Source organism: Triticum aestivum, chromosome 5B (genome assembly GCF_018294505.1).
Source record: "Triticum aestivum cultivar Chinese Spring chromosome 5B, IWGSC CS RefSeq v2.1, whole genome shotgun sequence".
Lineage (NCBI taxonomy): Eukaryota > Viridiplantae > Streptophyta > Magnoliopsida > Poales > Poaceae > Triticum > Triticum aestivum.
Window position 1 is genome coordinate 32,974,511 of NC_057807.1, and position 72,089 is coordinate 33,046,599.

A 72,089-nucleotide genomic window follows, 5' to 3' on the forward strand; every position below is an offset into this window, starting at 1 on the left:
GGCGATATTCTTCTCAGTGTGCATCACGTCGATGTTGTGTGGGCAAAGGAGGTCTTTGAAGTAAGGCAGATCCCATAAGCATGTTTTGTGAGTCCAGGCGTGCTCAGAATTATACCCCTTGAAGTACCCTGGACGCTCTGGATCTGGCTCGAGAGCGTTTAACTGATCCAGGGTCTGTTGGCCTGTCAACGCAGGTGGTGCAGAGTTTTTTACAACTCTACCTCTGATGAAGTTCTTCTTGTCTTTCCTGAACTTATGGCGAGGATCCAGGAACTGTCTATGCATGTCGAAGCAAGAAAACTTGCGACCGGCCTGAAGCCAACGAAACTCAAGAGCTCCCTTGCATGTGGGGCACGGGAACCTTCCATGCACACACCAGCCAACGAATAGCGCATACGCCGGCAAGTCATGCGTCGAGTACATGTACCAGACACGCATTATGAAGTTTCGTTTGCTATAGGCGTCGTATGTCTTGAACCCATTATCCCAGGCTTCTTGCAATTCGTCCTTAAGCGGCTGCATGTACACATTCATATTTTTCCCCGGATAGTTGGGCCCTGGAATTATCAACGTCAGGAAAATGTTCTTTCTTTGCATAATCTGTCCGGGGGGGAGATTGAGTGGAAAGACAAATACGGGCCAACAACTGTATTGGGCTGCCGTCATACCAAACACACTGAACCCATCGGTGCTGATGCCGACTCGAGGATGCCTCGGATCTGCCGCTTTGTCAGCATGTAATTCATCAAACTTTTTCCACGCAACACCATCCGATGTGTGTACCATCATCAGATTCCCATCTGCATCTAGTTCGGTTCTTTTGCCTGTTTTGTGCCATGTCATCTGTCTGGCCGTCTCTTCGACCATGAAAAGATGTTGAAGTCTTGGTACGATTGGCATATACCGAAGAACACTAACGGGGATTTTGGTCTGTGTCTTCTCACCCATACCGTTGTCTACCACAATATACCTGGAAGACTTGCAAATGGGACAGTAGTTCATGTCCGCATAGTCAAGCCTAAATAAGGCACATCCTTTCTCACAGGCATGTATCTTCTCATAGGGCATCTTCAGTGCATGGAGGATTTTGTCCGACTGGTACATGTTTGCAGGGATTACATGGCCTTTGGGTAGAAAGTGTCCAAATACTGTCATAATTGCGTCGTAGCATTCTCTGCCCAAGTTGAACTGAGCCTTCAGAGCCATTACTTGTGAGATGGCATCCAACTGACAAAGCTCAGTGTGCTCGTGGAGCGGACGTTTTGAAGACTCCAACATTCCATTGAAGGCCTTTGCAGATTCCTTCGTCTCCTCGTCAGAATCCCGAGCATCATCATAGTCTTGCACCATGTTTTCCATCCCGGTACCATGCTCGTCGGTGCAACGACGATCCACCTCAGCTCGGTCACGTTGGGCAGACTCACCATGAAATGTCCACACCGTATAATCGGGCGTAAAACCATTCTTCTACAGGTGTTTACCCATTTCAGCCTCTGTCCTCTTTTCCCAATTGCCGCATCGGAAACAGGGGCACCAAGTTTTCCTCTGGCCATTTGCAAATGCGGCTTGCACAAACCCCTTGGTTTTTGTGAACCATTCAGCGCTCCATTTGTTCTGACCAGTGTGATCGGTATACATCCATGCACGATCACTCATCTTGACTTTCAGAGCTACTGGACACACAACAATTATATATATAATTCACCATGTATATATTCATCAGTTGATCTACTTTGTCAATTTTATTACGTCCATGCAACCTACACTCTAATAGGTAATGATAGGTCCTAATCCCACCAAATTATGTGTAGATTGGATTCATTTTCCCACGCTATGCTCCGGATCCGACGCAAAATTTGGGCGGCGGGAGGCGGAGGGGTGGTGGGGCGACGGGGCGCCGGCGGGTGTGGTGGGGGCGGAGGGGTGGTGGGGCGACGGGCCAAGGGTGCGGGGGCGGGGGCGGCGTCGGGCGGCAGGGGCGGGCGCGGCGCCGGGCGGTGGGGGCGGCGGCGGATCTAGCTAGGGTGGGGCATCCGGGAGGAGAGAGGAAGAGAGGAAGAGAAGAGAGATAACGGGCGGGGGGTGGCATCCGTTAGTTACTTGTCTCTTTGCCGTCCGCCGCTCTTCGTCGTCCGCCGTTTTCTCTCTTTGCCGTCCGCTAGCGGACGGCAAAGAGGTGGGGCGTTAAGTTTTTTAAAACGGGCGGGTGGGTGGGGGCCACCTCTCTCTTTGCCGTTAGCTGGCGGACGGCAAAGATTCTTTGCCGTTAGCTGGCGGACGGCAAAGAAATGGCACATGGCAAAGAGCTTCTTTATCGTCTGCCATTTCTTTGCCGTCGGCTTTTCGGTGGCTGATGGCAAAGAGCTTCTTTGCCGTCCGCTAGCTTACGGCAAAGATTTGGCAGATGGCAAAGTAGTTGATTCCAGTAGTGATTTGATATACAGGTTATTGATGTGTACCTTACTAGTGTTTATTGTTGCCCCAGGGTATTTGATACTTGTTCGGTTGCTAATATTAGTAACTTGAAATAGGAGTTATAGAATAAACAGAGACTAGTTGAGAGTAAAGTGATGATGTGTGTTTGAAGTGGTTCCAAGATTGATATGATCATCATCGCACACTCCCTATACTTTCGGGATTAGTGTTAAACCTAAATAAATGTTATTTGGCGTTTGCGTTGAGCATGAATATGATTTGATCATGTTTACTGCAATACGGTTATTCATTTAAAGTTAGAGAATAATTGTTGTTCTGTTTACATGAATAAAACCTTCAATGGTCATACACCCAATGAAAATAGTTTATTGGATCTCGATCATAGTGATACACATATTCATAGTATTGATGCCAAAAGATGGAAAGTTAATAGTGATAGTGCAACTTATTTGTGGCACTGCCGTTTGGGTCATATCAGTGTAAAGCGCATGAAGAAACTCCATAAAGATGGACTTTTGGAATCACTTGATTATGAATCATTTGATGCTTGCGAACCATGCCTTACGGGCAAGATGACTGAAACTCCATTCTCCGGAACAATGGAACGAGCTACTGACTTGTTGGAAATAATACAAACTGATGTATGCGATCCAATGAGTGTTGATGCTCGTGGCGAGTATCGTTATTTTCCGACCTTCACAGATGATTTGAGCAGATATGGGTATATCTACTTAATGAAACACAAGTCTGAAACATTTGAAAAGTTCAAAGAATTTCAGAGTGAAGTGGAGAATCATCGTAACAACAAAATAAAGTTTCTACGATCTGATCGTGGAGGAGAATATTTGAGTTACGAGTTTTGCCTTCATATAAAACAATGTGTAATAGTTTCACAGCTCATGCCACTTGGAACACCACAGCATTATGGTGCGTCCGAACGTCGTAACCGCACTTTATTGGATATGGTGCGATCTATGATGTATTTTACCGATTTACCACCATCATTTTGGAGTTATGCATTAGAGACAGCTGCATTCACTTTAAATAGGGCACCATCAAAATCCGTTGAGACGACGCCTTATGAACTGTGGTTTGGCAAGAAACCAAAGTTGTCATTTCTTAAAGTTTGGGGCTGCGATGCTTATGTGAAAAAGTTTCAACCTGATAAGCTCGAACCCGAATCGGAGAAGTGCCTCTTCATAGAATACCCATAGGAAACTATTGGGTACACCTTCTATCACAGATCCAAATGCAAGATATTCGTTGCTAAGATGGATCCTTTCTAGAGAAGGAGTTTCTCTCGAAAGAAGTGAGTGGGAGGAAAGTAGAGCTTCATAAGGTAATTCTACCTTCTCCTGAATTGGAAAGTAGTTCATCACAGAAATCAGTTCCAGTGATTCCTACACCAACTAGTGAGGAAGCTAATGATGATGATCATGAAACTTCAGATTAAGTTACTACAGAACCTCGTAGGTCTTCCAAAGTACAGTCCGCACCAGAGTGGTACGGTAATCCTATTCTGGAAGTCATGTTACTAGACCATGATGAATCTACGAACTATGAGGAAGCGATGATGAGACCAGATTTTGCGAAATGGCTTGAGGCCATGAAATCTGAGATGGGATCCATGTATGAGAAGAAAGTGTGGACTTTGGTGGAGTTGCCCGATGATCGGCAAGCCATATTATATAAATGTATCTTCAAGAGGAAGACGGACGCTGATAGTAGTGTTACTATCTACAAAGCTAGACTTGTCGAAAAAGGTTTTTGACAAAGTTCAAGATGTTGAATACAATGAGATTTTCTCACTCATATCGATGCTTAAGTCTGTCCGAATCATGTTAGCAATTTCCACATTTTATGAAATTTGGCAAATGGATGTCAAAACTGCATTCCTTAATTGATTTATTAAAGAAGAGTTGTATATGATGCAACCAGAAGGTTTTGTCGATCCAAAGGGTGCTAACAAAATGTTCAAGCTCCAGTGATCCATCAATGGACTAGTGCAAGCATCTCAATTGGAATATACGCTTTGATGAGTTGATCAAAGCATATGGTTTTTTATACAGACTTTTGGAGAAGCCTGTATTTCCAAGAAACTGAGTGGGAACTCCCTAGCATTTCTAATACTATATGTAGATGACATATTGTTGATTGGAAATGATATAGAAATTCTGGATAGCATAAAAGGATACTTGAATAAGAGTTTTTCAAAGAAAGACCTCGGTGAAGTTGCTTACACATTGAGCATCAATATCTATAGAGATATATCAAGAGGCTTGATAAGATTTTTCAAGGAATACATACCTTGATAAGATTTTGAAGTAGTTCAAAATGGAACAGTCAAATAAGGAGTTGTTGCCTGCGTTGCATGGTGTGAAGTTGAGTAAGACTCAAAACCCGACCATGGGAGAAAATAGAAAGACAATGAAAAGCCATTCCCTATGCCTCAGTCATAGGTTCTATAAATTAAGCTATGTTGTGTACCAGACCTATTGTATACCTTGCTCTGAGTTTGGCAAGGGAGTACAATTTTGATCTAAGAGTAGATCACTGGCCAGCAGTCAAGAATATCCTTAGTGAGGACTAAGGAAATATTTCTCGATTATGGAGGTGATAAAAGAGCCCGTCGTAAAGAGTTACATCGGTGCAAGCTTTTACACCGATCCAGATGACTCTAAGTCTCAATCTGGATACATATTGAAAGTGGGAGAAATTAGCTAGAGTTGCTCTGTGCAGAGCATTGTAGACATAGAATATTTGCAAAATACATACGGTTCTGAATGTGGCAAACCCGTTAACTAAACTTCTCTCATGAGAAAAACATGATCATACTTTAGTACTCTTTGGGTGTTAATCACATAGCGATGTGAACTAGATTGTTGACTCAAGTAAATCCTTTGGGTGTTGATCACATGACGATGTGAACTATGGGTATTAATCACATACAGATGTGAATATTGGTGCTAAATCACATGGCGATGTGAACTAGATTATTGACTCTAGTGCAAGTGGGTGACTGAAGGAAATATGCCCTAGAGGCAATAATAAAGTTATTATTTATTTCCTTATATCATGATAAATGTTTATTATTCATGCTAGAATTGTATTAACCGGAAACTTAGTACATCTGTGAATACATAGACAAACATAATGTCACTAGTATGCCTCTACTTGACTAGCTCGTTGAATCAAAGATGGTTGTGTTTCCTAACCATAGACATGAGTTGTCATTTGATTAACGGGATCACATCATTAGGAGAATGATGTGATTGACTTGACCCATTCCGTTAGCTTAGCACTTGATCGTTTAGTATGTTGCTATTGCTTTCTTCATGACTTAAACATGTTCCTATGACTATGAGACTATGCAACTCCCGTTTACCGGAGGAACACTTTGTGTGCTACCAAACGTCACAACGTAACTGGTGATTATAAAGGAGCTCTACAGGTGTCTCCGAAGGTACTTGTTGAGTTGGCGTATTTCGAGATTAGGATTTGTCACTCCGATTGTCGGAGAGGTATCTCTGGGCCCTCTCAGTAATGCACATCACTATAAGCCTTGCAAGCAATGTAGCTAATGAGTTAGTTGCGGGATGATGCATTACAAAACGAGTAAAGAGACTTGCCAGTAATGAGATTGAACTAGGTATTGAGATACCGACGATCGAATCTCGGGCAAGTAACATACCGATGACAAAGGAAACAACGTATGTAGTTATGTGATTTGACCGATAAAGATCTTCGTAGAATATGTAGGAGCCAATATGGTCATCTAGGTTCCGCTGTTGGTTATTGACCAGAGAAGTGTCTCGGTCATGTCTACATAGTTCTCGAACATGTAGGGTCTGCATGCTTAACGTTTGTTGACGATATTGTATTGTATGAGTTATATATGTTGGTAATCGAATGTTGTTCGGAGTCCTAGATGAGATCACAGACATGACAAGGAGATCCGGAATGGTCCGGATGTAAAGATTCATATATTGGATGATATGGTTAGGCCAAAGGGTCAGGCCCACAGGGCAATAAGTCGGTGCAAAAGGAGTTTTGCGGAGGCCTAGGGGCCAAACGCCGGAGACCCTGGCGTCTGGCCCTGGGCCCGACGCCGAGGATTGTGGCGTTTAGTCCTGGAGACCACGTGGGACTCTTGCCTTTCAGGCAAAACCGACTTTGAGGAGGCTTTTGCTCCAAGTTTCGACCCCACGGCTCAACATATAAATAGAGGGGCGGAGCTAGCACCAAAGACACATCCAGAAACACCAAGCCATGTGCCGGCAACCCCGTCGCCTCTAGTTTATCCTCCATCATTGTTTCCGTAGTGCTTAGGCGAAGCCCTGTGGAGATTGTTCTTCACCAACTCCGTCACCACGCCGTCATGCTGCCGGAACTCATCTACTACTTCGCTCGTCTTGCTGGATCGAGAAGGCGAGGACGTCATCGAGCTGAACGTGTGCCGAATTCGGAGGTGCCGTGCGTTCGGTACTTGGATCGGTTGGATCGTGAAGACGTACGACTACATCAACTGCGTTGATAAACACTTCCGCTTAGCGATCTTCAAGGGTATGAAGATACACTCTCCCTCTTGTTGCTATGCATCACCATGATCTTGCGTGTGCGTAGGAAATTTTTGAAATTACTACGTTCCCCATCAAATCGTACCATGCAATTGCAAAAAAAAATTCCTATGCTCGCGCTAGATCAATCTAGGAGATGCATAGCAACGAGAGGGGGAGAGTGTGGCCATGTACCCTCATAGACCAAAAGTGGAAGCATTAGCTTAACGCGGTTGATGTAGTCGAATGACTTCTCGATTAAATCGATCAAGCACCGAACGTACGACACCTCCGAGTTCTGCTCACGTCCAGCTCGTTGACGTCCCTCAAACTCTGGACCCAGTAGAGGTACGAAGGAGTAGATGAGTTCCGTTCGCACGACGGCGTGGTGACGATGATGGTGATGCGGTCCACGCAGGGCTTCGCCTAAGCACTACGACAATATGACCGGAGGAGTAAACGGTGGAGGGGGGCAGCAACACGGCTAAGACAATTGATGTGCCTTGAGGTGCCCCCCCCCCCCGCCCTCGTATATAAAGGAGGGGAGGAGAGGAGGGTCGGCCTAGGGTGTGCCCAAGTGGGAGGGAGTCCTACTAGGACTCCTAGTCCTAGTCGCCCCCCTCCTTTCCAACGGAGGGGGGAAAGAGGGAAGTAGATGGAGAGGTAGAGGGACAAGGGAAGGGGGGGGCTGCCCCTCCCCGTTGTCCAATTCGAACTCCCTTGGGGTGCGCCACCTCCTGCCGCCTGCCTCTCCACTCCTCTTAGGGACCATGTGGCCAATTACTTCCCTGGGGGGGGGGGGTTCCGGTAACCCCTCGGTACTCCAAAAAATACCCGAAACACTCTGGAACCATTCCGGTGTCCGAATATAACCTTCCAATATATCAATATTTACCTGTCGACCATTTTGAGACTCCCCGTCATGTCCGTGATCTCATTTGGGACTCCGAACAACCTTCGGTCACCAAAACACATAACTCATATAATAGATACCGTCATCAAACATTAAGCATGCGGACCCTATGGGTTCGAGAACTACATAGACATGACCGAGACACCTCTCCGGTCAATAACCAATAGAGGAACCTGGATGCTCATATTGGTTCCCACATATTCTACAAAGATCTTTATCGGTCAAACTGCAATGTCAACATACGTTATTACCTTTGTCATCGGTATGTTACTTGCCCGAGATTCGATCGTCGGTATCTTCATACCTAGTTCAATCTTGTTACCGGCAAGTCTCTTTACTTGTTCCGTAGTGCATCATCCCATAACTAACTCATTAGTCACATTGCTTGCAAGGCTTTATATGATGTGCATTACCGAGAGGGCCCAGAGATACCTCTCCGATACTGAGAGTGACAAATCCTAATCTCGATCTATGCCAACCCAACAAACACCTTCGGAGATACCTGTATAATCACCCAGTTACATTGTGACGTTTTATAGCACACAAGGCATTCCTCCGGTGTCCGGGAGTTGCATAATCTCATAGTCGGAGGAATATATATATGACATGAAGAAAGCAATAGCAATAAAACCGAACGATCATTATGCTAAGCTAACGAATGGGTCTTGTCCAACACATTATTCCACTAATGATGTGATCCCTTTTATCAAATGACAATTCATGTCCTTGGCTAGGAAACTTAACTATCTTTGATCAACGAGCTAGTCTAGTAGAGGCATACTAGGGACACGGTGTTTTGTCTATGTATTTTTCACACATGTATCAAGTTTCCGGTTAATACAATTATAGCATGAATAATAAACATTTATCATGAATAAGGAAATATAAAATAACAACTTTAGCCTCTAGGGAAAATTTCTTTCAGTCTCCCACTTGGACTAGAGTAAATAATCTAGATTACATTGTAATGAATCTAACACCCATGGAGTCTTGGTGTTGATCATGTTTTGCTCGTGGAAGAGGCTTAGTCAACGGGTCTGCAACATTCAGATTCATATGTATTTTGCAAATATCTATGTCTACCTCCTTGACCAAATCTCGGATGGAGTTGAAGTGTGTAACACCCCCAGTGTCATGCTATAGTAATCCCCTGTTAATGGTGCCAGGTCACCATGCTTATTGAGCTAATTATCACTTCATGAAAAATCAAAGTCAAATTCAAATTCAAATTATGAGTGAAATTAAAAATTTCTCAAACATGAAAACTAAAATGTTCTTCATGTGCCAAATAATCCATACCTAATATTGGTAGTGAACCAACATTTTTGCAAATGTCTAAGTTCCCTAAACCACTTTAAAATAGTGGCCAAAACTATAGTTTAAACGCCTTTTTAAATTATGAAGGTTGCAAACTATTTCAAAAGCCTTGCAATCTTTTTGTGGCAGTGCCCAATAATTCTTTGAAATTGTTTTAGCTAGTGGCATATTTTTGCAAAGCCAATTGTGGCTAAAAGAAAAGGCAAAAGCTACTGGAAAAAAATTAAAAAAAAGGAAAAGCAAAGGGGTGGGAGAGCCCCTGGCCTTCCCATGGGCCTCGGCCCGAGCCAACTGGCCCAGCTAGGCCGGCCCACACCCCTCCCCTGGTCGCTTCATGTTCCTCCGACCGGGCGGGATAGTGCGCGCCCGTCGCTGCCCAGCCACCTCGCCGGCGACGCCCCTCGCGAGAGGATAAGGCATCGTGCCTCCCCTTCTCCTCGAGTCCCCCCCTCACCTACCGCCACTCCCACTCCCCTACTTGCGCCTCTCCTCCCCCAGTTCCACCTCTCCCCTCTCCCTCTCTTTCGCTCTGGAGAGGAGACAGATGCGGTCGCCGCCATTCTCCGTCGTCCACGCGGCCACAACCACCGCATCATTTCGCCGTCCCGTCCATCACTCCGCCTCCCTCGACTATGCCTCCCCGACGAGCCGCAGGATGCCGGGCGCCCCCGAACGCTGCCCCGACCTCGTCTTCTGCCTTGGATCACAGGAGCTCGCCGGCGTCGATCCACTAGACAGCAGCCCCTAAACATCCCACGGGCCTATCTTGCGCCGCGCGTGAGCCCCTCATCCTCTCCCCTCACTCCCCTGGCCTCTTGTGCTCCCATACCACCGCGTCTGCCATGGCCGAGCTCGGCTTCGCTGTGCAGCTAGTCACCGTCGTTGTAGTCGTTGCCAAGGCCAGGCAAGCACGACAACATGCTCAGGGTGCCTCCCTGGTGTCGCCCAAGCCTCTAGCTTGTCTCATCGTGCCCTCAGGCTGCGTACCGCACCTCGACCAAATTCCGGTGCCGCCACAGTCGACGCTGTCGTCGACTCCATCCGTTTCAGACCACGTGAGTGCCGTAGATCGATGCAGATCGTTTACCGCGTTATAACGCACTAGGCCGCACGCCAAATGGTCGTGTGAGGCCATTTTACGGCGAGATCCAAGCCGCACCGCCACGTTTAGCATCGCCGGCGTTGAGCCGCCGGCCACCGCTAACGTGGCATACCTGGGGCCACCCTTGGGTCACTACCAGCGGGCCCCGCATGCCCCGTTGCCTGGGTTGACCCAGTCAACGTGTTGACTAGGCAGCCCAGTGCCACTGACATGTGGGCCCGCGCTAATTAAACAGGTTTTATAAATAAACAAAATGTTAACTAGTCTGTTTTTAGTGTTAATCACTAATTAGTCACTGGGTAATGGGGCCCGCACCCCTAATTAACCTTGTTAGCTTAGTTTATTCCACTGTTAAACTAACAGAGGCTGACATGTGGGTCCCAGTGGCCCCACTGGTCAGGTTTGACCTGGTCAGCCGCTCTGTTGACTGATGACGTTATCAACATGTCATGCTGACGTCATATTCCTTTTCTGTTAATTTAAATAATTTCCGGAAATGCTAAAATCTTTAGAAATTCATAGAAAATAAACCGTAGCTTGGTTGGAAAAACTTTAGACATGAAAGTTGCTCAGAACGATGAGACGAACCCGAATACGCTAACCACATACCTGTCAGATGCCTCTAACTATCTGAACATGGAATATTCCCCTTCGGTCATCTATTTGACACAGGTTCGCACTACAAAAAAAAGACACATCCGTGACATTTTGGGCCGAATGAAAAAAATTATGTCATATGTATGACACTTCTATGATGATAATTGTGACAAAACCCGGTATCATCATAGATGAGGTGGGCTCCTACTTCTATGACAAAAAATCATGACAGAAAATGGGCTTTTCATCCTGGGCGGGCCGGAGACGCAGCTGCATGACATTCTTTGAGCCGTCCATGACGAAAAAAACTGTGGTAGAAGCGAGGGGGAGGAAAATTTTGGGGAGTTGCCGGTCACGGTGGGAGGTCGGGGGCCGAGCGATGCGCGTTTCTCTCGTACACATACGCGCGTGTGTGCGTGGCGTTGGCTCTAACTGAACCCGAGCAAGGCGTTGGGCTCTAACTGAACCCGAGGGATTGCACTGCAGGCTACGCGTTACTGGACCCGAGCGATCGATCGATAGCTGTTAACTGAACCCGATCGAGTGATTCCTTCGCTACTGCTGCTAACTGAAGTCGATCGATTGGATGAATAGTGAGTGTTGCGGGGGGGTTTGGATGAACAGTGAGCGGTGGCGTTGTCTCTGGATGAACAGGATACCGTGGTGTGGAGGGCTGGATGAACAGTAGACGGTGGAGGGGTGCCCGTGGAGGGTGGTTGAACAGGACCCCGTGGTGTGGAGGGATGGAAGAACAGTAGATGGTGGAGGGGTACTCGTGGAGGGGTGGTTGAACAGTAGCCGGTGGAGTAGCGCGCGGTGGAGGATGGATGAACAGGAGCCCGTGGAGACTGGAGGAGGTCGACGGTAGCCCGTGGAGACTGGAGGAGGTCGACGGTGAAGATGAACAATATCCCGTGGAGTCCCGTTTTGCGGTACGCCACACCCCTCCCGATGAACAAGACACCCGTTTAGACCGTACACTACAAGAAGCCTGTTAATCCATGACGGATTTTCGATGACAATGTTGAAAACTGTCATGGACGATGTGGTACAGCCCCGCAAGCCCGCTCAAAGCCCGCTAAAGCCCGCCTAACTGTTCCCGTATAAAATGAGAACCCTAAATGCTCCTCCTCGGCCCCTCCTCTCTCCCTCCGCAGCCCCCTCCCTCATCTCCCACAGCACGCCGCCACCAACCACCTCTTCGAGTCGCTCCTCCCATAGCTCTCCGCTGGCTCTTTCCCTCCATCCCCCTCTCCTCGCCGCTTCGGCAAGTACGAGATCCGCCAAATCCCCCACCCATCCATCCCTCTCGCAACACACCTCTCTCTCCCTGGTGCAACCACTCACGCCAAGACCAACGCCCAACGATTCCGACAACATCTGCCACCACGAGCTGTTCTCCGACCCCTTCGTCCTCTAGTCCGGCTGGATCCGTCGCTCCCGGTCTCCGGCACTCGCCCGCGACCCCTAGCCATGGCTAGGTTTTTGGCTGCGGCATCATATCCAAAGTTGCACATCTCCAACGGCTCCTCTCTGTCCACATAGAGCCTCTTCGGCAACTCCTCTCTGTCCACACCGCCCCCTTGGAAATCACCTTGCGGCCACCAACCCCTGGGCCGCTGTCAGGAACGCCTTCTTCTCTACCAAGGTTAGCCTCCCGTCTGACCCAGATCACATAACCCGTCCCTGATGCCACCTGACCCACCTCTCTTGATTTGGTCTGATCCCCCTGTGCGTGCATGCAGGAAGTGTTTGAGAGCCCCGCTGTTTTTGATATGTTTATGAGTACTTGTCATTCAAGGACCAGCCTGTCAATGAGCAGTAAGTTTCAACATCAAATCTTAGCAGTTGTAGGTAAATTGTTCATTCTACTTGTAGTGAATAAACTTATGAATTCATTCTCTCTGTCTTGACAAAAGTTCCAACAGGAAATTTGTGCTTGAGCTTGATTGACCCACCATGCATTCTGTCTTTGGGTTCAGAGTGTGTTGCTGACTCGCCCAATTGATGGCCTTTTTTTAATGGCGGATGTATTTGAGGGAGGCAGTGAGTAATATACTAAGTTACAATCTTATTGATGAGTTTTTTTCAGTCGCTATATACCAAGATACAATCTTATTTATTCGTTAATCCCCTTTGTTCCTATATATATAGTACTTCAGGATGCACACGTATTTTGATAGTTGCTTCACCTCTGTTCCTATATAGATTAATTAAAAATGTCCAAACTGTTAGTGTCGATTGCCTAGTGTGGCTACTGCCCTCTCTAACTATACAGGTGTTTCGAGTGTGCGTGCTGACAAGGTGGCGCCAGCTGCTATCAGTGCAGCAGCCTTTGTGTTGCGTGTGTGTGCTTCCTCTCTGAATCTTTTAACACTAATTTTTCTCTGAATTTGTTCTGTATCTTGTACACTGCAGGGTACCAAGTAGAGACAAAACTGCAGGGGTACCAAGTAGAGACAAACCACTGCACAGTAAGAATACAAAGGTTTAAACCTGTTTGTTTGTGTACTACACACATGTATTAGTGAGTCAATTTCGAGTAGTAGTACTACCATTGGTCGTGCACCTACTAGTACTAATACCAAGGTCAACCGTTATCTCACTCGATATCAACCTGGAGGCACAAACCGAGCTAGCACTTGCCAACACAGTGACACAAGGCATTTTTTCTTCAACTCCTTTGCTCCATCACTAGGTCGCCCTCCTCCATAGTGCTCCTGACAAGTGATCCTAAATCAACTTTCTTGATTTTATTCCTCTCTTTTTATTTTGATAACTTAACACTCTAATTTTCTAACTATGATCTCTTGTTTTCGGTATGCAGGTCTAGGTAGCTCCGTAATAGCCATGGCGCACAATAGAGCTTCAGAGGGCGATCGCGATGGCCGTTGTGGAACTGAGTGCGATCAGCCAAGGGTTAGTTCTCTACTGAGTGATTCAGCATATTTGGATTCCACTACTATGATTTCTCCGTTATTTCCATTCATTAGCTCAATTGCTACTGAACTGCACCTATTTAGTTGATCTAGTTCAGAGTTACACATTTTTTACCAGGGTGTGACACTGAACTAGTTTGTTTGTGCCCCATGGATCTTGGTGGTTAATTTTATCATCTCACGCACTCGAATCAAAGTAAACATATACATCCTAACCACCATCTTAGTACCTCTTAACAGAAACATTTGCCTCTTATTTCTATAGTTCTATTAGTGGTCGTGACTCTTAGTTATTTTGCATGCCATTTGGAGTTAACTTGGCATGTAAGAGTTGTTCACTATTGTCAGTGCCTTCATAAATATTTAGTTTCATGTGTAAACTTGTTCAGATATTAACATTAGAAGCTTACACCAGCCAGCTGGACGTCTGGACGAGTGGTGGCTCCGCGCAATGGATATAGTTTGTTGGTGATGCCATTTTTTGTTGGATTTATATGGCCTCAAATACTGCTGCTATAATACTAGAGTTCTGCAATTATGTTCTATTATGTTGTCACTTATAGGTCAACTTGATTACACTTTCATTTGGCACATTTCTATTTGGATTAATTTGTAGCAACCTCATGTTTATTGTTGTTTTATACTAGATACTTTGTTATTCTCATTTGTAAGCACAATAAGATTTAAGGATTTTGGAAAGCATGTAATTAGTTTTTTAAGTTTCTTCTACTATCTATTCATATCTACAAATGTCTAATGTTGTTGTGAATATGGTAGGTATGATTGGGTAGTAGGCTACTTGGTGATGTCCATCACAATCCGCCATGACATATAGTTGCCACTTGGAGAGTCGACGACAAGAACACGAGTGACAACCTTAGTAGTTTATATGTTTTGTTGATGTAAACTGGATTGAACCAATTCCTAATCCTTGTTGTGTGATATATTGTGTCAATATATGTTGTATATTATCATTTCATGGAGGATATGATAAATTTCTTTGGAAATATTGTACTTTGGAAATATTTGTGTAACGTATGGTACTTTGGAAATAATGTTCTAGTCCAAAATTTTCATTATAATTTACAGGACACATTACGCTGAAAGTGTATTTGATCAAAATTAGGCTGGAAGCAATGGATGGGACCAAATTTAAATTATTCCAAAATCTGTGATGGTTCCTGTGACAAAAAATAGTGTCCACGTAGGTAGCCACGTAATCCCACGTGGCATTGGTCCATGACGGTCTATTCTGTCACAGCCTAGTTTGGGCCTGAGGCAGTTCCATGACGGCCAAGAACCGTCATGGAAGCTACTATGTCAAATTATGATGCGATATACATGACGGATCTCAGGTCCGTCATGGATGGGCACGCATGATAGATTTTGGCTGATCTATGACAGCTAAGGACCGTCACGTATTAACAGACTTCTTGTAGTGGTAGGAGGTCCGTTTCCTCCGTTTTGCGGTACGCCACACCCCTCCTGATCAACACGACCCCCGTTTCGACCGTAGGAGGTCCGTTTCGTCCGTTTTGCGGTATGCCACACCCCTCCCGATCAACAGGACCCCCGTTTCGACCGTAGGAGGTCCGTTTCCTCCGTTTTGCGGTACGCCACACCCCTCCCGATCAACAGGACCCCCGTTTCGACCGTAGGAGGTCCGTTTCCTCCGTTTTGCGGTATGCCACACCCCTCCCGATCAACAGGACCCCCGTTTCGACCATAGGAGGTTCGTTTCATCTGTTTTGCGGTACGCTAGGCCCCGTTTCCATCGCCTGTTACATCCAAGCCCTCCCGATGAACACGACCACGCATTCCGTTCTGACCCAGCCGGTTGGCTCCCACGCGTTCTGTTGCCTCCCGATGAACACGACGCATTCCGTTGCCTCCCCATGAACACGACGCATTCCGTTGCCTCCCCATGAACACGAACCCTCGCCGTACATATGCGCGAGTAGGCGTTCGAGACCCCGCCCGTATGTACACATACGTGGCCGTATTTTCTTTCTTGCACCCTGGCCGCTGTATGTACGTGTACATGCTAGGTGTGCGCCTCTACTACGACACGTGGGCACCTTTACTACGACACGTGTGCGCCTCTACATCGACCAGTATGTACGTACACGTTCGCGACCAAGATGACAATGCTACGTACGCTTCGACCAGGTGGGTCCCGACTGTCAGGCACTTCCTTGCCTGCGAAGATGTAGCTGGTGGGTCCCAGCAGTCAGGGGGCGAATCATTTTTTGTTGCCCGGACGCACTTCCTTGCGTGCAAAGGTGTAGCTGCTGGGTCCCAGCAGTCAGGGGGCGAATTGTATTTTTTTGCCCGGACACACTTCCTTGCGTGCGAAGGTGTAGCTAGTGGGTCCCAATAGTCAGGGGGCAAATCGTTTTTTTTGGATGCACTTCCTCGCGTGCGAAGATGTAGCTAGTGGGTCCCACCAGTCAGGGGGGCGAATCATTTTTTATTCCCAGACGCACTTCCTTGCGTGCGAAGATGTAGCTCGTGGGTCCCAGCAGTCAGGGGGCGAATCATTTTTTTCGTGAAATACGGTGGCCCGCCCGGTGGGTCCCCGCTGTCAGGTGGAGGAATAATTATTTTGCGCGTAATAAGGAGGCACTTCCTTGCGGCTGTCGTGGACCCAGCTGTCAGCCTCTCCACATACAGTCCACGCCCGATGGAAGTCATTACTTGACCACGTTTACCACGCCGCGCCGAGAGCACCACGGCAGTGGATGTACGACAACGAGGCCTAGGAAGGGGACGACGTGGAGCTGGGGAAGACGCGGCAGTGGATGCACAGGTGGACAAGAGTATGAGGGTTCACTGGTTTGGCTGCGCTGCCGTCGCCACAGAATAACAGGGGGTGTGGGTGAGTGGAGGGATGGCCTGGCCAGTGGTGGGAGTAGTAGGGGGCGGTGAGGCCTCCGCGGTAGCACAGCCGGCCACGGGAGGCAAGAGCGCGCGGCCCGACCGGCGCTGCTTTGGGCGGCTGGAGCAAGAAGACCAGAGGTTGAAGAAGCACGACGGCCGTTGGATGGACATCGTACGGTCACTGCAGCTAGAATCATTTATATTGGCTAAGTTAACAAAGCCCCTCGTATGTCAACTTAGTAGGCCCACAGGTCAGCTTCCGAAATGGTGCGCCCCAGATGTCAGGGGAAGGAATCATTTTTTGGGCTGGTGAAGCTAGAATATCTGAGATTGAAGAAGAAGCACGGCATATGTTGGATGGACATCCAACGGCCACTGCTGCAGAAATCGTGGGCTGACTATAAGTTGACAAATCCTTGCATACGCGTCTACTCTGTTTTTTTAGGGGACGCGTCAACTTACGCGTCAACTTAGTAAGGCCAGAAGTGTGTGGCAGAGAACTTATAGACCATTTGAGATTCATAAGAATGTGTAGCACATTTTTTAATTCTAATGGAATTTACTACAGCCCATTTACAGTTTGTTAAAAGTACAGCCCATTTCAACCAACCGTTCAAAACAGAATTCAATAAAATTTCCCACATTTTGATGGGATCCGAATATTTTTATCCCGAAATTTCTAGTCAGATTAAATACAATTTCAATATAAATTTATATTACATAAAAATCCAACGAAACATTGCGCTCGCAACAATTATTGAAATTAAAATTTTCAATATCCAAAAATAATATTTTATAAAGTAATCATTGTTTGGTGCATTTTTTTATAGTTACTACCCAGTTTTTTAATTACATCCCATTTATTATTTCTTAAAGCCCATTTTCTTGTTAAGCCTAATGCATCCCTCCTAGGAAAGATTTGCAGCCCAGCGGGGCGGAGAATAACAACTTGACCTTGCCTGGGTATTCCTAAAAAAAGTATAGCTGGGCTAGCCATTTTCAGCTTGAAAAAAATTAATATCTGGCCTGGGCTAGATGGGCCACAGCCCGCCCAGTTAATACCTACAACGATGTTTTCGTTGTTGTTCAGAGGAGAAAAATTAATATCTGGGGTAAACATCGAAAAACTCTGAAGTACTCACACGTCAAAAACACAAATACTGCTCGAGCTGCTTGGTCCCAGCTGTCGGCCGCTTCTTGTGCAATTCTCTTGTTTATTGACTACTCCCTCCTTTCCGGTTTATAATGCTCAGTTCAAAAATCTCACCAATCAAGGTAGATGGCGAGTGGTGGAATACTTTTTGTAGTTTTGCAAAAGCACCTAATTAGTGCTCTTGTTATCCTCAAAAAATTATGTTTGTCAATGCATTAATTGCAATGCATGAATGCATAAAGTACATGCATTGGTCAATTTTCTCTTAATACTTGCATGCAATGATTTAATGCACCTTGGAATCTGAACATGTGATGGAAAACAACCAAATTGAGCCTTATAAAATGGAAAAACTAAAATTTTGAGATAAGCCCTATAAACCGGAAAGGAGGGAGTACATAGGTTGACAATGGTGTGGGACCGTGATGTCAGGAAACCAGGAGGAAGCAAAATAAATTATAGTTATATATATACACACACATATATATATATATATAATAAGGAGGCACTTGTGTACGTGAGGCTATGGACCTGGTGGGTCCTGCTACTTCTTGAGCTTGCATTGGTTTTCCTCGAAGAGGAGAGGGTGATGCAGCAATAGTAGCGTAAGTATTTCCCTCAGTTTTTGAGAACCAAGGTATCAATCCAGTAGGAGGCTCCTCAACAAGTCCCACGAACCTACACAAACAAACAAAGAACTCGCAACCAACACGATAAAGGGGTTGTCAATCCCATCACGGCCACTTGCGAAAGTGAGATCTGATAGAGATAGTATGATAAGATAAATATGTTTAGTATTTTATAATATAGATGCAGAAAATAAAGATGCAAATAAAAGTAGATTGAAAGCAAATATGATAAGAGATAGACCCGGGGGCCATAGGTTTCACTAGAGGCTTCTCTCAAGAGCATAAGTATTACGGTGGGTGAACAAATTACTGTCGAGCAATTGATAGAAAAGTGAATAATTATGACATTATCTAGGCATGATCATGTATATAGGCATCACATCCATAACAAGTAGACCGACTCCTGCCTGCATCAACTACTATTACTCCACACATCGACCGCTATCCAACATGCATCTAGAGTATAAAGTTCATAAAGAACGGAGTAACGCATTAAGCAAGATGACATGATGTAGAGGGATAAACTCAAGCAATATGATATAAACCCCATCTTGTTATCCTCGATGGCAACAATACAATATGTGCCTTGCAACCCTTTCTGTCACTGGGTAAGGACACCGCAAGATTGAACCCAAAGCTAAGCACTTCTCCCATGGCAAGAAAGACCAATCTAGTAGGCCAAACCAAACTGATAATTCGAAGAGACTTGCAAAGATAACTCAATCATACATAAAAGAATTCAGAGAAGATTCAATTATTATTCATAGATAAATCTGATCATAAACCCACAATTCATCGGATCTCGACAAACACACCGCAAAAAGGGATTACATCAAATAGATCTCCACAAGAGAGGGGGAGAACATTGTATTGAGATCCAAAAAGAGAGAAGAAGCCATCTAGGTAATAACTATGGACCCGTAGGTCTATGGTAAACTACTCACAACTCATCAGAGAGGCCAGGATGTTGATGTAGAAGCCCTCCGTGGTCGATTCCCCCTCCGGCAGAGTGCCGGCGAAGGCTCCAAGATGAGATCTCGCATATACAGAAGGTTACGGTGGTGGAAATTGTGTTTTGTCCTGCCCCTGGATGTTTTCATAGTACGTAGGCTTATATAGGAGGAAGAAGTATGTCGGTGGACGCCCAAGGGGCCCACGAGACAGGGGGCGCGCCCTACAGGGTGGGGACGCGCCCTCCTATCTGGTGGGAGCCTCGGATGCTTCTTGACTTGCACCCCAAGTCCTCTGGATCACGTTCGTTCCAAAAATCACGCTCCCGAACGTTTCATTCCGTTTGGACTCCGTTTGATATTCCTTTTCTTCAAATACTGAAATAGGCAAAAAAAAAACAGCAATATGAGTTGGGCCTCCGGTTAGTAGGTTAGTCCCAAAAATGATATAAATGTGTAAAATAAAGCCCATAAACATCCAAAAGGGGTAATATAATAGCATGGAACAATAAAAAATTATAGATATGTTGGAGACGTATCAAGCATCCCCAAGCTTAATTCCTACTCGTCCTCGAGTAGGTAAATGATAAAAAGAGAATTTTTGATGTGGAATGCTACCTAGCATAATTCTCAATGTAATTTTCTTTAATGTGGCATGAATGTTCAGATCCAAATGATTCAAAATAAAAGTTCATATCGATAAAAGAAATAGTAACACTTCAAGCATACTAATCAAAGTAATCATGTCTTCTCAAAATAACATGGCAAAAGAAAGTTCATCCCTAGAAAATCATACAGTTAGGCTATGCTTCATTTTCGTCACACGAAGATGTTCCCAACTTCTATAGACAAGCCAAGCAATTGTTTCATACTTAAATAATCTCAAACTTTCTCAACCTTCATGCAATACATGAGTGTGAGCCATGGATATAGCACTATGGGTGGAATATAATATGATGATGGAGATTGTGTGGAGAAGACAAAAAGGAGAAAGTCTCACATTGACGAGGATAATCAATGGGCTATGGAGATGCCCATCAATTGATGTCAACATGAGGAGTAGGGATTGCCATGCAACGGATGCACTAGAGCTATAAATGAATGCTCAACAAAAGAAAACTAGTGGTTGTGCATCCAACTTGCTTGCTCACGAAGACCTAGGGCATTTGAGGAAGCCCATCGTAGGAATATACCAGCCAAGTTCTATAATGAAAAATTCCCACTAGTATGAAAAAAACAACTTATGAGACTCACTATATGAAAAACATGGTGCTACTTTGAAGCACAATATATGAGACTCACGACATGAAGAACAAGGTGCTACTTTGAAGCACAAGTGTGGAAAAAGAGATAGTAGCATTGCCTTATTTATTTATTTTCTTTATTTTCTTTCTTTTTTCCTTTTTTTTCTTTCTCTTTTTTCTTCTTTTTTTCTTTTTTTTGGGACTTTCTTCTTTTTTTCTGTGGGCAATGCTCTAAAAATGATGATCATCACACTTCTATTGATTACTACATATGAATTACAACTCGAAACTAGAACAAGATATGACTCTATATGAATGCCCCCGAAGGTGTACCGGGATGGTGCAATGAATCAAGAGTGACATGTATGAAAAATAATGCATGGTGGCTTTTCCACAAATATGATGTCAACTACATGAGCATGCAATGGCAATATGACAAAAGTAATGTATGTCATGATGATAAATGGAACGGTGGAAAGTTGCATGGCAATATATCTCGGAATGGCTATGGAAATGCCATAATAGGTAGGTATGGTGGCTGTTTTGAGGAAGATCTAAGGAGGTTTACGTGTGATTGAGCGTATCGTATCACGGGGTTTGGATGCACCGGCGAAGTTTGCACCAACTCTCAAGGTGAGAAAGGGCAATGCACGGTACCGAAGAGGCTAGCAATGGTGGAAAGGTAAAAGTGTGTATAATCCATGGACTCAACATTAGTCAAAAGAACTCATATAATTATTGCAAAAATTTAGAAGTCATCAAAAACCAAGTACTACGCGCATGCTCCTAGGGGGATAGATTGGTAGGAAAAGACCATCGCTCGTCCCTGACCGCAACTCATAAGGATGCACAAGCCAGGTACACTTCATGTTTCAAATTTGTTACATAACTTTAACCATACGTGCATGCTACGGAACTTGCTAACTTCAACACAAGCATTCTTTAAATTCATAATCACCCAACTAGCATGACTTTAATATCACTACCTCCATATCTCAAAACAATTATCAACTATCAAATTGATCATAGCATCCAATTCACTTCCTATGATAGTTTTTATTATACCCAACTTGGATGCTCACCATTCTAGGACCAAATTATAACCATAGCAAATACCATGCTGTTCTAAAAGACTCTCAAAATAATATAAGTGAAGCATGAGAGACTGGCAATTTCTATAAAATCAAGTCACCACCGTGCTCTAAAAGATATAAGTGAAGCACTAGAGCAAAGACTATCAAGCTCAAAAGATATAAGTGAATCACATAGAGTATTCTAGCAAATTCTAAACAAATAGGCTTCTCCAAAAAGGTGTGTATAGCAAGGATGATTGTGCTAAACTAAAAGGCAAAGACAAATATAATACACGATGCTCCAAGCAAAACACATATCATGTGGCGAATAAAAATATAGCTCCAAGTAAAGATACCAACGAACGAAGACAAAAGAAGGGATGCCTTCCCGGGGCATCCCCAAGCTTAGGATTTTGGCTATCCTAGAATATCTTGGGGTTCCTTGGGCATCCCCAAGCTTAGGCTCTTGCCACCCTTCATTCCATAGTCCATAAAAGCTTTACCCAACACTTGAAAACTTCACAACACAAAACTCAACAGGAAATCTTATAAGCTCCGTTAGTGAAAGAAAAAAAACACCATATAAGGTAATGTAATGAACTCATTATTTATTTATTTTGGTGTCAAACCTACTGTATTCCAACTTCTCTATGGTTTATAAACTATTTCACTAGCCATAGATGCATCAAAATAAGCAAACAACACACGAAAAATAGAATCTGTCAAAAACAGAACAATCTGTAGCAATCTGTAACTAACGCAAACTTATGGAACTCTAAAAATCCTACCAAAATAGGAAGTACTGTACAATTTGTTTATTGATAAGCATCAAAACAATCAATGCAAAATCACGTTTCTGTAATTTATTGAATTTTTTCTCGTGAGCGCAAAGTTTCTGTTTTTCAGCAGAATCAAATCAACTATCATCATAGTTTATCCTATAGGTTCTACTTGGAACAAACACTAACTAAAAGATAAAAACACACCTAAACAGAAGTTAGAAGCAAAAACTTAATACTAAACAGGAATAAAAACAAAAAACACAAAGAAAATTGGTTGCCTCCCAACTAGCACTATCGTTTAACGCCCCTAGCTAGACATTGAGATTTCAATGATGCTCACATGAAAGACAAGAATTGAAGCATAAAGAGAGCATCATAAAACATGTGACAAACACATCTAAGTCTAACATACTTCCTATGCATAGGTACCTTGTAAGCAAACAAATTATTAAGGCAAGCAAAAACTAGCATATGCAAGGAAGAACAAAGAGATGATAGCAATGTCAACATGAAGAGAGGTGATTTAGTAACATGAAAATTTCTACAACCATATTTTCCTCTCTCATAATAATTACATGTGGGATCATAAGAAAATTCAACAAAATATCTATCACATAACATATTCTCAACACGATCCACATGCATGCGAAGTTGACACTCTTCCAAAATAGTGGGGTTAACATTAACTAAAGGCATGACCTCTCCAAACCCACTTTTAATATTGTTGCAAACGCTATTATCAATCTCAGATTCATCATGGGGGTTAAATAAATTTTTGAAATCAAAAGAAGAATCACCCCAATCATGATCATTGCAACAAGTAGTAGACATAGCAAAACTAGCATCCCCAAGCTTAGGGTTTTGCATATTATTAGCACAATTGACATCAAGAGAATTTATAGTAAAATCATTGCAATCATGCCTTTCATTAAAGGAAATACCAAGTATGGGTGCAATAGAAACGATCTCATGTTTAACATAAGGAACTATAGCAAACTCATCTTCTTAAATATTGGCATCATGGCCACAAGGATAGCAAGCATCATGTTCATCAAGGGATATTTCAATCAAATCATCGGAGTCATCACTATCTATAGATTCATTCATATCATTATTTTCTTCCAAAGCAATGGTCATTCTTTCAATAAATTCTTGGACATGGACATTATGAGCAAAGTTTTCATTGCAATATTTACATATGACAGAATTTTCAGACTTGTTAATAGTAAAATCATACTTTTCAATCAAATAAGCAACTTCATGAGCACCCTTAAAAACGACAAATTCTTCAATTTGTTCGATATCATAGTAACTATAAACACCCTTTGCATAAGATGATAAAATTTCATTATCATTGAACTCACATAGGTAGGGAAGGTGTTTTTTAGGGTTCTTAGAGAAACAAGTAAAATCACAAATTTCACAAAGATTCCAAGCATAGCATAGCAAACTGTTTATATGGAACCATACTACCTTCCCTTTTTCAGACAAACGATGATGCACAAAATGAGCATGCTCATCTAAATATTTCCCATCAACTAGGCTAGTTGGGGTTTCAACACGAGCGCATAAGGATCGAAGATGATCCAAGTAGAACACTTTATGTGGATCCATATCAATAGATTTTTAGCAAGCAAAGATGGAAGCACATAGAAGGCATATGGAGACACGAGCAAACAAAAATACAAGCAAAGAAGAGGAGATTGGGAAAGAGAGGGCAAATAAAACGGCAAGGGTGAAGTGGGGGAGAGGAAAACGAGAGGCAAATGGCAAATAATGTAAATGCGAGGGAGATGAGTTTGTGATGGGTACTTGGTATGTCTTGACTTGAGCGAAGACCTCCCCGGCAACGGCGCCATAAATCCTTCTTGCTACTTCTTGAGCTTGCGTTGGTTTTCCTCGAAGAGGAGAGGGTGATGCAGCAATAGTAGCGTAAGTATTTCCCTTAGTTTTTGAGAACCAAGGTATCAATCCAGTAGGAGGCTCCTCAATAAGTCCCACGAACCTACACAAACAAACAAAGAACTCGCAACCAACGCGACAAAGGGGTTGTCAATCCCTTCATGGCCACTTGCGGAAGTGAGATCTGATAGAGACAGTATGATAAGATAAATATATTTTTGGTATTTTATAATATAGATGCAAAAATTAAAGATGCAAATAAAAGTAGATTGAAAGCAAATATGATAAGAGATAGACCCGGGGGCCATAGGTTTCACTAGAGGCTTCTCTCAAGAGCATAAGTATTACGGTGGGTGAACAAATTACTGTCGAGCAATTGATAGAAAAGCGAATAATTATGACATTATCTAGGCATGATCATGTATATAGGCATCACATCCATAACAAGTAGACCGACTCCTACCTGCATCTACTACTATTACTCCACTCATCGACCGCTACCCAGCATGCATCTAGAGTATTAAGTTCATAAAGAACGGAGTAACGCATTAAGCAAGATGACATGATGTAGAGGGATAAACTCAACCAATATGATATAAACCCCATCTTGTTATCCTCGATGGCAACAATACAATATGTGCCTTGCAACCCTTTCTGTCACTGGGTAAGGACACCGCAAGATTGAACCCAAAGCTAAGCACTTCTCCCATGGCAAGAAAGACCAATCTAGTAGGCCAAACCAAACTGATAATTCGAATAGACTTGTAAAGATAACTCAATCATATATAAAAGAATTCAGAGAAGATTCAATTATTATTCATAGATAAATCTGATCATAAACCCACAATTCATCGGATCTCGACAAACACATTGCAAAAAGGGATTACATCGAATATAAGAGAGGGGGAGCACATTGTATTGAGATCCAAAGAGAGAGAAGAAGCCATCTAGCTAATAACTATGGACCCGTAGGTCTGTGGTAAACTACTCAAAACTCATCGGAGAGGCAAGGATGTTGATGTAGACGCCCTCCATGGTCGATTCCCCCTCCGGCAGAGTGCCGGCGTAGGCTCTAAGATGAGATCTCGCAGATACAGAAGATTACGGTGGTGAAAATTGTGTTTCGTCCTGCCCCTGGATGTTTTCGGGGTACGTAGGCTTATATAGGAGGAAGAAGTACGTCGGTGGACGCCCGAGGGGCCCACGAGACAGGGGGCGCGCCCTATAGGGGGGGCGCCCTCCTATCTCGTGGGAGCCTCGACTGCTTCTTGACTTGCACTCCAAGTCCTCGAGATCACGTTCGTTCCAAAAATCACACTCCCGAAGGTTTCATTCCATTTGGACTCCGTTTGATATTCCTTTTCTTCGAAATACTGAAATAGGCAAAAAAAACAGCAATCCGGGCTGGGCCTCTAGTTAGTAGGTTAGTCCCAAAAATGATATAAATGTGTAAAATAAAGCCCATAAACATCCAAAAGGGGTAATATAATAGCATGGAACAATCAAAAATTATAGATACGTTGGAGACGTATCAGGTCCCCATTGTCATCCTCTCCAAGTAATGTCATCTCCTCGCCCGCGCGCGCTTTCAGCCTGAAACAGTCAGCGCCGGCCACCCCGCTTCCCGGTGCAGGAGATTGCTCCGCCTTCAAAAGACCCAAGTGTCGTCCGTCCATCCATCTGTCGCACACATTAATGATACGCGATTGGCGAGGCGGCTACTCCGGCGCCACACGTCCGTGCCTCGCCCGCCCACCATCCTCGCCGGTGCATTGCACCATGACCATTAGTGAGGCCCGTGCCCAATATATGGACAAGGTGAGGCAGATGCCTGAGAAGCAGTTCCGGGAGGCACAGGCCGACGCCGCCTACAACCACCATCTCCTCCAGGAGCACCTGCAGGCGGAGGAGCAGATCGCCGAGAAGCGGGCGGAGCAGGAGGCACTGCTCGACTCGTACCGCTCCGCCCGCAAGGGCCGCCTCGAGCGCTGGCGGTACCACATGCGGGTGGTGGAGGTTGCGGCTGCCTACAAAGAGGCTAGCAAACAGGGCGATGAAGCGGGCGAGGCGTTGTTTGGCGAGACCGAGGACGAGGCAGAGGATAATGCCGGGTCCGACGAGTCCCCGCTCCGCTGGTGTCGACGAGGCCCTGCTCCGCCGAGGCCCTGCGGCGCCAACAATGAGGCTGAGCACACGGCCGGCTCCGCCGAGGCCCCGCGGCGCCAACAGGGAGGCTGAGGACACCGCCGGCTCCGCCGAGCCCCCGACCTGCCAACAACGAGGAAGAGGACATCGCCGGCTCAACCGAGGCTCCACCCTGCCGGCAACGTGGGGGAGGATTTCCACCGCTCCGCTGAGGTGCCGCCCACCGGCAACGAGACAGAGGACATCGCCGGCTCCGCCGATGCCCCGCCCCGCTGCCAATGAGGCCGCGCCACTCAGAAAACGAGGAAGAGTAGAACACGGTAGGTCGCTGCCGCTCGGGTCCAAATAAGACCGCCGCTGCTACCCTCCGGTTGAAGCCAAGCTAGGCGGGTTGACCATTGATGGCCGGTTAGCTTCTTGGCGGCGACGTGGAGTCGGAGAGCTGCGCTGGAGAAGAATGCTACTTCTACTTAACTGCTGGTGCAGTTGGCTAACTGACACGTGGGCCCAACAGGCCACATCTCAGTTACACAACTGCACCTGCAGTTAAGTCACTGAAGCTTCTGTTTGGCTCAGCGGGACATAGGTGGGTAGCTTCGGTTAATTAATTATACCACCAGCGCACCCCTTTTAATTGAAGAATGTATGAAATGTAATGAAATTCGGCATGTTTATATGAAATCCGACCGTGTATGAATGAATTTATTTTGATTAGTTCGAATTACTGTATCACTGGCATTGGATGAACATGCAAAACAATACATACTAGCATTATTCCCAGGGTGATCACCTCGTTTGCAGCAGTTTCACATGTACTCCCTCCGGTCCTTTCTAGTCTGCATACAAGTTTTGTCTGCAGTCAAAGTATCTCTACTTTGACCAATCTTATACAAAATAGTATGCACTTTCACAATGTGCAAAGTAAAAAGGAACAGAAGGAGTACAAAGAGTTTGAGCAGCTTTTTAGCATTTCTGTACATTGCAATCAAACACACAGGCCTGGCAATTCATAGAGAACATTCAAAACAATCGATGATTATGCATCTCAGCGACTCACATGTCAGAGGCAATATTTACTTCACAACTAAATAATAAAGAAAAAATTGATCGACGCTGCTGACAGCAAAGGGCGTCCCATTCGAAAATATCAAACGCATATCTTGCTAAAATAAATGAGCAAAATTTGACAAGGTTGTCCCATTCCAAAATATCAAATTCCTAGGATTGTGGAATGGGCAGGGTTTGCCATCAGTTCGGACATTGACATGGCACCTCGTGCTAAATAAACCAGCTGTTCTTTTTGTGCGTTCCACCAAAATCAACCAAATTCGCGCGTAGCTTGTATGATTTCGCCCTTATATGTTGCAACGCCTTGAACTTATGGGAACCTCCTTTCTTGTGGTGGAAATGAATGATTCGATGTATTCATGAACATTTTGTGCATTTCCCATTGAAATCAAGCTGAGCACCCCTGTTTGCACAAATACAAAAAAGTGATTAGTATAAAGCAAATTGGACTATGAATTGACAGTTTCAACAGGCACATACATGGTCCATGTAGAGCACAGTTTTAGAAAAATGGAACTCACCAGAAAGAATCCTAGAACAACATTGTACTCATGCATCACAGCAAAAAAATGGAGATTTGTCAGTCCTTCTGAGTTGAAGTTAGTTTGGTCTTGTGGGGAGTAATGTAACCATCCTTCAACTGCTCCTTCTGATGAGAAGATGGACAGGGCTTCTTCATCCTGGCATAATCGGAACTAGTCACTTCACATTAGTCACTTCACGTACTCCATATTCTTCTTCAGAGGAAGATGATCATGTTGTGCAAAGACAAGAGGACTACTAAATGCTAGCATCCCTATTTTCTCGAAAAAAAAAGGAAAGGAAGTATTTAAAACAGCACAGATGAAGCACTTCTCAAGGACAATACAGCTTTTTCATGACAGTATCTAAACAATAGCACAACACCAATAGAGATGACAAAGATCAATCATATGGATGAAATCAGTGTGCGAGTACCAACCTTTGTCAGGAGGCTGATTGTGTACAACATACAGATGAAGCACTTCTCCGGAACCATCTGTTGCTATCTACGGGGGTGGCGATGCTTACTATATACTCCTCGATTAGTTTAATGTTTCCAACATCTTCTTGTGCAGTTCACTAAAACATATGTTATCTTCAAAGAAGATCATGTTTGCACAAGTAGAGATAATTACGTATGGCATCAAATCAGTGGCAAAACAATTTCTCGTTCCAGCCATAGCAATAAATTAAGATGCAAAACTATATCATTACTTGTGTCATCACAGTTTTAGTGCTTCATTACAGCACCGGGAGTTAATTTTTGTTTTTCTTCCGCTTGTTCTTCCCCTTCATCACTTGGTTCAATAAGAAGACCTCTCATGATGCAGAATTCAAACAACTCACAAGAAGAAGATCTGAACCAAATTCGCCTTAATGGATAGGAAGTAAGATCTCCTCTTGTGCAGTTCCACTAAGATCAAGCAATCAAGCAACATTATCGGTGTGACATTTTGGTTGAACTGCACAAAACACTCTTAAAACAAAAGTGTTTTGTGTAGTGCAACAAAAGGTCACAATGGCAACGAGATGATGTAGATAACCCTGTTTACACAGAGGTGCAAAGGAAACAATTCAAGGAGGAGACGTCGCCCGTACCGTACGTGTGTTGAACGCGGAGGTCCTGTCTGTTCAGCACTTGGTCATTGGTGATCTGAATCACGGCGAGTACGACTCCATCATCACCGTTCCCTCGAACGCTTCCGTACGCGATCTACAAGTGGTATGTAGATGCAAACTCACTCCCTTGACTCGTTGCTTAGATGAACTCATAGATGGATCTTGGTGAAACCGTAGGAAATTTTTTAATTTTCTGCAACATTCCCCATCAGTGGTATCAGAGCTAGGTCTATGCGTAGTTCTCTATTGCACGAGTAGAACACAATTTTGTTGTGGGCGTAGATCTTATCAACTTGCTTGCCGCTACTAGTCTTATCTTGCTTCAGCGGTATTGTGGGATGAAGCGGCCCGGACCAACCTTACACGTACGCTTACGTGAGACCGGTTCCACCGACTAACATGCACTAGTTGCATAAGGTGGCTGGCGGGTGTCTGTCTCTCCCACTTTAGTTGGAGCGGATTCGATGAAAAGGGTCCTTATGAAGGGTAAATAGAAGTTGACAAGATCACGTTGTGGTTATTCGTAGGTAAGAAAACGTTCTTGCTAGAACCCAATTGCAGCCACCTAAAAGATGCAACAACAATTAGAGGACGTCTAACTTGTTTTTGCAGCAATTGTCATGTGATGTGATATGGCCAAAAGTTGTGATGAATGATGAATGATATATTGTGATGTATGAGATCATGTTCTTGTAATAGGAATCACGACTTGCATGTCGATGAGTATGAAAACCGGCAGGAGCCATAGGAGTTGTCTTTATTTTTTTTGTATGACCTGCGTGTCATTGAAGAACGCCATGTAAATTACTTTACTTTATTGCTAAACGCATTAGCCATAGAAGTAGAAGTAGTCGTTGGCGTGACAACTTCATGAAGACACAATGATGGAGATCATGATGGTGGAGATCATGGTGTCATGCCGGTGACAAAGATGATCATGGAGCCCCGAAGATGGGGATCGAAGGTGTTGTATGATATTGGCCATATCATGTCACTACTATATAATTGCATGTGATGTTTGTTATGTTTTATGCATCTTGTTTACTTAGAACGACGGTAGTAAATAAGATGATCCCTTATAAAAAATTCAAGAAAGTGTTCCCCCAAACTGTGCACCGTTGCTAAAGTTTGTCGTTTCGAAGCACCACGTGATGATCGGGTGTGATAGATCCTTACGTTCACATACAACGGGTGTAAGACAGATTTACACATGCAGAACACTTAGGGTTAACTTGACGAGCCTAGCATGTACAGACATGGCCTCGGAACACAAGAGACCGAAAGGTCGAACATGAGTCTTATAGAAGATACGATCAACATGGAGATGTTCACCGATGATGACTAGTCCGTCTCACGTGATGATCGGACACGGCCTAGTCGACTCGGATCGTGTAACACTTAGATGACTAGAGGGATGTCTAATCAGAGTGGGAGTTCATTAAATAATTTGATTAGATGAACTTAATTATCATGAACTTAGTCTGAAACTTTTGCAAAATATGTCTTGTAGATCAAATGGCCAACGCTCAGGTCAACATGAACTTCAACGCGTTCCTAGAGAAAACCAAGCTGAAAGATGATGGTAGCAACTATACGGACTGGGTCCGGAACCTGAGGATCATCCTCATAGCTGCCAGGAAACAATATGTCATAGAAGGACCGCTAGGTGACGCTCCCATCCTAGAGAACCAAGACATTATGAATGCTTGGCAGTCTCGTGCTGATGATTACTCCCTCGTTCAGTGCGGCATGCTTTACAGCTTAGAACCGGGGCTCCAAAAGCGTTTTGAGCAACACGGAGCATATGAGATGTTCGAGGAGCTGAAACTAGTTTTCCAAGATCATGCCCGGGTCGAGAGATATGAAGTCTTTGACAAGTTCTATAGTTGTAAGATGGAGGAAAATAGTTCTGTCAGTGAGCACATACTCAAAATGTCTGGGTTGCACATCCGCCTGTCCCAGCTGGACATTAACCTCCCGGATGAGGCGGTCATTGACAGAATCCTTCAGTTGCTCCCACCAAGCTACAAGAGCTTTGTAATGAACTACAATATGCAGGGGATGGTGAAGACCATTCCTGAAGTATTTTCAATGCTGAAGTCAGCAGAGGTTGAAATCAAGAAAGAACATCAAGTGTTGATGGTCAATAAGACCACTAAGTTCAAGAAGGGCAAGGGTAAGAAGAACTTCAAGAAGGACGGCAAAGATGTTGCCACGCCCGGTAAGCCAATTGCCGGGAAGAAGTCAAAGAATGGACGCAAGCCTGAGACTGAGTTCTTTTATTGCAAGGGGAAGGGTCACTGGAAGCGGAACTGCCCCAAATACTTAGCGGACAAGAAGGCCGGCAACACTAAAGGTATATTTGATATACATGTAATTGATGTGTACCTCGCCAGTACTCGTAGTAACTCCTAGGTATTTGATACCGGTGCCGTTGCTCACATTTGTAACTCACAGCAGGAGCTGCGGAATAAGCGGAGACTAGCGAAGGACGAGGTGACGATGCGCGTCGGGAATGGTTCCAAGGTCGATGTGATCGCCGTCGGCACGCTACCTCTACATTTACCTACGGGATTAGTTTTAAACCTCAATAATTGTTATTTAGTGCCAAGTTTGAGCATGAACATTGTATCAGGATCTCGTTTAATACGAGATGGCTAGTCATTTAAATCTGAGAATAATGGTTGTTCTGTTTATATGAGAGATATGTTTTATGGTCATGCCCCAATGGTCAATGGTTTATTCCTAATGAATCTCGAACGTAATATTACACATATTCATAGCGTGAATACCAAAAGATATAAAGTTGATAACGATAGTCCCACATACTTGTGGCACTGCCGCCTTGGTCACATTGGTGTCAAGCGCATGAAGAAGCTCCATGCTGATGGACTTTTAGAGTCTCTCGATTATGAATCATTTGACACATGCGAACCATGCCTCATGGGCAAAATGACCAAGACCCCGTTCTCCGGAACAATGGAGCGAGCAACCAACTTGTTGGAAATCATACATACCGATGTGTGCGGTCCAATGAGCGTTGAGGCTCGCGAGGATATCATTATGTTCTCACTCTCACTGATGACTTGAGTAGATATGGGTATGTCTACTTGATGAAACACAAGTCTGAGACCTTTGAAAAGTTCAAGGAATTTCAGAATGAAGTAGAGAATCAACGTGACCAAAAGATAAAGTTCTTACGATCGGATCGTGGAGGAGAATATTTAAGTCACGAATTTGGTACACACTTAAGAAAATGTGGAATCGTTTCACAACTCACGCCGCCTGGAACACCTCAGCGTAACAATGTGTCCGAACATCGTAATCGCACACTATTGGATATGGTGCAATCTATGATGTCTCTTACCGATTTACCGCTATCATTTTGGGGATACGCTCTAGAGACAGCTACATTCACTTTAAATAGGGCACTGTCTAAATCCGTTGAGACGACACCGTATGAATTATGGTTTGGGAAGAAACCTAAGCTGTCGTTTCTAAAAGTTTGGGGATGCGATGCTTATGTCAAGAAACTTCAACCTGAAAAGCTCGAACCCAAGTCGGAAAAATGCGTCTTCATAGGATACCCTAAAGAAACCATTGGGTGTACCTTCTACTTAAGATCCGAAGGCAAGATCTTTGTTGCCAAGAACGGATCCTTTCTGGAAAAAGAGTTTCTCTCGAAAGAAGTAAGTGGGAGGAAAGTAGAACTCAATGAAGTACTACCTCTTGAACAGGATAGTAGTGTAGCTCAGGAAAATGTTCCTGTGATGCCTACACCAACTGAAGAGGAAAACAATGATGATGATCAAGGTACTTCGGATCAAGTTGCTACTGAACTTTGTAGGTCCACAAGGACACGTTCCGCACCAGAGTGGTACGGCAACCCTGTCCTGGAAATTATGTTGTTGGACAATGGTGAACCTTCGAACTATGAAGAAGCAATGGCGGGCCCAGATTCCAACAAATGGCTAGAAGCCATGAAATCTGAGATAGAATCCATGTATGAAAACAAAGTATGGACTTTGACTGACTTGCCCGATGATCGGCGAGCGATAGAAAACAAATGGATCTTTAAGAAGAAGACGGACGCGGATGGAAATGTCACCATCTGTAAAGCTCGACTTGTCGCTAAGGGTTATCGGCAAGTTCAAGGGATTGACTACGATGAGACTTTCTCTCCCGTAGCGAAGCTTAAGTCCGTCCGAATCATGTTAGCAATTGCCGCATACTATGATTATGAGATATGGCAGATGGACGTCAAAACGGCATTCCTTAACGGGCATCTTAAGGAAGAACTGTATATGATGCAGCCGGAGGGTTTTGTCGATCCTAAGAATGCTAACAAAGTATGCAAGCTCCAGCGATCCATTTATGGGATGGTGCAAGCATCTCGGAGTTGGAACATTCGCTTTGATGACATGATCAAAGCGTTTGGGTTTATGCAGACTTATGGAGAAGCCTGCGTTTACAAAAAAGTGAGTGGGAGCTCTGTAGCATTTCTCATATTATATGTAGATGACATACTTTTGATGGGAAATGATATAGAATTCTTGGACAGCATTAAGGCCTACTTGAATAAGTGTTTTTCAATGAAGGACCTTGGAGAAGCTGCTTATATATTAGGCATCAAGATCTATAGGGATAGATCGAGACGCCTCATAGGTCTTTCACAAAGCACATACCTTGATAAGATTTTGAAGAAGTTCAAAATGGATCAGTCCAATAAAGGGTTCTTGCCTGTACTGCAAGGTGTGAGATTGAGCTCGCCTCAATGCCCGACCACGGCAAAAGATAAAGAAGAGATGAGTGTCATCCCCTATGCCTCAGCCATAGGATCTATTATGTATGCCATGCTGTGTACCAGACCTGATGTAAACCTTGCCGTAAGTTTGGTAGGAAGGTACCAAAGTAATCCCGGCAAGGAACACTGGACAGCGGTCAAGAATATCCTGAAGTACCTGAAAAGGACAAAGGACATGTTTCTCGTTTATGGAGGTGACCAAGAGCTTGTCGTAAAGGGTTACGTCGACGCTAGCTTCGACACAGATCTGGATGACTCTAAGTCACAAACCGGATACGTGTATATGTTGAATGGTGGAGCAGTAAGCTGGTGCAGCTGCAAGCAGAGCGTCGTGGCTGGATCTACATGTGAAGTGGAGTACATGGCAGCCTCGGAGGCAGCGCATGAAGCAATTTGGGTGAAGGAGTTCATCACCAACCTAGGAGTCATACCCAATGCGTCGGGGCCGATCAAACTCTTCTGTGACAACACTGGAGCTATTGGCCTTGCCAAGGAGCCCAGGTTTCATAAGAAGACCAGGCACATCAAGCGTCGCTTCAACTCCATCCGTGAAAATGTTCAAGACGGAGACATAGAAATTTGCAAAGTACATACGGATCTGAATGTCGCAGATCCGTTGACTAAACCTCTCTCGCTAGCAAAACATGATCAACACGAGAACTCTATGGGTGTTCGATTCATCACAATGTAACTAGATTATTGACTCTAGTGCAAGTGGGGGATTGTTGGAAATATGCCCTAGAGGCAATAATAAAAGCATTATTATTATATTTCCTTGTTCATGATAATTGTCTTTTATTCATGCTATAATTGTATTATCCGGAAATCGTAATACACGTGTGAATACATAGACCATAATACGTCCCTAGTAAGCCTCTAGTTGACTAGATCGTTCGTCAACAGATAGTCATGGTTTCTTGACTATGGACATTAGATGTCATTGACAACGGGATCACATCATTAGGAGAATGATGTGATGGACAAGACCCAATCCTAAGCATAGCACAAGATCGTGTAGTTCGTTTTGCTAGAGCTTTTCCAATGTCAAGTATCTCTTCCTTAGACCATGAGATCGTGTAACTCCCGGATACCGTAGGAGTGCTTTGGGTGTACCAAACGTCACAACGTAACTGGGTGACAATAAAGGTGCACTACAGGTATCTCCAAAAGTGTCTGTTGGGTTGACACGGATCGAGACTGGGATTTGTCACTCCGTATGACGGAGAGGTATCACTGGGCCCACTCGGTAGTGCATCATCATAATGATCTCAAAGTGACCAAGTGTTTGGTCACGGGATCATGCATTACGGTACGAGTAAAGTGACTTGCCGGTAATAAGACTAACGAGGTATTGGGATACCGACAATCGAGTCTCGGGCAAGTAACATACCGTCTGACAAAGGGAATTGCATACGGGGTTGATTGAATCCTTGACATCGTGGTTCATCCGATGAAATCATCGAGGAGCATGTGTGAGCCAACATGGGTATCCAGATCCCGCTGTTGGTTATTGACTGGAGAGCCGTCTCGGTCATGTTTGCATGTCTCCCGAACCCGTAGGGTCTACACACTTAAGGTTCGGCGACGCTAGGGTTATTAGGAAGACTTGTATGTGATTACTGAAAGTTGTTTGGAGTCCCGGATGGGATCCCGGACGTCACAAGGAGTTCCGGAATGGTCCGGAGGTAAAGATTTATATATGGGAAGTTGTCATACGGACACCGAAAGGTTTCGGGGGCATATCGGTATTGTATCGGGGCCACCGAAAGGGTTCCGGGGGTCCACCGGGAGGGGCCACCCCTCCCGGGGGGCCACATGGGCCGCGTGGGGCAGGAGCCAGCCCCTGGAGGGCTGGGCGCCCCCCCCTTGGGCCCATGCGCCTAGGGTTGGGGGGAACCCTAGAGGGGGCGCCCCCCTTGCTTGGGGGGCAAGTCCCCCCTCCCTGGCCGCCGCCCCCCCTCTAGATCCCATCTAGAGGGGCCGGCCCCCCTTGCCCCTTCCCCTATAAATAGAGGGGTGAGCGGAGGGCTGAACAGATAAGCCAAGGCGCACCCCCTCCCCTCCCCAACCCCCTCCTCCTCCGTTGTGTGCTTGGCGAAGCCCTGTCGGAGTACTGCCTCTCCACCATCATCACGCCGTCGTGCTGCTGCTGGAGCCTTCTTCCTCAACCTCTCCTTCCCCCTTGCTGGATCAAGAAGGAGGAGACGTCGCCCGTACCGTACATGTGTTGAACACGGAGGTGCTGTCCGTTCAGCACTTGGTCATCGGTGATCTGAATCATGGCGAGTACGACTCCATCATCACCGTTCCCTCGAACGCTTCCGTACGCGATCTACAAGTGGTATGTAGATGCAAACTCACTCCCTTGACTCGTTGCTTAGATGAACTCATAGATGGATCTTGGTGAAACCGTAGGAAAAAATTTAATTTTCTGCAACGTTCCCCGTCATTTTATGCCCAGTGATGGCAGGTATTTTGTATTGCATTTTTTGATTATATGTTTTAAATACATTGATCAAGGTTATGAACCGGTTGGCGGTGTAACCGCCACCGCAGTTCAAGATTTTCGATTACAGGAAATATAAATTGAGGATTTCAAGCAAAAGCATCAGTACTTATGCACGAAGGCATATTTAAGGCAGAAGCATTGACTATCCTATTACAAGGCAACATGGTGCCCAGATAAGATCATTGTTATTTTGGCAGATCATAATAAGGCAGTTGTCTAAACCGGCTTCCGGGTCAAGCCTGCTCATCAAACCGGTCTGACGGTTGTGGGTCGTCCCGCGCCGCTTCAGCTTCCTCATCTCTATCCATTGGTTGGAAATCAACAGTGGACCAGTCGATTCCCATTAAAGCTTGAAAGACAGCTTCTTCATGGATCAGAGAAGACAATTCAATATCAGGAGCGTAAGTATGCTTACGGATTGGAGGAACCAGATTCGCCGCTTCAGGAATTGGTGCGGCCACTCTTTTGTTCTGATCATTGTACCGAGCTTGATAATGCGACAAGTCGGCCTCTTCAGCCAATTGACAAGCCAGAGGGTGTACTGCACGGTTTATTGCCCTCAAATCATCTTCATTGAACTCTGAGCCATCTTCCATCAAGCTGGGATAGCCTTGAGCTGCTTCAATAGGATCGAAATCCGGCACCCATGCTTTTTCCTGGATTAAGGCGTTGATGGCTCCGGTTCGAGCAGCAGATTTTTTCATTTCTTCAATCCGAGCAGGAAGCATTGACAATCTGTTAAGAGTGTCTTGGATTAAAGTGGGTGCCGGATTGTTATGAGATGCAGTGGTGATGATCCGTTGCGCTCCGATATACAACTGTTCAATTAAAGTGTAGGCAGCCTTCAGCTTCTTCCGAACATCTGACCCTAAGTGACCAACGCGTGTACCTGCAAACAATACCGGAAAGATCACAAACTGGATCTATTATAAGCAGGCCCGAGTTGTCCAGGAAACCAAAAGGAGCTTACCTAAGATAGCAGCAGTCATGGAATGTACTTGCCGCTTTACGGCGGTCAGCTCATCTACCACCGGTTTAAGGGCAGCTTCAGCATTTTCAGCTCTTTTTATTAAATCGGCCTTTTCAGTGGCCCAATCAGTCCGCTCCTTCTTGAAGCCCTCTTTCAGCTATTCTGTGATGCTTAAAGCACTGGTTGTTTCTTCCCTTGCCTTGTCGGTTTTAGCTTGTTGGGTTTTCAAAATTTCCTGCAGATTAGTAATCCGGTCCTCTTTGATCCTCACTTCAGCCTGCATAAAGACAGTGCTTGGCTTTCAACAAACGGTACAAGAATTTGAAGTACCAACCACATAACAAGTTATACGCTTGATACTTGGGGGCTAATGCACCTTCAATTTTTCGTCTGTTACTAAATCGGAAAATCCCAAGCTCAATACAGGTATTCAACTTGGCACTTGGGGGCTAATGTCTATTTGCTCAATTATGTTCTGATGTTAGAATCTTTATTGGAGTCCCGGTTTAACTATACTACGTTAAACCGGCCCTTGGGGGCTACATTGATGGATTTCAAAGTATTGAGGACTATGTTCAAGTCCCGGTTTGAAGAAGATTACAAACCGGCACTTGGGGGCTAGGAGGATTAATGCAGTGGCAATAATTAAAGAAAGAAGAAGTGCAAGGAAATTACCTCAAATTTATCTCTAATTATTTTTACCCGGCCAGCTTCACAGTCACGACTAGTATATAGCCGGTTCAAGTAACCAGAATGGACATCTTGGGCACTCAGAGCAGCATATGTTTCCAGATCAACATTCCATTTGCCTTTGTTCATGCCAGAAGAATCTTCTTTCACAGTATGCTTGGCCAAAGCGACAGGATTCCCTGGTTCAAAGCGACCTACGCCGGTAATTAAAACGTCATCATCCTTGGACTCGCCCGGTTTGCGTTGGCACGGTCGGTTTATCGGCAGGTTTTGAAGGACTGCGGGATCCATCAATCCGGACGGAGCTGGCAGGCTGGTCAACAAGGACTGAGGTATCGATAGGCCTTTTATCAGTAATAGCATCATCTTGCAAAGGAGGATCATTGGGAATATCTTCAGGAACGAACGATTCAAGATCTGGTTTTTTATCCTGTTCAGGGGCTTTTTTGCTTGGTTTAGGTTTAGCCCCCAGAAATAACCCAAGAACCGTTTTCAGTGGTGGCAGCTGAGTGGCCGACGATTCACCAGAGGAAGAATGGGAAGTAACCTGATAATCGGAGTCGGACGGATTAAGAGGTTGACGGATGAAACCCGCTTTAGGTCATAAATTAATAAAAAGGTCGGAGACCTCGGAGCGGTGTTTTCGAACCGGATTGTTTGGTAAACCGGCGGAGGTAACTACCTGGCCGCTATGCCGGGTTGTACGGCGAGCTTCATGTTGCTGAGTCTTCATAAGAAATTTGGGATCCAAATAAGCAAGAGGATGAGAAAATTTAACTTTCCGGTTTGTGCGGCGAACTTTTGGCAAAGGCAAAGGATCTGAATCGGAAGAGAGAATAATTACCTCAGCGACATCAGCATTCCTGGCTTCAGCGTCGTCCTGACAAGTATCATCATCAATAAGGCGTGTAAAAAGTAAGCCTAGTGAATCGAGTTCTACCTCAGGGTCCGAGTTACCCACATCATCATCAACAGCCGGATCAGATGAAGCAGTGGTTTTCCTCTTTTTAGCAGGCTTCTTGATGACCTTGGTCTTTGGCCGGATTGACCGTTCTGCTTTATCCGGTTTGTCTTGTGGAAGCTTCTTGCTCCAAAACGGATTATCACCCTGGTTAAGCAGCAATTGATGTCAGACAGAGATATCAATAACAGGCTCAGTAAAAAGTGCAATCAAAAACTTACAGCCGGTAGTTTGTTGGTAGCACAGAAAGGGGGCAGGCCGGTTTGAGCGCAGAGGTGCTCCGGTTCGTTCAGCATTTTCTTTACAGCCTCTGTGACTTCATCATCGGAGAGCTGGATGTTGATGTGTCGGAGTGGGTCATCAACGCTACCAGTATACTCGCACATTAAACCGGAGCGCTGGCTGAGAGGCAGTATGCTCCAGGATATCCAACAGCGTGCGAGATCTACTCTTGTTAAACCATTGGCCATGAAGGCTCGGAGCTTGGATAATTGCGGAGCGTATTTACTCCTCTCCTTGGCACTTAACCTTTGTGGGAAAGGGTGTGTATTGCTGAGCCGCTCCGGACGAAAGCCAGGCAAAGGATTTTCATCATCAGGGGAAGTATCTTTGCAATAAAACCATGTTGCATTCCACTCCTTGGGGTGACTGTGTAGTTTGGCATGAGGATAAGTGATTTCTTTCCTTTTCTGAATTGCCATACCGCCCAATTCGGTATTGGGGCCATCAGTGAATTCTGTGCGGCGGTTTAAGTGGAAGCAGTCTCTGAACAATTCAACTGTGGGTTTCTCTTGAAGGTATACCTCACAGAGCACTTGGAAGTGACATAAGTTGGTAACAGAGTTGGGGCCAGTATCTTGCGGGCGGAGTTGAAAATTGGCTAACACATCCCGGTAAAATTTAGAGCTGGGCGGTTTGAAGCCCCGGGCTAAGTGATCCGCAAAGATCACAACCTCTCCCTCTTGAGGTGTGGGAGGACATTCATTACCGGGGACCCTCCAGTGGATAGTCTCTTTGCTGTCTAAAGCGCCGATCGAGACTAAATCATCCAACTGAGTTTCTGTGACACGAGAAGGAACCCAGTTGCACTCATATACTTGTTTGGCCATGGTGAGATCTACAAGAAATAGGTTATTCCGGTTCACGAACATGTTGGATAAAAGAAGGCGCTGGTATGAACAAGGCTAAACTAGAGGCAGTATACTTAAACCGGATTTTTATGAAGTGGCATCATATGGCTAAAGAGTTCTGGCGGTTCAACAAGGGGACTAATGGTATATACCGGTTTATTAACTTTTTCTATATTAAGTTAAACCGCCTGATCTAAACATTGAAAGCAATTGAGGTTGCGGATGGCTAAGTATGCAGAAACAGGTTTTACAAAGTCTTATTGCGGCAATGGATCTGAAGCAAGTTCAGAAAAACAGAAAATATTCAAAAGATTAAAGCAGAACGGAAGTGAATCAATGGGCAGGTACGTAGATGAGACCTATGGACTTGAGCGTGAAACTACAGGTGGATGCTAAAAGGCTACTGCTAATCAGAGCAGGGTTTCACAGATCTATCCAGGAGTCTGGGTATGAGCATGAACAAGTGAGGAACGCGGCAAGAACATGTAACCCTAGAACAGATCTATGTCAAGAAGAGCAAAAGGCTTACCAGAATCGAGGAAGACGTGAAAAGCTACTGCAGTGCTCTGGATCGTTCAGGTTGATGCAGCGGCCCAAGACGGTGCAGAGGTCGATGGCGGTGGCGGAGCTCCGAGGCTGGCGACGCGAGGAAGACGAAGAGAAAGAGACGAAGGGGATAAAAGGAAATGACCCTTCGGTCCTATTTATAAGGTAAAGGACGTGTGTCAGGCGCGCGAATCCGGGAGCCACAGAATTCGGAAGTGGAGCTGCTGCCTTGGGTATCGCAGATCTATTAATAAAAGAAGGCGTCATAAATGTTAACTTCATGATGATGTCATGCCGGTTTACAGCAACCAGAGATGATGACGACATGGCGGTTTATCAATTACCAGACGATGTTGAAGACAAAGATTTTTTTGTGAAGGATTGACATGAACCAGTTCAAATCAATCTGGGGCCTAATGTTGGGGATATTACTACTAGGTGTGAACCGGCCTACCTGGGTCGGGTTAACTTCATTAGTAGTATAAAGGTGATTAAGCAAATGAAGGCCCAAGGCCTGTAGTCGGTTTAGAACCTGTAGCCGTAAACCGGCTTGATATGTAAACTTGCATTGTAAGTTAGGAATAGAGAGAGACCAACCGGGATACGAGTATGAACCGGTGTGGGACTCTGTGGACCGATGGGCGTCACCCGTGTATATAAGGGGACGACCCGGCGGTGGTTCAGGGACAGAGAACAACAACTCGAGCCTAGGCGAAGCTTGTTTTCTCCCTAGCCATCGAAACCACATCAATTCCATCACAACTAGACGTAGGCTTTTACCTTCATCGAAGGGGCCAAACTAGTATAAACCCTTGTGTCTTTGTGTCCGCTTTAACCCCTTCAAGTTAACCTGTAGCGATGGCTCCACGACTAAGTCCTTTCATGAGGACATCTGCCATGACAAATCCACGACACCGAGGGAGTCTTTTTGGGACTTTTTCCAACAGCTGCCCCTGCCACGCATTGCACCTTGTTTCTATTAGTTCATTACTAGGCGTAACATGGTCTTTTAGCATGTCATTTAATAACCTCTAGTACATGTTTAGTCCCTGGAACCAAGCAGGTAGGGACTAGGGAGTTTTTAACTAAATAGGGCATTAGATTTAACAACAGCTAATGAGTTGCACGGGACAATGGACGCACCAACACCATGTGCATCTACCGATGTACTATGGTCATGCATAGTCTGTTGCAACAAAGAACAAACAACCAAGGAGCATATTTGTGTTGGTCCCAGTTTTGTTATCTTTACACACCTTTCCCTATGTGAGCGCAGTAAATCTAGTCCTGCTCAAACTCTACAGCCTTGTCCCTTCCTTTCCTTTTTGAACTAGTACTTTCGCCCCTTCCTTTCCCTTTGAACCACGTCCTAGATTTATGCGATACAACTTTCCCCACTACTTTCCCCAATTCCTTTCCTCTTTGAACCACGTCCTAGATTCATGATATACAACTTTCCCCCTTCATTTCCTCTTTGAACCACATCCTATATTCATGCTATATACAACTTTTCCCACTACTTTCCACAACTGCTTTCCTCTTTGAACCACGTCCTAGATTCATGGTATACATGCAGCTAGAGCAATGCATGTGGAGTAAGTAAAATATACCTTAAGGTTCTTGGGGCGTGGTTCGGTGGGCGACGGGACGGCGGTGAAGAAGAAGGGGTCGGAGGCCCTCCCGTGCCGCCGCTGGGAGAAAAGTGAACAGTTGCGCCGGTAGTGGATTCCCTCCCTCGCTGACGGCGACAGCATTAAGCCTCCTTCCCTTCTCGGTGGACGGATCCTGCCGGCTGTTTGAGCAGCAGTGAGGGGAGAGAGAGGCCAACGATGTCTTGTTTAGATCTGGAGCGGGTGAGAGAGTGTGAAGAGAGCAACTACAAGCGCTGAGGCTCCAGCATGTATATATATATACTGGAGAGAGAGTGTGAAGCGTGCAAACCCTAGAAAACATTTGGACTAGTCAAAGAATCCTCCTGGCAAAAATTATGCTCAACTGTAGTTATCGAACCCGAGACCTCAAGTTTGATGAGCGAACAGCCTAACTAGCTACACAACCCTCCCGTTATGTTCAACGAGAGGAAAATAACCTTTTAGACATACCTGCATTCGTGTGACAAGCATGTCGTGTGTGTGTGTGTGTGTGTGTGTGTGTGTGTGTGGGAGTCATTGGGATTTCAATCATAATCGTGTCATGTGGCTTTGGTGGTAAGACTATCCAAAGTGGTGTAGAAATAATGCAGCCTTAGTCACCTTACCCCTCTCCACGTAGTACGTTGGGTCCCACCAGTCAGAGGGTGAAACAAACAAATTAATAAGAAAAATTAAAAGCGCCAGTGGTGTATCTTACCGCACACATCTCTCTACTACTCGGGGACAACTGTCCAATTGATCCCTCTGTTCGCTCACGTACTATTTTAAGTGAATCCTTATTATAACATGCACACAAATTTTGGGCACTTGTATTCGACTTAAGTCAGTGTGCCACCGTATCTCGTATACTTACTACTCCCTCCATCTAGGTGTAATAAGTCACGTTAGAAGGTGCAACGGGACCAAGGTGCGTGCGTGTGCGTGTGTGTGTTTAACAGCATGTGTGTGTTAGAGAGTGCGACAGATCGACCTACTCCTACAGAGAGATGGTGTGTAGTGTACGATTTTAGCCGCGAGAGCCGGTGCATCCTCTCATTTCCGGGCGTGTCTGGTAGGGACATGCGGACAGCTGCCACGCCTGCTCCTGACCAGCCTGGCCCACCCAAAGCCCCTCCATCGCCCGCGCGCGCTTCCCGCCCGAAACGGTCAGCGCCGCTCCAAAGAATCGGTGCCGCATTCATGCCCGGGCAGAGCGGATGCGACCTCTCACTGGCGCAAGAGTGATGGTTGCTTCGTCCGTCCAACTTACTGCTGGGTCTATGTGATTTGACGGCTCATTGGTCTTTATTACTGAGGTGGTAGGACTGCTGGATGTCCCACGCTTTCGGTGAAAGGAGGTACTACTACTACTAGATTACAATTTTCTCCATTCTTACAGCGGAGGAGTGCAAGAGCAGTGAAAACACGCAGGCTCAGTGATTACATGGCCCACCTCACACTATCACCGTGCGACACCTAACTCTTTACATAGTACTCCCTCCGTTCCTAAATATTACTAGATGAGTCCCCGCGCGTTGCCGCGGAACAGCGGTATATCTCTCTGCGCAAAATTATCGATTTCATAGAACTAAAAAAACTCTATAACCGCATGACAAATGTGGTAGCCAAACTAAATAAACTCCCATCATCATTTAGATCATCCCACGTAAGGAAAAAAGATCAGCCAACTCCTACTGCATAATGGGATTATATTTTTCTTTTTGACATGTTAATGGGACTTAAAAGCTCACTTACATGCATGCTACCGGTGCATGCTTGCATGCAGACATGTTGATGTGATTTAAAACCCACTCACATGCATGTGCCACGGTATTTCTGCATGCTTGCATGTGGCTTAGTGCGGAGCCTCTCAACGTCTAGATCAGACGGCTATTATGGACTGATTTACTTCATCTAAAAGCTACATCAATTTTGATGATGTGGCTCAAGGAGAGGATAGAGAATTCCTAGTAGTGGGGGCTAGCTATTACTAGTAGATAAGTCTTTGTAGAGATTCCACTAGGTGAACTACATACGGAACAAAATGAATGAATCTACACTTAAAATGCATCTATATACATCCGCATGTGGTTCATGGTGAAATCTCTACAAAGACTTATATTTAGGAACGGAGGAAGTACTAGTATAGTACTACGTACTGTAATTTATCAGCGAGATAAATTTGTACAATGCTATGAAGCTTCCAGCTCCTGTTACATGTATCTTGCGTCCAAGGTTGCCCGTTGCAACATTTCATCAAATACAAAGGAGACTAACATGCATGCTATTGCATCTCAATGATTGACAGATCATAGCAAATATGTACTCCCTCCGTTCCAAAATAAGTGTCTCAACTTTGTGCAAACTTTAGTACAAAGTTGTACTACTACTAAAGTTGACACTTATTTTGGAACAGAGGCAGCTAAAGAAAAAAACGATCCATGCAGTCCCTAGCCCTTGAACCGTGAACCCTGACCAGGCTTCAATTTGCTGGCAACGTTCGAGCTTCCTAATAAATGAAGTTTGCAACCTTTTGACCATCGGATCATTTTGTGCAGTTTCACCAAAATCGAGATGAGCATCCCTGTGGCAAAGAAATTGAAGAAGCGTGATTAGAATAAGATTACTGGGACTAGTTGATGAGACATAAACTCATCACAAATACAGTACGTAGAAGCCAGTAGAGGTTTCCCTCAAAAAAGCCAGTAGAGGTATCAGGTATGTGCGGGGCAAAGAAGTAGAGAAATATCCACAGGGAGTGATGTGGGCAGCTGGAGCAGTGGTGCAAGCCGACTGTAAAGGGAGTTGTACCTGAGGGACGTAGCTCAACCTTGAGGAGGGCGGCGGGAGGCGGCAACTGCCCACGTCGCGGTAGTGAGCAAGGGACGAAGGCAACCTCACCGGCTTTGTGAGAGAGAACGGCGGGGACCCCTGATCGGGACGTGCCGACAGTGGGTTTTCGCCGTCGGCGACGGCCACCGCATCTACACTAAGCATCCACCCCTTCCCCAAGCGGACGTGATCCGCCGGGATGTTAGAGATGTGGCCACAGTCGTTTTGTGCGAGAGAGTGTGAAGAGAGCAACCCCAGCAAGCAACCGTGTAGGCTGGCCCGTCCTGACTATGTATATAGTGGAGCGCTCGCGCGTGTAGGAGTAAACTCCTCTCCAAAATATTAACCTTGCGATTGGCTCTTCGCCTCTTCGGGAAGTCGAGCAATAATGGTAGTGCAGTATATATCGTTCTGGCTATATGAGACCGAATGAATTGCTGCACGTCCACCACGTGGGCGAGGGTCGAGGGGCGAGGGAGAGTGCTACTACCTCCGTCCTGGTTTATAGGTCCCTTTTATAGTTTGTGCCAAATTTTGACTAAAGATTTAACTAACAAAATGTTAATGCATGTCAAGAAAAATTATCTCATTGGATTCGTATTTGAACATAGTTTTCAAAAATATAATGTTTGGTGACATGCGTGAACATTTTCTTAGTTTAATCTATGGTCAAAATTTGGCACGAAATACAATGGGGACCAATAAACCCGGACAGAGGTAGTAGTACATACGGAGCAAAATGAGTGAATCTACACTCTAAAATACGTCTATATACATCAGTGTTTGGAGTATGTACTAGTAGTTCATATTGAAATCTACTAAAGGACATATATATTCCAAACAATATGATATAATCTCTATAACCAAGGTAGTAGGGACGAGGAGTAAACGGAGGGAGTAGTAAATTTTTCTCCTCGTCCTGCGAGCCACCGCGCGCATGGGCGAGGGAGCGGGCGTAAGGCGGAGCAAGCTTCACCTCATCCTGCGAGCCACCGCGCCCGTGGGCGGGGGAGACGGCGTACTAAGCAAGCTTCTCCTCGTTCTGCGAGTTGACGGGACACATCAAAAGTACTCCAGTGTATAGAGCCTTGCCTCTAAGGTAGGCCCCACATGGTTTGCCTCTTTTTTTAATTTAACATAACGCGTCAAGTCGCAATTTGTTTGTTCACCCGTGGTAGACGATCCTCCCTCCACCAAGTGGACAACCAGTACACGTGCCAAATTACCACGTGGGCTGCCTTTTTCGTACAGAAATGAGCTCCACCGTGTACCCGCGCGGGTGTGGTTGGGAAAGAGACGGGAGTACGTGCACCGTGCATGCACCTCTTCTCTTCGTGCACGTCCCCCACCTACGTGGGTGTGTGTGAGAGATACAAACCGCGTTCGTGAGTGTTTTTTGTTTTGGGTGGGGGTGGGGGTGGGGTGGGGGTTGATTTCGTGAATTATTTGTGGGAATATGTGTCGATGACATCTCAAACAAAATTTTGCATGCAATGTGTGTGAAATGGAGGCCTATCCATATCATACATAGAGGGTCGGGCAATCCACGAGAAGAGAGGGAGGGGTCATAGCTATCGATAGAGTCGAAGAGAGGATCAAGTGGGTGGGTGCGAGATCGATGAAGAGAGCCATCGAAATTGTGTGTGTGTGCAAGTCAAAGATATAGCGCGACTGGCCTACCGGAACGTTAGAGGGCACATGTCAAGTTTGTGTGTGGCAGGGAGACATGACTAGAGCGCTCGATGTATCGGTGTGTGTGGGGGGAGGGGGTGGGGGAGGGGTAGGCAGAGGCCTAACTATAGAGGTAGAACGACTCGTATATGTGTTGAGAAGGAGAGACCCAGCTATGTCTTGAGGGAGATCGGTCGACATCCATACATAACTGAAGGACGGGAAATATGATGGGACAGAGAGAGAGAGAGAGAGAGAGAGGGAGGGAGAGGGAGGGAGAGGGGTAGAGTGCTGGATGGGTGATGGAGTTGCTTCTCGGAGATGTTGGGAGAGGCCTACTAGACAAACTGAGGGTGGAACTGCAATGTTATCGATAAGAGTGGGGATGTGTTTCTGTGTGTGCCTGTGCGTGATAGATCTGTCGGGACGCATCCATGGATGATGAAGGGGAACCATGTGTTTGGTAAGCAAACCTAACTAGATCGGTAGATCAATTGTTGTTTGTCGGAGGAAGGGAGAGACACAACTAATGAGGTAGATCGATCGACGTGTGGGTAAAAACGAGTTATAAGGACCTAGCTAGCTATATGTATAGCGAGAGATCGGTCGGTGTACGTCCATTTGTTAGAGGCAAATAAGGCCCAGCGAGACGGATAGACAGAGAGAATGGAGCTAGGAGGTGGTGCGAGAGGCCCAACTACTAGCTAGATAGGGGGAGGAGTGTGCGGTTGTGAGATCGATGAAAAGAGGGGCGAGAGTTTACACGTGTGTCTGACCGTATGAGAGACACGAGGCAAGGACACATAAAGGAGGAGATTGAAGGTGTGTGTGTATGTTGTAGGCAGGCATCGCTGGAGAGGTTTATCGATCGGTGTGTGTCGGAAAGGAGTTGTGGAGACTCTGGGAGAACGACCTAAAGAAAAAATGAATGTGCCCGGTGGATAGAATGCCGAGGGAGGGGGAGGGCGAGGAGGGCGTGTGCATGCACGAGAGAAAGTTAGTGGTAGCTACAAAGGTTAGAGGATTGTGTGGGTGTAAGAGACTAACAAAGATCATAATTTGATATGAAAGCGGATTCATATATTTGAATAGGAGATCATAGTGTTTTAAACATTGCATGCATGAATATAGCGGTGATACACGTGTTGTGCACATGTTATACCATAATGTGATAATGCATGGCGTTTGCAACTCACAGCTAAATGCCGAACAATCTAAACCATACTATACATCAAACAATCTCACATTTTATTTGAATTTGTGATAATGTGTGGCGTTTGCAGCTTACAACTAAATATCGAGCAATCTAAACAATACTATATATCGAACATTCTCACATTTTATTTGAATTTGTGGTAATGTGTGGTGTTTGCAACTCACATCTAAATACTTGTAGGCGTAGGGGGCGGGGCACCATACATAATGTGATAAACACATTATACATATGAGACATGGTTTAGATTATGAAGATCTAGCTAGAGCTAGAAATGTAATGTGATTTGAAATCAAAATAAAGTGGATTCAAAAAATCTAGTTCGAGTTCATATAGTACACATAGTTCATATGTAACTCGAGACTAATCATGTGGTGTGCTGTGAAGATAATACACAAACGATGGTTTAACTTGACAATAATGATGATTGTAGATCTTATTAAAACAGAGAAACGAATTCAAATGCTTTGACTTCACAACAATCATTACTGTAGATCTTATTCAAATTTAGTTCATATTGAAGCGGTAGTATATACGTTTGGAATGCACTAAAACGTTCATTTGAGTAGTAGGTTGCATGCATTATACACGTAGCGAAATATTTTAATTGAACATAACATGAATTCAAAGTTTTGAATGACATTTGTAGTGCGCATTGATTTGGTACAGTACACGTTAGGCTTGTCCGGAAATTTCAACCCGCGCCTTGTTAGCCCGAAATATTTAAGATATATCTTTGTCTCGTTGTGCTCCGACAACTCCCTCCATCTCAACCCGCGCCTTGCTATTCCGAAATTACAACGCGCGCGAAAACTCCCACCTCCTGTGAAATCCCGACACGCGAAATGCCCGTGGTACCCCTGAACCGAAAGAACCGCCTCAAATCGGTGGGGGGTACTTTCGTAACTTACCCCACATTTCGGACAAGCGCGTCTCTAAGCCATGGTTCCCCACTGCCATCCCATCCGCCCACCCATTCGTACACCGAGGCCGCGAAAACCCGCGACGAAACCCCACACCCTGCTCCGTCCGCCACCCAGCCGGAGCTTCTTCCCCGACGACGTCGTCCACAGCAACACCTCGACGTCCCTCATCCACCGTACCGGATGAGGATCCGTCGTCGATCTCATCGTCCCGCCGGTTCAGCCACCCCGTCCTCCACCTCCAAGGAGCTGCCCCGACGTTCCCCTCGTCTTTCGCGCCACCTCCATTCCCACACCGCCGTCTTCACCTGCACCACCGGAAGAGCATCATCATCACCGTTTCCTCGGATGAAGCTGCGGCCTAATCGGCGCCACCAAAGAGGTTGTACACTAATCGCCGCATTTTCTTCTTGATTCGATCTCACGGTGCTGCCGGCGCTCGGTCCCGAGCCGACACGGCGCGGCTCCATCCACGGCAGCGTCGCCAGCCACTTCCTCCACGGCGTCGCTCCCTCGGCGGTGACATCCACATCAGTAGGAGCTGCTGCTGCTTTAGCTCTCGCTCGCGCTGCTGCTCTGCTCTTGCTCTCAGTCCCCTGCCTGGTCTGCTCTTGCTATTGCTCTGGCTCTTGATGTTGCTCTCGCTCTTGCTTTTGCTTGCGATGCTGCTCCGATTTGGCTACACTTTAGTCGACTGAATCGACTTTTGGGTCAGTTAATTTCCAAGGGGTGGGCTCGCCAGGGTGAAGGAAGAACCAGCCGCAGCGGGGAGGAGGGCTCGCCGGAGAGGTACCCCACTATCTATCTTAGGGTTCAGGATGGGGGTGGTGGTCGCCGATGGTGGCGGGGCGTTGGCGGGGCGGTGGCGTGGGGATTGCCGGGGAAAAAGCTTGGCACGGGGGGGGGACCTAGAGGGATGGCCGGGGCGGTGGCGGACCGGCGGTGGGGAGTGTTTTCGGGGCGGGCGGGGCGGCGCACCGCCGGCCGCGGGCGGCGGGGGGCTGCTGTTTGGCCGGTGGTGGCTGGCGGCTCAGGGGGGTGGAGGTTGAAGATGAACCGCAGGCCCTTGATTTCGTATCCAACGGCTGCAAAATCGACTGACCAGAGATGAAAAAGTCAGTCGACCGACGTGTAGCCTCACCTTGCTAGTGCGTTCAGTTTCGACAGCAAAATTCAGTTTCGACAGCAAAATTCAGTTTCGACAGTTAGGTTCAGTTTCGACAGTTAAGTTCAGTTTCGACAGTTAAGTTCAGAGATGAGCGGCTGATGTATTTTACATCTAGCACTTTGTGGTTATGTATTTTACGTCATGTATTGGAGATGCTATTAGAATTCCACTCAGGTTAACGTTGTTCGTTGTCTCTCTTGTCCTGCTTCAGCCTCGGCGTCGTACAACTCACCGGAGCTGCTCCAACGACGAAACCCTCCATCACAGCGGAGCAGTACCTCGGGCTCCATCTCCAGACGCCTAAGATCTTCTTCCCCTCCTCCGACAGCAAAGTCAGCCGGAGCATCCTCACCGGCCAACCCAATCACGCTGAGATCGACATGGCTTCGCCAAAGAGGTTGTACACTTGTTGCATCTCTTTTTTACTCTACATGTTATATATATTGTCCACTGAGCACACGGATTTGTTCCTTTAGTGTCTCCTTGAAAGAAAAAACGTAGGAATTTTAATTTTCACTTGTCCTCCTTTTCAAATTCCTATTCATGAAGCACAAGACTAAGAGATAGTAGCATAATAGCATTATAACCGTACATTTTCTTGTGGTTTGACTTAATCTCACCATGCTTCTTTGCATCCTGTGATCTTCCAATTGTTGTGAATCAAACACCCAGATTGGCAGAAATCCTGTGTTTTTAAATTCTCTGTTTTGCACGTGCATTCCTATCCTATTCCTGTCTATTTCCTATCCCTGCATTGTTGGAATCCTCCAATTCAAACGAGCCCTTACAGAATTACTTCTCTTACAGATAGTTGTCAAAGAAAACCTTGCGTGGTTTGTCCCGGTCCTGCTGCGCCGTCGTCCACCCCAGCTCAGCTGCTCCAACGACAGAAGGGTCCAGCAGAGCAGGGATCCGGCCTCCAGACTGTCTTTCGCCGCCTCAGATCTTCTTCCCCGCCGCTGGCAGCCATGAAAACTGCATTACCATCATCAACCGAGCAGATGACCTCGAGGACTACACGGGTCCGCAAGAGAGGTCGCACTCTTTCGTGTCTGCTTACGTTATGCATCGCTTAATATTACATGCTACTTTATCGTCCTGTTCACCGATTAGACTCTGAGTCAGCTCCAAACTAATGGTCAAACTTGAGTTTTTAAATGGTTGTGGGGTACATATCGGGGCCGCTATCAATAGTATCTATCTACTATCTGGTTAATCTCCGGTGTCTACTATGAGTTTCATGTTGGGTGGGAAACAAACAGTAAAGAAGCCATTATCTGTATTTATTAACTGAAGCCATTATCTGCCTGCTATTATTGGTTTTGGGTCTATCCACAGGTTGCTACCATCACTCTGGATTTCTGCATGCACTCCTTACATAATCTCACTATGTTTTATTCCTATGCATGACAGTTATTGTAAACAATGGAACTGAACATGTAGAGCAAAAGAGACGAGCCTTGCGTGGCAATATAATTTCATGCAGACGTCGCTCCATGGTAGGCGCAAAGGCAGCCCCCCTCCATGCATTTCGGATTGTAATCGAGAGGAAGATATCTGTTCTGAGGGGGATTCAGAAGGAGAAGATAACTCCTATTTACCCCCTGAGGTCTTCGCTCTAACTTGGCATGCTGATGTTGGTTATATCATGCATATGGTGTCTTGCATTGCTTACTTTATACATCAAATATGTCATCTGCTTAGTTTAGACATCCTTTGTGCGAATGCCATCTGTTTAGTTTATTCATCGTTTATGTGAATTATGCAACGCCACCTTGTTTAGCCAGGCATCATATATGTGAATTTTGCAATGCCATCCTGCTTAGCCAGTCATCTTATATGTAAATTATATCAGGCCATCCTTTTTTTCGTTACATATTACATTCGTCAACAATGTTAGTACATTCAACTGCTCTTCGTGTGCATCAGCCATTTGACACGGTGATGGCAAATTCTGGAGTGAAAACAAGGTCTTCTGAGCAGACTATGCTATCTGACGAAGCGCATATCTCGCTGGTTACGGATAGCTCCTCAGAGGAGGATTCAGAGACAGATGACCAGTCCTATTCCCCCCCCCCCGAGGTGTATGCTCTAACTTGGCAGGGTTATGTTGCTCATATCGTGCGTATGGTGTCTCGCATTGCTATGCCATTTGATTAGTTTAGACATGCTTTGTGTGAATGCCACCTGTTCAGTGTCTAATTACCATATATGTGAATTATGCATTGCCATCTTGTTGCAAGACATTATATATGTGAATTATACAATGCTATCTTGTTGCAAAGGCATTATATATGTGAATTATGCAATGCCATGCTGTTTAGCCAATCATCATGTATGTGAATTATATCATGCTATCATTTTTTTGTATTACGTGTTCCATTTGTCGACAACGTTTGTATATTCAACTACTCTTCCTGTGCATCAGCCATTTGAAGCGGTGATGGAAGTATCTGGAGTGAAAACAAGGTATTCAGAGCAGACAATGCTACCTGCTGAAGCAGACATCTTGCTGGCTACAGAGAGCTCCTCAGAGGAGGATTCAGAGACTGATGACCAGTCCTATTTCCCCCCTGAGGTCTATGCTCAAACTTGGCAGGGTTATATTACCCATGTCATGCATGTTGTCTTGCATTGCTTAGTTTTTACATCATATATAGATTGCCATCTGCTTACTTGCTTACTATATAAATCATATATTTGAATTATATCATGCCATCATGTTTACATAGTACATACACATCATCTATCTGAATTATGGCATGGCAACCCATTTAATAAAGACATCATATAGTTATATCATCTCATCCTGTTTAGTGTTTACAGTCATCATATTTAGAATTATGGCATTCTATCCATGAATGTATGTGAATTATGGCATGCCAACCTATTTAATAAACACATTATATAGTTATGTCATGTCATCCTGTTTACATAGTCTCATATTTTGAACTATGTCTTTCCATCTTTTTTAGTTAGCCATCATAATGTGAAATTGTGTCATGCTATCCTGTTTAGTTAGCCATCATATATGTGAAATTGTGTCATGCTATCCTGTTTGGTTAGACAACATAAATATGAATTATTTCATGCCCTCTTTTATTCCCCACTATCCATTGCACCTGTCTATCATACAATGTCTATACTTTCAATTACTTTTCTTGTTTATCAGCCATTTGAATTGGAGAGCGTGATGGCAGTATCTAAGGGAGTAACAACACGGTCTTCAGAAAAGATAGTGCTACCAGTTGATGCAGATAGAACCACGGTTGTACTTGCCCAAGGACCAGATCCACCACACATAACCCAGACTCTCGCAGATTGTACCCCTACCCAGTTGGACAGAGAACCAGCTACACCCCTTTTAACCCCAACCCCGGCAGATAGTAACCCAGTTCCAGTTGACACAGCACCGTCTCCACCACAGAGCACCCAAACACGAGCGGTTAGTAAGGGAACTGCAGTGCCCAAAGCACGAGGACCACCACTCTGAATCCCAACTCAACGCTTAAAGGAGAAGAAGATTTGTTCTCAGGTCAGGTTCTGTAGCTATGGTTCATACTCCTTTGCTCTTGCATTACTGTATTTACTCATACCAACTATTTTCAAATTTGAAGGATGGAATTGAAACTCCAATGGCGCAACAGGTATGTTTTAAACCTGTTTCTTTAACTGGTTTGCTGTTGTAACCTGCTCTATGTTGATTTCAGTTTCAATTGAATAAACAGTTATGTTCTCATGTCATGCACATTACAAGTGTTGTTATTGCTCTATAGTTACCCACACTTATATTCTGTCTATTCTGCTTTGTCTTGAACAAATATTATTTGAACTGTGTCTCTATCTTGATTTGGCAACAAAAACTAGAATGATATAGACCATAAAGTGACCATGGCACATAGATATATGTTTGTTTCATGCTGTTATCCTGTCCACTTTACTACTGAACTCATTTACCAAAATGAGTTTCATATACAACATGGTAAACATGTGATGTGTCTGCTTGTTTCTCTTTTAGAATGCGGACAAAATATTGGAGAACAGTACCGCGTTATCCAATGGTAAAGGAAGTAATGCAGATAAGGTTCAAGATAGTGAGACATCCCTGTTGGTCTCCAAGAAAGCTGATAAAAACTATCTTGACGACAGTGAGGGAACCCAAAAGTCCTGTCTTGATGTAGTGTTCGAGTTACTGGCCACTACTGCTGGCACAAGCTCTTCGAACTCGCTGCCTGAATCAGTTCGTCTTCTTGAGTCTCAACTTCAAGTTGAAAGACATCGATCAGATGTGCTGCGACAGGAAGCTGAAGGACTGAGGAAGTCCCTGCAGAATTCAGATGCATATTTTCTGGTGCAACAGCAAGCGCTGGAGGATTTAAGCGCCAAACAAGAGAAAGTTAATAAGCTTGCTAAGCATCTTGCCAGCATTATGGGTACCCAGGATATTGTTTCTTGAGATCTTCTGAAGTGGTTTCAGATCTGGATTTGTTTTGCTGTGGCGTTTATTTGCGCTGGTCGCCAACTTTGACAACCAGTGTATATGATATGCTGCTTTGTTCCCTATATTTGCACTGGTGGCGAACTTTGATGCCAAGTGGATGTAATATGTGTAATAGCCGTGATAGCCTAGCGTTAGTTGCTTGCTTATTTATTTCCTTATTTGCTTGTTTACCCGAGACCAATGCTGCTCCTGTGATCGACTACGTCGACGATGACCCCTCCTTGCCAAAGTAACGAGGCAAGCCCCCCCTTTGATCATCCCGATATCGTCCATTCTATTCTCTCATGCTTGCATTAGATTTTGCTACTATTATTGTTTGCTCCTATTCTGATGCATAGCCTGCTTTTGTAACCTACTCACTGTACCTTACCTGTTTATCCTATACTGCTTTGTATAGGTTGGTTAGTGATCCATCAGTGACCCCCCACCTTGTCCTTGTTGCCCCTGCTTCATCATCGAAGACCCGATCAACAGGATCGAAGACCAGGCCCCGGCACCACACATCACATCCCCTTAGTTGCTCAACACTACTGGGTTACTATCGAGTGATGAAGGTGAGACCTCATCAGCACTTCTGATGTTAACCCTGTAGTGTAGTTATTCGGTCGTGGTCATCGAGGGTGATTCCGCCTTAACCACTTCCGATACGACTCTGTCATGCAACCCCTCAAGTGCGAACCTCGAGGGTGGATCCTCTTACGTTCACCTTGATGATTACATCGAGTGGAATCCGTCGAGGGTGACTCCTCAGGTTTTCCCCTTGGTGTTAGACACACGGTTACTATGGTTACTATGAATTTACACTGAACCATGTTACTAAAGACGGGTCGGCCCTGAGGGGTACCCACGCGAGCATATTTGCTAGTGATGAGGAGTCGGGTTGACCTGGAGGGTGCCCGCGAGATACTTACGAGGCGTGGCCGGGCATTCCTAGCCCTTGTCGCAAGTCCTCGAGATGGGGCAACGGGGTCACATCTTTCGTGAGTCTCTGCTTGTTACCGCGCGTTCCTAATCCACTACGATTTGGATATTTGATCCGAGGGGCCTCTGGCCTGATAGGACTAACCATCACGTGCGCATAGTATGGGTGTTCTGCGTCGTATGCATCAGCCAAAGCTTAATAGACGTCAGCGACTGAGCGGCGCGCGCCGGGTTGGACTGCGTAAGCACCTGCCTTTTTAAGGAGGTAGCTAGGTCTGCTCATCAGCAGCCCACGCAACATGCAGGAGTTCCTGGGGCGATGGCCCATGACCCCTGGGGGCATAGGTTTAGTCCGGCATGCTGACCTCTCTATTAAGCCTAGGTCGGGTTGCGGCGTATTGTTTGGCTGAGGCCGGGCATGACCCAGGAAAGTGTGTCCGGCCGAAGTTAATCGAGCATGGTGGGTAAGTTGGTGCACCCCAGCAGGGAAGAAAAAATCTATCGACAGCCTGTCCTACGGTAACGTACACTCGGAGTTGTATCCCGGAGTGTTGATATAACAACATAAATATGATTTATGTTATACTACTCTACTCCCGCATGTTGCTGCAAGATGGTGGTTTCCAGAAGATGCTAGTCTTCGATAGGACTAGCTTTTTCCCTTCTCTTCTGGCACTCTGAAGTTCAGTCCACAGATACAGCCCATTTCAATTAACACCGATGCATATGTAGTGTAGATCCTTGCTTGCGAGTACTTTGGATGAGTACTCACGGTTGCTTTGCTCCCTCTTTTCCCCCTTTTCCATTCTTCTCGGATGACACAACCATATGACGGAGTCCAGGAGCCAGATGCCACCTTCGACGATGAATACTACAAACCCGAGTATGCCTACTACTTCGTGGAGGTCGCCGACGATTAGGAGTAGTTAGGAGGCTCCCAGACAGGAGGCATTGCCTTTTCAATCATGTTGCTTTTGTGCTAGCCATCTTAAGGCAAACTTGTCTAACTTATGTCTGTACTCAGATATTGTTGCTTTTGCTGACTCGTTTGTATTCAAGATAATATATTCGAGCCCTCGAGGCCCCTAGCTTGTAATATCAAGCTTGTATTATTTTAATTTGTGTCTAGAGTTGTGTTGTGATATCTTCCTGTGAGTCCCTGATGTTGATCGTACACATTTGCGTGTATGATTAGCGTACGATTGAATTGGGGGCGTCACAAGTTGGTATCAGAGCCGACTGCCTGTAGGATCCCCCTTTCCAACTCCTTGGCCGAAGTTGAGTCTAGTACTTGAAAACGGTTTTACTAACATGGTTGTGTGGCTGACGGGCCCACGATGCCAATTGGGTGGTATTAGGATCTTTTATTCCTCATCCTTACTCTGGGACCCTGATCTCTCTTCTATTCAGGTTGAAGATTTCACTAACTCTAACCTTACGTTCTTGTAACTACTTCCTCCCGGAGAGCCCCTCATTCTAGATGGTCGCTTGGTGTACCAGAAGATTCCGAAGATACTCTTCGATGTTTTCCCGAGACCCTTGTGCCCTTCGCCGTTGCAATTCCCTACCACTAATAAATCCCCATGGATAGCTACATATACTTGCCGTCCATACCTTATTTTCCAATTGCTCTTGTTCCTACAAGATACCCTGAAATACTTTGCGTTTTTCCGAGAAACTTTTGCGCATGCTGCCTTGCAGCTCTTTTTCCACCTGAATACCCCTACGAATAATTCCTCACACTTATCGGGGATTCGTCCATCCCCAGTTGATCATATGTCTCACAAAATTCTTTGAATGCAATTCGATCTCTCAATGATCCTCTGCAGCCTAGTGCTCCCGAAAGTCTTGTTTGCCTGCATTATGGCTAAATCCATATGTCTGGCAATATTCATTGACATCCTTTGTCATTCTCATCCTGAGCCTATGGATTCAATATGTTGCGTTGCTCGCAATCATCAGTCAAACCCTAAAATTTGACCTTCCTGCTCATATGTCATTTTGGACATGAGTTGGGTCTCGGCCAATCATGTTGTAATTGATTGTCCACCTAGTTCCCTTCAACTTGAACATCGAAATTATTCATCTGCTTCTATAATCCGATGCCTTTGCACTATTTCTCCTTCTGGTTGAGCATTGTTACTCACATCAGATTCTTTGTGGTCAGCCATATCCTTTTGTGGATTATTATTTGACAGTTCCTGCCTATTCTCAAATCCTTGAGTTCTTCCCCTGATACATAATGCCTTTGATAAATTGTATCCTCTGCTTATTGTCAACCATGCTCTACTATTGAGCTGATGTTATATGCTTTGGAACTTAGTGGTATATGTTCCTAAGATACCCCTGCGGGTTGAATCTATGCCTTCCCTAATCCGAGTAAACTCAAAAGAGATGTGAGTCATACTCTTCTGGTGCTTCACCAGATAAATCTTTCACACTACAAATTCTTCGAAAACGAGGAGTGAATGAAAGTTTATGCATTGAAGAAGTGGGAGTCGACCTTGAACCTTAGTGTTTATGCGCATGGGCCCGATGTAGAGCGTATCATGGAAGCTGCTCGTAAAAATAATTACCCCTTGTTATAAGTTCATCTTGCATCGGTGGTTTGATCATTCATAACCGTGGTTCTGACCATAGTTTCTCCTTAATTCCATTTCCTGTACACGTTAAAATACTTGTCTCCTGCAAGTCATTTCACCTGTCCAACCTCTAATTTGACCTACCTTCAAGTATTGCCTCATGTTATCTCGAGGATATTTTGTCATTGCACTACCTCTTGTAAATTCTTAATTGAATTGACACTTCGTCACATAATTCCTAGCCTGATTGGCTACATCATTATCGTCCTAAATTTTAACTCTGCTACATGGTCCTTCCTGGAGCACAATTTTTCAACGATGAGCTAAGCTTACGTCGCTCTTCCCCGTCTTATCATTTAGCCTTGAACAACAAGCTTGGTTTCGAGTTTGCGTCGTACCCGTGGTTCCAATAACTTTTCGCTTCATCATTCCTTTGACTTCATGTCATCGTCGATGAATTACATCTTCCTGAAATCTCTCGACAATTGTGACGTGCTCGTCAACATTCTGAGCTCTTCCAGCATATCAATTGAATTCGTGATGAGAACTACCATCCTTAACCCTCGATGATTTGAGTTATCATCGACAACTCCCTTGTCTTCTTTCCAACACATGTTTGATCATGTCTTTGTTATACCTTGGGCTCCTTGCTATTCCTGCAATTGTTCCTTTAGTATTTCTTGTGATCTTGAACTCCAACCCCTACTTGTAACACCATGTTAATGTTACCTTGAAGCATGACTGAGGTATTCCGTATATCAGCAAGAACATTGGAAGCACATTGTCGAATGTTTCTTGATCTATTATCCAAACACCGTTGTATGGGTAATATCATGATTCTTCCCTCGCCCCGTTATCTGAATGCTTTTGAATTTGCTGTCATATCATGTATATCCTGCTCCGCATCCCCTTGGGAAGGATATACTCCCAATCATGGTGTGCAAACACATTTTCCTTTCCAATGTTCTGATTAATCTAATGATCACCTTTTCTTTTTCATTGTTTTGTTTAACCTGTCTGGTGGTTTATGAGATCTAAGCAGTAATAGTTCCCTGCTTATGAAAACACCTCGGTGTACAATTTGTCAGTAAGACCTTGTTATTATTGTTGTTGACATTCCGGTAACCATCGATGGACGAGAACTTTGCCTATTGGTACGCCTTGTTCAACGAGCAGGAGAATAGTTCTCTCCGTCCCTCGCCCTTGGTACCAATGATGTTGACAACATAATTGACAGTCTATCATCTAGCATGCCTTTCTATTGGCCCCCTTTCTACTTTTAACCCACATGGTGGGCTCATAACCCACAGTTCCACAGGATCGGAACCTGACCCTCCTGTATATCTTCGACTCCGAAATATTCTTGCATTTGGCTTCGTATCATGTCACGAGCCACCTTTCGAAAGATGATCTGTTCCCGATGCTCTGAACCCCTTCCTCACACTCTGTTCAGGTATCAATCGTTTGCCCATTTGCTTGAAACTTCCTATTGTACCTTCATACTTTGCTATCGATGTTAATTAAGTTTCAACTCGAGAGATACTTCTGCCTCATTCCTTGAATTGTTCAACAGATAATTAACCCTATAAGGGTCAGTCTCCCGAAGTTACTCTTTACTTCACCACTTAAATCTCGGGACGAGATTTCTTGTAGTGGAGGAGATTTGTAACACCCCCAGTGTCATCCTACAGTAATCCCCTATTAATGGTGCCAGGTCACCATGCTTACTGAGCTAATTATCACTTGATGAAAAATCAAAGTCAAATTCAAATTCAAATTATGAGTGAAATTCAAAATTTCTCAAACTTGAAAACTAAAATGTTCTTCATGTGCCAAATAATCCATGCCTAATATTGCTAGTGAACCAACATTTTTGCAAATGTCTAAGTGCCCTAAACCACTTTAAAACAGTGGCCAAAACTATAGTTTAAACGCCTTTTCAAATTATGAAGGTTGCAAACTATTTCAAAAGCCTTGCAATCTTTTTGTGGCAGTGCCCAATAATTCTTTGAAATTGTTTTAGCCAGTGGCATATTTTTGCCAGGCCAATTGTGGATAAAAGAAAAGGCAAAAGCTACTGGAAAAAAAATTGAAAAAAAGGAAAAGCAAAGGGGTGGGAGAGCCCCTGGCCTTCCCATGGGCCTCGGCCCGAGCCAACTGGCCCAGCTAGGCCAGCCCACTCCCCATCCCTTGGTCGCTTCCTGATCCTCCAAACGGGCGGGATAGCGCGCGCCTGTCGCTGCCCAGCCACCTCGCCGGTGACGCCCCTCGCGAGAGGATAAGGCCTCGTGCCTCCCCTTCTCCTCGAGTCCCCCCCTCACCTACCGCCACTCCCACTCTCCCACTTACGCCTCTCCTCCCCCAGATCCACCTCTTACCTCTCCCTCTCTTTTGCTCTGGAGAGGAGACCGACGCGGTCGCCGCCATTCTTTGTCGTCCACGCGGCCACAACCTGATGAGGACATCAATACCATTGTTACACCCACAGCCCCTGCTGCTATACATACTGGACCAATTACTAGAGCGCGCGCATGCCAATTAAATTACCAGGTACTTTCGTTTCTTGGTAATGATTCTAATGTTCATGAGAATATGATGCTGCCTAAATTGGATACATTTGTTTTGCTTGGAGAAGGATGAACATTGGAGCAAGAACAAGCATGGAGATGATGGCATGCGCAAGGGGAACAAGAACGGAGTTACAAGTGATGATTTCAGGACGTTGAAGCCACCATAATGTGTGCATGAACCCTTGGATGAAATATACAAGATGCCACTTCATAACTTTCGTCCAGAGGCTATTCTAGGTGCTGCATCACCTTATTATTGGGCCAGGCCCATGTATTTTCGAAATACTTCAGTATAGGCTGTTTTTAGAGTCTGTATATGTGGGGAAACAAGAGATAGGGTTGGTTTTGGACTCTTCCCCAAGGGCCACGAAATTCCCCCCTCTTCCTCCATATATACATCCCTTAGGGCGTTGTTTAGACTTTGGGTTTTGTTTAGATTAAAGTTCGCCATAGCTGCAACTTCGCGTACTTCGTTTGTGTTCAACGACCAGACAAAGGCGTCACAGAACCCCACCTTGATCAATAAAGCTTTCATCTTATATTCGCAATATCCTGATTGCAATCTCAGTTTCTTGCTTGTTCTTTGTTTGCTCGCAGGAAACAGACCCTCGTGGTCAGGTTGATCGTGCTCCGGCGTGGTCAATAACCTCTCGGAGTTGGTTTAGCAATTGCTAAGGCGCGACGTCCTCGCACGTTCGTAGTCGGATCCTCAAAGTTGACTTCCACCAAATTGATATCCATCATCTCATCGAAAGATGGGACACCTTTGCCTCTATCAAGTGGTATCAAATTTCTAGGTTGCTCGGTGAGATTTTATAGTTTTTCGTAGTTTAGATCGAGTTTGTTCTTCATACCTACAGTCCACGAAAAAGACAAACAAAAAAATTAGGGTTAGTTCATCATATCCGAACCAATCTGAGCCTCATAATCTTTTTAGGGTTTTGCTTTGTTGATTTTGCGGTTGCATCGTCATGTCTAGTTGCTGGTCTTAGCGTCTAGTCTTTTAGAGTTTCGAGTTCTGGTCATAAGTTGTCACGCCGCCACCGCACCATCATCATCACCCCTGCCACCTACCACCACCACTCTGAATCCATATCCTTATACCACCACCAATCCGTATCCATATACCACCACCGCTCCACATCCATATACTACCACCGCTACCACCACCGCTACGATATACCACCACCGCTGCCATATACCACCACCATATATCCACCACCAATCCGAGTTCCTTACATATTCGGTTTGTTTTCAAGATCCATCTAATTTCCGATTCGTGTTTCCTTGCCTGAGTAGGTTTCGGGAAAAAAAAGAGTCCTGAAACCACCCTCCGTTTAGGCTCAAAATTTTCCAAAAATGCACTTGACAAAAAAATTCTGGCTATCCTATTTTTAGGTGTTTCTAAGCGTATTGAGATAGTCGCCGTTATAGAAAGTTTTCTTTGACCCGTTTCCAGTTCTTGGGTCTAGGTAGTCGAAAAAAAAATTGGTCGAAAAAATTTCATGCCTATCCTGTTATCTTGACTTGGGAAGAGTTTTGAGACACTCGCCATTATACTGATTTTCGGAAAAAAAAAAGGAGCACAAAAAAAGAGCACAAAAAAAGAGTGAAAAAAAAATTCAGAGTGTGCTTCTCCCTTGTTTCCATGCAGCGTCGTTATTTTGTTAGTGTTCTAGGCTCGCGTCTCTAGCACAGTCTAGCCTAGGACCAGCACAGTACCGTCGTTGAACATTTATTCAACTTTGCATCTCTGAATTGATTATTGCTGACCCTTTTTGTTACCATATTATAAGCCTTCCCAGCTCCACATACATCTACGTCGTGCGTTTGACTCTCCTTGTTAATCGCTCTATCCAAGCTTTGAGAGTTTTGACTACAACGGTTGCCGATCACCACCTGCTGGTGGGTAAGAACTGGTAAAAATTTGAGATTTGCTTGAAAGGTTTGTGATACACCACCACCACTTCTTAGTAGTCTATAGGATCATATTCTTGTGTGTTTCTACTTGCTGCTAACCATGGCAGGATCACAAGCCGATGAGACTGATTGGGAGAACCTGACGAACAAACAGCTACATGATAAATTTCAGCAAATGATGAGTGGACACGTGCAAGATGTGCTAAACAGATTTGACGAGGTCATGCAGAAGATAGATGGCATTGAGAAGACGTTCGAAACAAAGCTTGATAACAATTTTAATGAATTGCTCGCCCATTTTCCACAACCACGGTCGGCTGCACCTATCACACTTCTGCAACAACAACAACAACGCCCCCTTCCGAATCAGTATGGACGAGCGAAGCGTGTTCCTCTTGAGGATGGCCAAACTTCTGGTTCTGCTATACTTGTTGTTGATGCTTCTTTGGCTCCTGCTACTGCTGCTGCTGGTACCCAGGAGGATGATGAGTATGCGGGCGATTATGAGGATGAGGTTGATCAAAATCGGAACTACGTGAAGCCACCAGCACCACCACCAGCAGGTCGACCACAGGTATTTATTCGCAATGTTAGGCCTGCACCACCACCTCAGGTACGAGATCATGACCATGTTCCTAAACTGAAATTGAATATTCCACCATTTGAGGGTAGATATGTTCCTGATATATATCTTACTTGGGAGTTAGAAACTGAACAACGTTTCACATGTTTGCAATATCCCGAGGAGAGACGGGTTGCTGATGTTGTTTGTGCTTTCACTAGTTTTGCATGTGTATGGTGGTCTGAACATTGTAGATTATATCCTATTCCAGCTACTTGGGCTGCTTTGAAAACTGCTATGCGTACTCGTTGGGTTCCACCATATTATCAACGTGAATTGCTTCAAAAATTGCCGCATTTAAGACAAGGAAAAAATTCTGTAGAAGAATATTATCAAGAATTACAAACTGGCATGATTAGATGTGGTATTGTTGAGGAGAATGAATCTATGCTTGCACATTTTATGGGTGGATTAAATAGAGAGATTCAGACCATTCTAGAGTATAAGGGGTATACTAATATCACTCGTTTATTTCATCTTGCTTGTCAAACTGAATGTGAAGTGCAGGATCGACAAGCATTGGCATGAACTAACTTTTCTGCAGGTCGATCTTCATCATGGACACCGCGTGCATCTTCTACTTCAACTGCACCAACACCTCCATCAGATGCCATCTCCAGCCGTGATACAAGAAAGCAGGCACAACCACCATTATCTTCCAAGGGCCCACTTGTCGGGCCTGCACAGAGCTCTTCTTCTTCCATGGCATCAACAGGGCACACAAGTGATATTATTTGTCATCGTTATAAGGGAAGAGGTCATTATGCGCGAGAATGCAAATCTCAGCGTGTGATGATTGCTACTGAGGATGGTGGGTATGAGTCCGCTAGTGACTATGATGAGGAGACTTTGGCTCTGGCTCTTATTACACGTGAAGAACATGGTGGAGATGATTATGATCATGAGACGCAATACATGGCTCCTGATGATGCTGACAAGTATGAATGTTTAGTTGCTCAACGTGTTTTGAGTGTGCAGGTCACACAAGCTGAGCAAAATCAGAGGCATAATTTGTTCCATACAAAGGGAGTTGTGAAGGAACGTTATGTGCGCGTCATCATAGATGGAGGGAGCTGCAACAACTTGGCTAGCATGGAGATGGTGGAGAAGCTTTCTCTCACCATAAGACCACATCCACATCCTTACTACATCCAATGGTTCAACAACAGCGGCAAGGTTAAGGTAACACGTAATGTTCGTGTGCATTTTAGTATTTCTACATATGCTGATTATGTTGATTGTGATGTGGTACCTATGCAAGCATGTTCCTTATTACTTGGTAGACCATGGCAATTTGATAAAAATTCTGTACACCATGGTAGAAACAATCATTATACTCTTGTTCATAAGGATAAGAATATTACTTTGCTTCCTATGACTCCTAATTCCATTTTGAAAGATGATATTAATAGAGCTAATAAAGCAAAACAGGAGAAAAATCAGAGTGAAAATCATATTGTGCCAAAAGAATTTGAGCCACAAATGAATCCTAATAGTAAACCATCTACTGTTGCTTCTGAAATTAAATTGAAAAGTGTATGTTTACTTGCCACTAAATCTAATATTGATGAGCTAGATTTCAGCACATCTGTTTGCTATGCTTTTGTGTGCAAAGAGGTATTATTTTCATTTGAGGACGTGCCTTCCTCTTTGCCTCCTGATGTCACTAACATTTTGCAGGAGTTCTCTGACGTCTTTCCACAAGACGTGCCACTGGGATTACCTCCCATTCGAGGGATTGAGCATCAGATTGACTTAATTCCTGGTGCATCATTACCCAACCGTGCACCATACCGTACCAATCCAGCGGAGACGAAGGAGATTATGCATCAAGTACAGGAGCTGCTCGACAAAGGTTATATACATGAATCCCTTAGTCCTTGTGATGTTCCTATTATTCTAGTGCCTAAAAAGGATGGTACATCACGTATGTGTGTTGATTGTAGAGGCATTAATAATATTACTATTCATTATCGTCATCCTATTCCTCGGCTAGATGATATGCTTGATGAATTGAGTGGATCTAGAATATTCTCCAAAGTTGATTTGCGTAGTGGATACCATCAAATTCGTATGAAATTGGGAGATGAATGGAAAACGGTACTTAAAAATAAGTTTGGATTATATGAGTGGTTAGTCATGCCTTTTGGGTTAACTAATGCACCTAGTACTTTCATGATATTAATGAACGAAGTTTTACGTGCTTTTATTGGAAGATTTGTGGTAGTCTATTTTGATGATATACTGATTTACAGCAGATCTTTAGAGGAACATTTACGTGTTGTTTTTATTGCTTTACGTGATGCACGTTTGTTTGGTAACCTTGGGAAGTGCACCTTTTGCATTTACCGGGTTTCTTTTCTTGGCTATGTTGTTACTCCACAGGGAATTGATGTTGATAAAGCCAAGATTGAAGCTATTGAGAGTTGGCCACAGCCCAAAACGGTCACACAAGTGAGGAGTTTTCTTGGCCTCGCTGGATTCTATAGGCGTTTTGTGAGAGATTTTAGCACCATTGCTTCACCTCTCAATGAGCTTACAAAGAAAGATGTGCCTTTTCTTTGGGGTACCGCACAGGAAGAAGCCTTCACGGTATTGAAAGACAAGTTGACACATGCTCCTTTACTCCAACTTCCTGATTTTAATAAGACTTTTGAGCTTGAATGTGATGCTAGTGGAATTGGATTAGGAGGTGTGTTACTACAAGATGGCAAACCTGTTGCATACTTTTCTGAAAAATTGAGTGGGCCTAGTTTGGATTATTCTACTTATGATAAAGAATTATATGCTCTTGCTCGGACTTTAGAAACATGGCAACATTATTTATGGCCCAAATAATTTGTTATACACTCTGATCATGAATCTTTGAAACATATTAAAAGTCAAGCTAAACTAAATTGTAGACATGCTAAATGGGTTGAATTCATTGAGACTTTCCCTTATGACATTAAACACAAGAAGGGTAAAGAAAATGTTATTGCTGATGCATTGTCTCGTCGCTATACTATGCTTTCACAACTTGACTTAAAAATATTTGGTTTGGAGACCATCAAAGATCAATATGTGCATGATGCTGATTTTAAAGATGTATTGCAGAATTGTAAAGAAGGTAGAACATGGAACAAGTTTGTCGTTAATGATGGCTTTGTGTTCCGTGCTAACAAGCTATGCATTCCAGCTAGCTCCATTCGTCTTTTGTTGTTGCAGGAGGCGCATGGAGGAGTATTAATGGGACACTTTGGCGTGAAGAAGACGGAGGACGTACTTGCTACACATTTCTTTTGGCCAAAGATGAGACAGGATGTTGAGCGCTTTGTTGCTCGCTGCACTACATGTCAAAAAGCTAAGTCACGACTCAATCCTCATGGTTTATATATGCCTTTGCCTGTACCTAGTGTTTCTTGGGAGGATATATCTATGGACTTTGTTTTAGGTTTACCTCAAACAAAGAAGGAGAGGGATAGCATATTTGTTGTCGTGGATAGATTCTCGAAAACGGCACACTTTATACCATGTCAGAAAAGCGATGATGATGTTAATGTTGCTGATTTGTTCCTTCGTGAAATTATTCGCTTGCATGGTGTGCCAAATACTATTGTCTCAGATCGTGATACTAAATTTCTTAGCCACTTTTGGAGATGTTTATGGGCTAAGTTGGGGACTAAACTGCTTTTTAGTACTACTTGTCACCCCCAAAATGATGGACAAACTGAAGTAGTCAATAGAACATTGTCTACTATGCTTAGGGCTATTTTGAAGAATAATAAGAAAATGTGGGAAGAATGCTTTCCTCATATTGAATTTGCTTATAATCGTTCATTGCATTACTACTAAGATGTGCCCTTTTGGAGTTGTGTATGGTTTCCTACCTCGTGCACCTATTGATTTGTTGCCTCTTCCATCTTCGGAGAAGGTTAATTTTGATGCTAAACAACGTGCTGAATTGATTTTAAAAATGCATGAGATAACTAAGGAAAACATTGAGCGTATGAATGCTAAATATAAACTTGCTGGAGATAAGGGTGGAAAACAAGTTGTGTTTGCACCTGGAGATCTTGTCTTGTTACATTTGCATAAGGATAGATTTCCTGATTTGCGCAAATCAAAGCTAATGCCACGTGCTGACGGACCTTTTAAGGTGTTAAAGAAAATAAATGATAATGCATATAAACTTGAGCTGCCTGCAGCTTTTGGGGTTAGTTCCACTTTTAACATTGCAGATTTGAAGCCTTATTCGAGAGAGGAAGATGAGCTTCCGTCGAGGACGACTTCATTTCAAGAAGGGGAGGATGATGAGGACATCAATACCATTGTTACACCCACAACCCCTGCTGCTATACATACTGGACCAATTACTAGAGCTCGCGCACGCCAATTAAATTACCAGGTACTTTCGTTTCTTGGTCATGATTCTAATGTTCATGAGAATATGATGCTGCCTAAATTGGATACATTTGTTTTGCTTACAAATGAAGGGCCTAGCTTGGAGAAGGATGAACATTGGATCAAGATCAAGCATGGAGATGATGGCAAGCGCAAGGGGAACAAGAACAGAGTTACAAGTGATGATTTCAGGACGTCGAAGCCACCATAATGTGTGCATGAAGCCTTGGACGAAATATAAAAGATGCCACTTCATAACTTTCGTCCAGAGGCTATTCTAGGTGTTGTGTCACCTTATTATTGGGCCAGGCCCAAGTATTTTCGAAATACTTCAGTATAGGCTGTTTTTAGGGTCCGTATGTGTGGGGAAACAAGAGATAGGGTTGGTTTTGGACCCCTTCCCCAAGGGCCACGAAATTCCCTCCTCTTCCTCCATATATATACAGCCCTTAGGGCGTCGTTTAGACTTTGGGTTTTGTTTAGATTAAAGTTCGCCATAGCTGCAACCCCGAACGCTACCCCGGCCTCGTCTTCTGCCTCGGATCACAGGAGCTCGCCGGTGTCGATCCACTACACAGCAGCTCTTAAACCTCCCACGGGCCTTTCTTGCGCCGCGCGTGAGTCCCTCATCCTCTCCCCTCACTCCCCTGGCCTCTTGCGCTCCCATAACCACCACGTCCACCATGGCCGAGCTCGGCTTCGCCGTGTAGCCAGTCACCGTCGCTATAGTTGTTGCCAAGGCCGGGCAAGCACGGCAACATGCTCAGGGCGCCTCCCTGGTGCCGCCCGAGCCTCTAGATTGTCTGCTCATGCCCTCTGGCTGCATACCGCACCTCAGCCGAATTCCGGCGCCGCCACGGTCAACGCCTCCGTCGACTCTGTTTGTTTCAGACCACGTGAGTGCCGTAGATCGACGCGGATTGTTTCCCTCGTTCGAACGCACTAGGCCGCGCGCCAAATGGTCGCATGAGGCCGTTTTCCGGCGAGATCCAAGCCGCGCCACCACGTTTAGTATCGCCGGCGTTGAGCCGCCGGCCACCGCCGACGTGGCACACCTGGTGCCACCCTTGGGTCACTCCCAGCGGGCCCCGCATGCCCTGTTGACTGGGTTGACCGAGTCAAAGTGTTGACAAGGTAGCCTGGTACCACTGACATGTGGGCCTGCACTAGTTAAACATGTTTTATAAATAAACAAAATGTTAACTAGTCTATTTTTTAGTGTTAATCACTAATTAGTCACTGGGTAATGGGGCCCGCACCCCTAATTAACCATATTAGATTAGTTTATTCCACTGTTAAACTAACAGAGGCTGACATGTGGGTCCCAATGGCCCCACTGGTCAGGTTTGACCTGGTCAGCCGCTCCATTGACTGATGACATCATCAACATGTCATGCTGACGTCATATTCCTTTTTTGTTAATTTAAATAATTTCTGCAAATGCTAAAATCTTTAGAAATTCTTAGAAAATAAACCGTAGCTCGGTTGGAAAAACTTTATACATGAAAGTTGCTCAGAACGACAAGACAAACCCGAATACGCTAACCACATACCTGTAAGATGCCTCTAACTATCTGAACATGGAACATTCCCCTTCGGTCATCTATTTGACACAGGTCCGGAACCGGGAATACATTCTCGATTGAATTCCCCCTTCACCTATATCGTGTAGCATATGTTAGGTCACACCCGGCACAGCATATTGCCACGTTATGCTCTGTGATGCTATGTTTTCCTTATATTTACTATTTCTTCCCCCTCTTCTCACCGGTAGACCCTGAGACCGATGTTGCCCCTGTGGTCGACTACGTCGACGACAACCACTCCTTACCAGAGCAACCAGGCAAGCCCCCCTTTGATCATCCCGATATCGCTCATTCCATTCTCTCATGCTTGCATTAGATTTTGCTACTGCTATTGTTTTCTCCTATTCTGATGCATAGCCTGCTTTTGTAACCTGCTCATGGTACCTTACCTGTTTATCCTATGTTGCTTAGTATAGGTTGGTTAGTGATCCATCAGTGACCCCCTACCTTGTCCTTGTTACCCCGGATTCATCATCGAAGACCCGATCAACGGGATCGAAGACCAGGTCCGGCACTGCACATCACTTCCCCTTAGTTGCTCGACACTACTGGGTTACTATCGAGTGCCGAGGGTGAGACCTCATCAGCACTTCTGATGTTAACCATGTAGTGTAGTTATTCGGTCGTGGTCATTGAGGGTGATTCCGCCTTAACCACTTCCGATACGACTCTGTCGTGCAACCCCTCAAGTGTGAACCTCGAGGCTGGATCCTCTTACGTTCACCTTGATGAGTACATCAAGTGGAACCCGTCGAGGGTGACTGCTGAGGTTTTCCCCTTGGTGTTAGACACACGGTTACTATGGTTACATGACTTTACATTAACCATGTTACTAAAGACGAGTAGGCCCTCATGGGTACCCGCGCGAGCATATTTGCTAGCGATGAGGAGTCAGGTTGACCTGGAGGGTGCCCGCGAGATACTTACGAGGCGTGGCCGGGCATTCCTAGCCCTTGCCACAAGTCCTCGAGATGGGGCAATGGGGTCACATCTTTCGTGAGTCTCTGCTTGTTACTGCGCGTTCCTAATCCACTATGATTTGGATATTTGATCAGAGGGGCCTCTGGCCTAATAGCACTAACCATCACATGGGCATAGTATGGGTGTTCTGCATCGTATGCATTAGCCGAAGCTTAATAGACGTCAGCGACTGAGCGGCGCGTGCCGGGTTGGACTGCATAAGCACCTGCCTTTTTAAGGAGGTAGCTAGGTCTGCTCACCGGCCGCCACACAACGTATAGGAGTTCCTAGGGCGATGTCCCATGACCCCTAGGAGCATAGTTTAGTACGGTGTGCTGACCTCTCTATTAAGCCTAGGTCAGGTTGCGGCGTATTGTTTGCCCGAGGCCGGGCATGACCCAGGAAAGTGTGTCCAGCCGAAGTTAATCAAGCATGGTGGGTAAGTTGGTGCACCCGTCCAGGGAAGAAAACATCTATCGATAGCCTGTCCTACGGTAACGGACACTCGGAGTTGTATCCCGATCGATACAACTAGAACTGGATGCTGAAGCATGATTTGTATATGTTGCTTCGAGAGTCGAGAAAGGATCCTGGAGCGTTGATACAACAACATAAATATGACTTATGTTATACTACTCTACTCCCTCATGTTGCTGCAAGATGGTGGTTTCCAGAAGATGCTATTCTTCGATAGGACTAGCTTTTCCCCTTCTCTTCTAGCATTCTGAAGTTCAGTCCACAGATACAGCCCATTTCAATTGACACCGATGCATATGTAGTGTAGATCCTTTCTTGTGAGTACTTTGGATGAGTACTCACGTTTGATTTGCTCCCTCTTTTCCCCCTTTTCCATTCTTCTCGGATGACGCAACCAAATGACGGAGTCCAGGAGCCAGATGCCACCTTCGACGACAACTACTACAAACCCGAGGGTGCCTACTACTACGTGGAGGTCGCCGACGACTAGGAGTAGTTAGTAGGCTCCCAGGCAGGAGGCCTTTCCTTTTCGATCATGTTGCTTTTCTGCTAGCCTTCTTAAGGCAAACTTGTTTAACTTATGTCTGTACTCAGATATTGTTGCTTCCGCTGACTCGTTTGTATTCAAGCTAATGTATTGTAGCCCTCGAGGCCCCTGGCTTGTAATATAAAGCTTGTATTATTTTAATTTATGTCTAGAGTTGTGTTGTGATATATTCATGTGAGTCCCTGATCTTGATCGTACATATTTGCATGTATGACTAGTGTCCGATTGAATCGGGGGCGTCACAAAGTGTCTCTTGATGTGTTTGGTCTTTTTGTGAAATCTGGATTCCTTCACCATGGCAATTGCTCCAGTATTGTCACAAAAGATATTCATTGGACCCGATGCACTAGGTATTACACCTAGATCGGATATGAACTTCTTCATCCAGACTCCTTCATTTGCTGCTTACAAAGCAGCTATGTACTCCGCTTGACACGTAGATCCCGCCACGACGCTCTTCTTGGAACTGCACCAACTAACAGCTCCACCATTCAATAAAAATACATATCTGATTTGCAACTTAGAGTCATCTAGATCAGTGCCAAAGCTAGCATTGACCTAACCACTTACGACAAGCTCTTTTTCACCTCCATAAACGAGAAATATATCCCTAGTCCTTTTCATGTACTTCAGGATGTTCTTGAT